This window comes from Callorhinus ursinus, unplaced genomic scaffold, assembly GCF_003265705.2.
Source record: "Callorhinus ursinus isolate GAN/ISIS: 27379988/994484 unplaced genomic scaffold, GSC_fseal_2.0 scaffold56, whole genome shotgun sequence".
NCBI classification, from domain to species: domain Eukaryota; kingdom Metazoa; phylum Chordata; class Mammalia; order Carnivora; family Otariidae; genus Callorhinus; species Callorhinus ursinus.
Window position 1 is genome coordinate 1165980 of NW_027397118.1, and position 71317 is coordinate 1237296.

A 71317-nucleotide genomic window follows, 5' to 3' on the forward strand; every position below is an offset into this window, starting at 1 on the left:
AGGCCGTATGCTTTCCACTGTCACCAACTTCTGTTTGACTTAACCCTTTTGCCCATGTCTCCAAGAAACCTGAAGGAAATCCCTGAAGACTGGGTAAGGGGATCTTATGAGTGGCACTCCTTGATGTCATACCTGAGATTGTCCCTTCCTGCCAAAAAAAGCCCCGCCTTTGCAGGTTGAACCAGACATTGTGGAGTCTCTCCCTCTCGAAGTGAGTTCAAGGGTATTATTCCAGGGCTGCCTGCCCTTCCGATAGGTCATCCCAAGTTCCCCTGGGAGGGAGGTCCTTGGGACCAACAAATGCATTTCTTGGTCGTCCCCCAGAGTTTATCTGGAAAAATGGGAACCTGGCACCTCTACTGAAGGCTGGCCTTCCTCCCACTCCTGAGGGGCTGACCATCAAGTCTTCAGGGCCAAAGAACTAAATTGGATGTCTCAGTTTCCCCCTCAGCACTGCAACCAGGACCCCTGATTAAACTCTGTGCATGGATTTATGGCCCTGGGCTGTGCATTCACCCTACAAGCAGAGCTGTCTTACTAGTTATTGCACTTGGAGGCTTTTGGGGTACTGTGGGTCTGTGAGCCCCATCGATAGTGGAAGCAGAAAACGTTGAGTGTGCAAAGCCGGAAGATATTTCCAGAAGTGGAATTTGGCCAACACCAAGTCGGTGCCTTCCCTTAGAGTTTGGAACTCTCTTATGTTTGCTAATCGAGTTAAACCCTTTTGTATTCCAGATAGGGAAACTGAGGCCCAGGGAAGGGCAGAGACCTTCCCAAAGCCCCACAGAACTCACACCTCCTGGCTCCCTTCCTGGGTGCTTCCCCGACACCCAAGTGGGCTGTGTCGAGCGGTGGATGGGCCAGGTGGGCAAGAGCCTGCGCAGACAGCCAGGGAAAGGAGCCCACCAATTAGTCTGGGAAAGTGACAAGCACATGAAAAATGACCCAGAAAAGAAACCTAGACATTTTACAAGGAAAATTACACTCCTCGCAGCCTCAAAATGTTCCCCATAAAGTATCCCGGCAAAATATCTTTGAGAACACACGACATGTCGGGATTCCTTCACAGGCTACATTTAAGTGTTTTCACCTGGGGAAAAGGTTTGTTTTTTCCACTTGAAAAATAAGAAAGATCAGCCTAATGGCGCAAAGGAAATGCCTCCTTAGAAGTAGGGCAGGTGTGTTCGCAGAGAAGCGTTCACTCCATCGTTCATTCTCTCAGTCATTCATTCAATAAGGATTTCCTGAGTCTTATTTTGTGCTAAGCACTAAAGAGACAACAGTGAACAAGAAGGACATAGTCCCCAGGCTAAGGATGGTGATGAACACAGTGATGAGGGTGGTGATGATGATGGCCACAGTACTCAACTTGGGTTAAAAGCGCTCCACCCCTGCCATACTCCTTCACTGATGATCTCGCTGTATCTTTGCAATAAGCCCACGAGGCAGGACCATGTATTAGCCCCTCTTACAGATAAGCACGCGGAGGCACAGAGGGTATTAAGGAATGCTTCAGTGATACTCATTTAGAACTGCTGGAACTGGGTCTTGGCTCAGCCACTCTGATCCGATGAAGACAGACGATAAACAACTTGCCTCTGAAAATAAATACATTATTACAGGCTGTGATGACTTCTCCAAAAGACCAGGACAACTATTTTGAGAGAATGTAAAGTGAGGACCTCTTTGGGTAGGATTTTTTGGGAAAGCTTGAAGGGCAAGTGGGAGTTAGTTGAGCAGAGAGGATGGGGAGAGGGTAATTTGTGTGTGTGTGTGTGGTTTGTTTTTTGTTTTTAAAGAATGCTGAAATTCTTTCTTTCTAGGGGAATTCCACACAACACTCCATATAATAATATAGGACAGGAGCAGAGCCTGCATGGGGGAGCTTCGATGCCCCTCTAGTCTTCTACTCTCCCACCCCTCCCGTCCTGCATACGCATTGAATCCCTTCTCGTGGACAGTTGGGCTCTGCTGGGCAGAGTCTTATCTGAAATGCCCGCCCCTGTGGTGCTGGCTATGCCCGGTGTGGCCAATACCCCTTCTCTGGACGATCTGCTCTTACCCCAGCCAACTTTCTAAAATCAGATGTCTGTACTCCCCCAGGATGACTGGCTTTTGTCCCAAGGATGGCCTGGTCATAGACTGCTTATTGGACTCCGGCGCCTGGAAACAGCCATGAGGAAGGAGGGCCAGAACTCCACCTGTGAACACTGAGTGAGGGAGACTCAGGGCGAGAGTCTCCATCAGGAGGGGACACAGCATGAGACTAAGAAGGCACTGGGCCGGAGAGCCTGAGAGGAAGGAGAACGCGGGTGAAGCTTCCCTCCAGACCCGCCCCTGGCTGTTCCCACCATAGGGCCACTCTCAGGTTATTCAGTAAAGCTGTCTGCCTGGGGCGGCCACTGGCCACTTCCCTTTCACTCACCACCGTATGGCTGAGAAAGGTCCTTGGGGTCAGAAAGGGGCTTGTTTAGGAAATTGTACCGGTTAACACTGAACATGTGCTGGGCACCCTTCTACAAGTCCATTCTGGAACAGTCTGTGAGGCAGATGCCATCAGTCTCCCCCATTTCACAGGTGAGGAAACTGAGGCACAGAGTGTCATGTGACTTGCCATAGATGGCAAGCAAAATGAGTGATGACTCAGGATTCAACCCTGAGTAGTCAGTCTCCAGGGAGCCGAAATGAACCACCACTCTGTTATCCTACCAGGTAACTGAAATCAGCCAGAAAAAGCAATGAACAAGAGAAACAAAGAGTCCGTTCATAAAAGACTCAAAAATAGTAAACGACCCACCAAGAAATGGGCAGGAGCTTCACGAAGACTTTTCCGAGACTTTTCCAAGACACAAAAGGCTTGATTGATGCTCACGTGATGCTCCTGGATGGAAAGATTTAGTACTTGTCCATCTTGCCTATCGTGATTTAGAAATTTAAAACAACTTAAGTCCCAAAGGTATTTTTTGAGGAACCTGATCATATGATCCTAAGGCACACCTGGAAAATGCCATAGGAGAAAAGAACCAGGATGTTTTTGAGAAAAGGAGCATTGTTAAGCGGGAATTTGCTCCTTACCACGTTTAGGGGCATATAACAAAGCCATGGTAATTAAAACAGTGTGACACGGGCTTTTGAATGATAGAAAGAGAAGATATATACAATTAAATATTTGCTACGTGATAAAGGAGGTGTTTCATATAAGTGAAGAAAAATATATCATACCAAAATTAACTCCAAATGGATTTAATATTTCCACGTAGAAAATGAAACTGATCTCCTCTCAAAAATGCATAACCTGAATTTAATCAAAGGGGAACATCAAACAAATCCTAATGAGTGCCCTTCTACAACATGATTGGCCTGCAATCTTCTATCTGTCACCAGCCAAACAGGCAGGGGGAGAAGGGTGAGCTCTCAGAACCGGGGAAAGGGACCCAGAGGTGTGGGCAGAGCCACCAAAGCGTCCGAGGCAGAGGGAGGGATGGGTGTTTTGGGAGATGGTGATGCCCCATGAGAGAAGTGGACCCTGAAAGGAAAGTTCTGGAAATATGGCTTGTGCCACCGACAAGAGGCCCCGCCCTTTGTCTCCCTTGGTTTTCTGAACTCCTCTTAAGTGATTGCTGATACATTCACTAATTGCACATTGTGTAAGCTCAGAAAAACCTATTTGTGAAGAACTTCTAATCATGTCAGAAAATACTTTAAATTGAATGTCAAGAAGAAGCACTGTCTAGTGTTTACTATGTGCCAAGTACTCTTCTAAGTTCCTTTAGAGGTTTTCCTCACACCTACCTTATGTGGGAGGTACTATTGTTGTTCCTGCTTAAATCGGAGGAAACTGAGGCAGGATACAAGAGGTAAAGTGACCCCACTAAAGTCACATGCTTATATAAGCAGGGTCTGGGATTTCACGATAGGGAGTTAAACCCCAAAAACTGTACTCTTTGTTGCCAGGCTCTCCTGCCTCTGTATAAAACCAATAACATGACCAGTACCAAGATGGAGAGGATGCTCAGAAGGTAAGATTAGAGGCATTTGTTTTCCAGGTGTATTTGTTCTTTGCTGGGCTTTTAGAATATTCAACGGTAAGTCAGCATTATTTTTGCTATTGGAAAAAAATAATAATTAGATGAAAAAGTTTCCCCACCTTTCTAGTTCATTCTATGGGAACCAGTTCTTGGCTACTCCCAGACCATGCTGACCTCAGTCCTCTCTGCAACCTCACACCACAGGTCCTCCCCGGTATTGCTGAGGACTTCATCATTGGCTAAGGGGTTGGTGGGCGAGATCCATCTCAAGGACATTGCAAGCTCCTCAAGAGAGTGCACACTTGAACAAGGTCAGAGGAATTAAGCGACTTGCCAAAGGGCATGCGGCAGAACTGGGTTTCAAGCCCGGGTCTTCTGACTCCCAGGCAAGGGCTCCCATCTCTACGCTTAGCTGCCTTTCCTTACTTGAAGTCGTTCACATTCACAGACCGTTCCCAATATCCGTGGCTTTTATGTTTTCCTCTTTGGAATCAGTGCTTGCCTGCCAGGAGACCCAGAAAACACCGCATGCCGCTCTTGGGAGCTCAGTAGTCAGGTGAGTATCCATATGCATGCAATCCACCTGGTGCAGACGGGAGATCTCCGTGCTGGGACTCAGGACCCACTGATGTTTCTGACATGGGCTTGCTGGGTGACCGTGAGCTAGCCACCCCACGCTAAGCCTCCACATCCTCATTACACAATGGAGAAGTGAAAAATCCTCCAAGTGTTTTTCTGGCTCTAAAACTCTCTCAGTGATGGTACTTCCTTCCTTCCCTAAGGCTTAGTTCACAGAGATGGGAGTATCTGGAAAATTCAAGAATCGCACAGTGGCTAAGAGTATAGGCTTTGGAGGCCAACAATTCAAGGGCTCAAATCCGAGCCCCTACTTGTGGGACTCGGGGAAACTTTCTTAAGCTCTCTTCATCTCAGTTTCCTTATATCTCAAAAGGGTATAATAAAAACACCTCACTTGCATTGCTGTGAATATAAAACAATTATTAATTAAAGTAATGCCTGGCGCCAAGAAGTGCTTAATAAATATTAGCTCTGTGCCAGGAGCCACTGTTATTATAAAAGCCTCTGTTGCTGAAGAATTTCTAAACTCGTGGGGAGACAAGAAGTGTTCTAAAGTACAGTCTGGGGACAATAAGATTGTATGGCATTCAGCATGAATTTGAGAGTGTGGCACACAGGGTGTTAGAGCTGTAGGAAGCAGAGAAGGGTGCCCTGGAAGGGTTGGAAGGGTTTCTCTAAGGAGGATGTTGACGGGGACGATTTGGCTGGGAAAGAGTGAGTTCCGATGGCAGGGTGTTTTGTGGAGAGCCCTATCCCAGGTGAGAGAAGGAACAGACCAGGTATTGCTGCACTTGGTCATTCTGATCCTTCTTAATCTTTCCTCTGATGTGTCAGACTCTGCATTCAATACCAAGGACACAGAAGAATCAGGCAAATCGGTATTGTAGCTAAGACCATGGGCACTGAGTCAGACACACTTGGGTGAGGGTCAAGCTGTGTGATCCTGGTGAAGCTATGTAACCTCTCTGAGGTTTACTTTTCCATTCTGTAAAATGGGGTGAACAATGGCACCTGTCATGGGGCCATTGTGAGGAATAAATCAAGTGTTGCTAAAAGAAGTCAGTCCCTGGTGAGTGCTGTCTTTAGTATGTTAGGTCTTTAGCGTTGGAAAGTTGTGGGGAACATGGTCTAGATGAGAACTACAGCTCTGTCAGGGAATTGTGCATAACCCAAAGGAAAAATGATCTATGCTGCATCCAGACTTCCCAAACCGTAGGATGGTCCTACACGTGCATAAAAAGGATCCCAGAACAGCGTTACTCAAAGAATGGTCCACACTCCCACACCAGCTCACAAACTCTTTGCCAGAGATCTGTGATGAGACAACTATACAGGCGAAAGTAAGTTTTGGAATTTTTATAGCAATTTTACATTGCTCTAATGTCCAGATGCATGCTTGGTAGACTTGTCTCGTTGAGCAGGGTGTAGATCAGTTCCATTATTATTGCATTTGCATGGTAAACTGCGTGTGGCTCAAGCTGCAAGTTATGTGTTAACCCATGATGGATCGAAAATATTTAAAAATGGTCCTTTGCAACAGATAGTTTGCAAAATACTGTTTTATAGGCAGGCAGAGAACTTTAATTTTGAGTGGGCAGATGCCCTACATGGTTCAAACAGAGAGAATTTAATAGAGGGGATTGATTACACAGACAAGGGAAGATCTGAGACGCCACACAAGGCATGATGCTACAACTCAGACTTTGGCTACATCAGGAAGCCGCTACCACTCCTGGGGCTGAAGAGAAAACAAGGTGATATGTTGCAACATAAAACAAGATTCAGGATGTCCAGAGGGAGCTAGACCCATCGCTGGGCTTCCTGCCAGGAATCAGAGCCACAGAAGAGGCACTGCCATAGATACCACAGGAGAAACGGGAGAGAGAAAGAGATCTACCCTGACTTTCCACCTCCTTCCATCCCCCATTACTCTGCCAGAGCCTTCCGTTGGTTGAACCCCAAAACCAGTTGGCAAGGGAGCTTGGGAATACAGAGAAGGGGAATGACAGTGAATGGATCTTAAACAAATAAGCCAATGACTGTCATGGGACAAGAAACTAGCCAGACAGACATGACCTCCAACTGACTTCTGACCAAGCCAGTGGTGGTTGTGGATTAGGGCGCCTCGCTGGCCCTCTGTCTCTGGGCATTGAGAAGACCCAGTAAGATGATGCTCACTCAAGACTCTTGGTGTTTGGAAGTGTGGGGGAGAAGACAGAATTTCCACATCACTAACCCCAAGGGCAGGATTAAGAAGCACGATTAAAGTCTGTCTCTCTAGGTTATTTTCCCTCCAACCTCCCTCTTGTAACTTCCAAGTGTGTGTGGGGAACCCAAGGAGTCTGTGATGTCCTCCATTTTTTAAATGGAGCTGTTAAAGCCAAAAGATGTGTGCATTATGGAGATTTAGAAGAAAATGGAGAAAGAAAAAGTTTAAACAAAACAAAAAACAAGAGGTTGGGAGACTAGAACACTTGTAAAAAGAACCTGCCAGGCTGGGATGCGGGGAGAAAATTGATATTAATGAAACATCATGAGCGAATTAAGACAGCCAAAGTATTCTCAGATGTCTGTAGGGACTGCTCCTCTCACTGGCTTTTGGAAAAAGTTAACATGTAAAACTTCCTCATAAACACAACTATTTTAAGAATTTCAACTTGGAGACATTCCTGGCTAACATCGCTCATGCAGTTGGGAATACCTTTGATTAATTCCGGCTGGTAATTAGGTTGGAGACTGTTTGTGCCAAGAGCTGCATGAAGGGCGAGGAGGGAAGTCAGGGCACCAGGGGAGAGCCCTCACCTCCTGCCTTCCTGCCCTGAAGTGAGCTGGATGGTTGGTGAGACCAGTAAACTCTGAGACTAGCTCAAGTCATCTGTAAGACTGTCACTGAAACCGCCCTGCGTGTGACTACAGACGACACCAACTGGAGTGTCTCTCCACGTCTCCTTTCTCCGACAACAGCCGCTCCCACCCCTGCAGCCATGTTTCAGTCACGAGATCCCAGCCTTGGATGTAGCTGATTGGCCAGGCGTGGTCACCTGACTAACAGTGAGCCAATCAGATTCTCTCTGCCCAGCGTTCGGAGCTAGCATTTGCAGACGCTAGTCTGTTTCTTTGTGTTACTTAAACCGTGGAAGCGTAGACTTAGGGTGTGTTGGTTGGCTGCGTTTTACAGAGAAGCCAGTTTACAGAGAAAGATGAAGAAGATCCAGAGAAAAGAAATGATTCAAGGCAATGAAACTTGAGAGAGACCCTGGTTATGGGGCCCCGGTTTCCTGTCCTCCATGAGGCCGAGTTTCATGGTCTCTCCTTGGGTGTTCAGAGATGCCTCCCCCGTAGTCGACTTTTTTGTTGCTCGTGCAAGTTTAGGTTTCTGCTTTTTGCCACCGAGACACCAACAGTTTGAGAAAATGATGTTCATTGTGTCATGGCCGAAAATGGCCCCAGTGTCTGCAGGTGAGGCTAATCAATAATACTTTCTTATTACTCACTTCAATTTAGGAAACATCTGTGCAATGCCTCGTAATTCTTTCTTCTATTGGGGGCTGGCAATAGAGAAGTGGGTGAGGACTCTTGTGATTTGATGTCCCCCCCCCGAAGCTGCCCTGACCCAAAACAGCCCCTGCCCACCTGCCTTGGGTCCCACCATAAGAGTCCTTTCACTCTGTAGATCAACATAGGATGCTACATGGTGAAGGATAAAGCCCGTTGTATAGATGACATGACTAAGGCTCAGAGCTTAGTTGACTACTCCTTGAAGCATCTAGCAAAGTTCTGGGCACCGGGTTTGTACTTGGTAAGACCAACTTGTGCCCATGACCCAGCTGTGGTCCCCAGAGGAATAGTCAACTGGGGAAATGACTATCAATGCTTCCCAATACTGACTGCAACTTAGCATGACCGAGGAAGTTTTTTGGAAAAAAAGAATAAGAAAAAGAAATCTGATGCTTGGGCAATATTCCAGACCAACTAAAGCATAGGCTCTGGGTTTGGGACTTGGACATCATTAGTTTTCAAAAGTTCCCAAGATGATTCTAAGATGCAGTCAGGGTTGAGAGCTACTGAGCTGAGTGAATTATGGAGAAAAGGAAAGATTAATTGAACTGGATCTTCATTGTAGAACACTGAGTTTGAACCCCCTGGAATGCCTTGCCTAGGAAGGGTGGGAGAAAGGAGGAAGAAGAAGGTGTACTGGGACAGAAGGGAGTTTAGATACTTCCTGTCATCACTGAGGTCAAACCAACTTGGACTACCTGAAGTTCATCAGTCATTATACTTCATTAATTTGGACTCAAGGTGAGAATTTATACATGTTCTCAAACCATGAGGAAATGGCTTTGTTCAACAGAGGAAAGATGTAAGTAAGACAGGCAGCCCTTTGGCTTGCTTAAGGGAACCAGCCCTAAATACATACACCCACATCCCCACACACCCACACCCACACACCGCCCCCCCCCAACACAGACATGGTGGGTTTGCTAATAATACATTGGATTTTAGTTAGTCATTAAAGTAGGTCCTTGGGGACCTCTATTTGCCAAACACTGTTCCTGGCATATGGTAGAGACTCAATAAATATTTGTTGAATTAATGAATAAATGAACATATTGTCACTGTAGAAGTCACCACGTGCTCTTGGGATTATAGAAGGTTTTGAAAGAAATGTAATATTTGGAGGTCCAAACAAAAATTAGCTGACCTGTCGCTATCTGGAAACTGGGGCTTCATAGGCCAGAAATTCCAGATTTGGGCCAGGCTGTTTCTACTGGTTTGGCTTTCGAGTTTCCCAAGCTCTAAACTATCCCCTCTGTATACTCCAAGGCTGGCTCCAGCCTGGCTCAATTTTGGCCAAGAATAAAAGCGAGTGTGGTGAGGCACATACACCTCACATATGTCCTGCACAGGGGAGGCTACTGTCGTCTCTACTTGGCTCCTCCTCTGGGCGTCACCCCTGCGAGGGGACACACTGAGAGTCCAGGGCTTCTCAGACTTGCCAACCAAAACACAAACAAGGGCAGAGAAGTGTGAGCTCATAATCTCCACAATTGAGGGGCACTCCCCAAGGCCACCAAGGGCAGCAGGGCGGCTAGGAACTAAACTAAACTGTCTCCCCCAAATCCTTTTGTGGAAGCCCAAACCCCCGATGTGACTGTGTTTGGAGATAGGGCCTCTAAGGATGTAAAGTTAAATGAGGGATCGGGATGGTGCCCGATCTTTTAGGATTTGTGTTCTTATAAGAAGAGGTGTAGAGAGTTTCCTCACACTCAAGAGGAAAGGCCATATAAGGACAAAGCTAGAAGGGGGTGCCAGGGCCGTTTTGAAGTTTCTTGAACTATTTAAAAAAAATTTATTCTGATGTAATTTACTTGATAATACAGTCTTTGTTTTACTATTAAAAATAGTTGTTATTTAACATTTTTCCTGGGGCGCCTGGGTGGCTCAGTGGGTTAAGCGTCTGCCTTCGGCTCAGGTCATGGTCCCAGGGTCCTGGGATCGAGTCTCGAATCAGGCTCCCTGCTCCGCGGGGAGTTCTGCTTCTCCCTCTCCCGCTCCCCCTCCCCATAATTGTGATATCTCTCTCTCTCGCAAATAAATAAAATCTTTAAAAAAATTTTAAAAACTAATAAAATAACATTTTTTCCTGAAGTTCCACCCAGTCTTAACCTTATCTTTAATGATCTTTTCAGGTACATGTGCCCCATTTGAAAAGTACATGATGAGCAGAGTTGAGAAGAAGCTTAAGGAATTGTGACCGGAACAGGGAGGGAGGGATCAAACCAAGGTCTTCAGTCTTGAGAAACACCTCATCTCCTTTCAGTAGATCTAAAAATCTTGTACATCCTGGGGACTCTGGTACCTGTCCCCTGAGAGGGCACACGTGGCTCTGCCCTCTGGGCGTCCCATCAGCCAGGTGTCCCCAAACTCTTACTGGTCTTGTGGAAAATAGGATTTATTTTTCAGCTTTTGGTTTTAAGTACCATAACTTGAATTGTGGTGTTTTCAAACCATGTACACCCTTGACACCGTCTCTGCCCTGGAAATGCTGCTAGCCCCACCCAGCCTGCTTCCTTACTTCCTCCTCGAGTTTTGCTGTTGTACGTATATAGCTCCACAAAGCAGAATTCAGCCAGTGGGGATGAGTTACAGGGAGGGAGATTTCAGCATAGAGAGGAAGACATTCTAAAAGTTAGAGCCATCCGAGCCACGGAATGAAATGATGTGGAAGATAGTGAGTCCCCCATGGCTGGGGGTGTGTCAGGAGAGGTGGAGTGACTACTCATGACCAGATGGAGAAGGAGACAGTGCTCTACATGGGTGCCATGTGGAAAGGCCACAGGAAGTTCCCTTTGTCATTTAGGCCTCTCTGGAGGTCTCAGTGCCCTACCAGGAAAAATGAGACTGACCGGCTGTCACCCCCACCACGTACCTCCTGAAAAGGGCTGGTCCATCCCTCCCCGCAGCCTTGCTTTCCTGCCCTAGGCCAGGGGTTGACCACAGGCCAATCTCAAGGCATTTGGTTTGACCAGGAAGTTGCTGCTATTTTTATCTTGCCATCTCTCCGCTACCAAACAAAACCAGGCATTTCACGTGAGAAATGCAGATTTTCAGTTTCTCTGTCAAACTTGGATCTGGGAGCCGGGCCTCGCCTCCCAGCAGGGCACCGTCTGCCTCCCATGCTGACATCCACTCCGGTCACCCGCTCTCCCCTGGTCTTGGACTGGCTTGACACCAGGATCTGAGAGCAAGTAGTTTACTTGGGAGGTGAGCCCAGGACACAGGTGCCATGGGTGGGGATGCAGGACGGGGGGGGGATGAAAACCGATGACGTTCCTATTGTGGGCAGCTAGCGTTGAATTTGCCTGGGGGTCACTATGAGATTCAGCACAGAAAGTGCCTCAGTTTCCCTCCTGAGCGGAGAGGAAGTGGGGTATTTGTCCAGTCCTGGGTGCAGGCTGTTTGAGCAGCGAGAGATCTGGGGGCCAGAGGAAGTGTCGAGGCAGAGAGAGGCCTATCCTAGCAGTGGGAAGGACGGAGTGCAGCCAAAGGGTAAGGCCTGCGTCTGGCTTTGCCACCTCTGCTCTAAGCCATTTTGTCCAGCCCTGACGCAAAAGGAAATGGCCTGCCATGCCCATCTCAGTCGGACTCAATGACTTCTTGGTGCTGGGTTGGCAGGATCACACACGTGTCGGCTTGGGGAGGCCATGAATCCTGGCAAGTTGCTCACTGTTCTGTAAAAGGAAAGCCACCCACCTTGTCCGTCCTTCTCTCCCAAATTCCGCATGGGGCCGACCTTCTCGATGGGGCCAAGGAGAGTACCGGCTCCCTGGATCCACACTTTCTCTTCCTCCCCAACCAGCCAGTCTCAATTTTTCCTTCCGGAACATTTAGCTTCTTCAAGTCCTCTGCTCTTTTGTCCATTCTGAGATGAACCAGCTAACTGGTTTCGGTTGTGAGGTGCAGGGGGATTAATTAGAGGGGAGGGATTGACAGTGTTCTTCTAAGTCAAATCTCCAGGTCTGGGTCATTAAGAATGATGGCTTTTTAAGTACTTCCATCTTTGCTGGCATCCCTTTGCCGACCAGAGGAAGAAGAACAGACACCAGGCAATGGGCCTCCATCTGCCTCCGTGCCCTGCTTCCTGGAACCAAAGGGCTGGCGACAAGATACAGACTGGGAGGGGCAAGTTCTCTGCCAGGCCCTCCCCTCCTGAAGGGAGTTAATCTTCACCATGAACCTGTTGTGTTCCGAGAATCTGTTGTAAACTCTGTGTTGATGGCTTTTGTTTTCAGATTAGAGAGCCTGTTGACAATCTGTCTTCCAAAAGATCTCTGGTTTGGGGCTTTTAAACGTTGAGAACCATGCCCCCAGCCCCTTGGGGATTCATCTTGCCAGAGATGCCAGCCAAGGGTTTGCTTTCCCCCAAGTCTTTGCACACCAGGGCCTGGGCTCAGAACGGACAGCAGCCTCTTCTGGGTCAAGTAAACTTTTTCTGACCCTTTCTCAGCTTGTTCCCCTTTCTCAGATGCTGTAAACTGAGGGTGGGTGAGGCTTGCCCATGAGCTGTGGCCAAGGGTTCCTGCCTTCTGGGGTGTAGTCACACTGAGCTGCGAGGCATGGTGGGAACGGGGCAGGGGCACAAAGACAAGAAACCCAATGCGTGGGCCTTGAGCCATATGGCTTAGAGCATAAGGCTCCTGTGTACCAGCAGGAGCGTCCTTGGGCAAACCACCCAGCTTCACTCTGTCCCTGTTTCCTCATCTGTGAAATGGAAATAATGTTAGAACCTACTTCATGGAGCTCTTATAAAGGTAGGATATATAGGAAAAACTCCTTGCCTGGCACAGTAGTAAGAGCTTGATAAACGAGAGCTGTTTCTGTCTTTTGTCACCATCACCATGGCCATCACCATCACCTGGTTGTTGTCATCAGGGCTTCCAGAAATACTAACTCGGAGCAGTGGACCTTCATAAGGACTGGGTCCCATCCATTGAGAAGAAGCAAAGGTAACTTCTTAAATCATGAAGATTTGGAAATGGGCCTTGAAGAATGGGAAGAAGTTGGACAAGCGGCAAAGTTGTTGGGGGGCGATGGTAGGTCAGGGAAGAGGAAAGGTGGAGGGGGCCAAGGGAGGTGTGGAAGGAGAGATGCCCACATGTGTTCAGAGGTTAGCAAGTCCGAATTGGCTGGAGTGGGTGTAAGAGATGCAGAGATGGGGAAATGAGACAGAAAGGTGGGCCGAGCCTGGCTGAAACGGCAGGGTCAAAGGTTGGGGGCGGGGCACGTGTGGTTGTAAACCAGGATGCTTCTCTGATCAGAGCGGGGAATGGGGAACACTCAGGAAAAGCAAGTCTGCTTTCCAAGAGAGGCCAAACTTCTCAGATAAGGGAATTCTCCCTTGGTCTTAACAAAATGGCCAACATGACCACATGCCTGGATGTTCCATTTGTCAAATTACATCCTTTGCTTCGACAGCAAAGCTGAGGCCCGGTATGAGGTGCCCAGAGTGGGAGAAGTGGAACATTTTATTGGACACTATTGAATTTGTCTAGACCCCTGGAATTCCCCTGGAAGGGGCCATGGATACAGGGTTAATTTACCCTCTGACCCGAAGCCACAAAGTTGATAATCAGCTGCCACAGTCTACGGGAGAGATGAACTTCATTGCGGAGCTGTTCAATAAATCTGCTATTAGCAGGGAAAGTGCTTACATGCACTTAAAAAAAATTAAACAACAAAATAAGAGCCGTTGATTGACAAGGCATCAATAAAGCCGGGCCTGTGCACTGCTGACCTCCCCCACCCCCAGCTGCCAATCTGTGTTTATTAGAAATCTGCTCTATAAATAGCTTGTGGCAGAGAAAACAGTGAGCTGCTAACTATTTAATACTTGGTTCTTGGTTTGCTTTAGTCGATGGCTTGCTACAGCTGAACTGTGGGACATCAGTAGTGAGGGGTTGTTGTCAGGAGGTGGTTAATAATTTTTGACCCTCCACCTCCGAAGCAGAATTGCTGGTTCCCCACTCCAGATCTGTTCTTCCTTTCTGCTGCCCACCTGAACCCCAATTTGTGTTCAGGGCTGCAGTGCACTTTGCTAGGGAAAAAAATGACTCTCCTAGCCTTCTCTGAAGCTAGGGCTGGCCACACAGTTCTGGCCAATGAGACATAGCTGAGGGCTTCTGGGAAAATTTTTGCTGACCCAATCCATGCACGACCTCTTTCTCTTTCTTCCTTCCATTTTCCTCTTGCCTGGAATGTGGCTAGAAGTCTGGAGGACCAGCAGCCACATTGTGACTATGAGGTTACAAGATTGAAGATGAAGGTCCTGGTGATAAGGATGGTGGAGCAAAAAGATGGATACAGTTACAGTCCCTGATGTTGCCGATGAGTCAGTTACAGTTCTAGGATGCCTGTTCATAGCCATTTTGTTGGGTGATAAAAGCAAACTCTTACCTGTTTAAGCTACTGTAGAAGGATTATTTGTTAATTGCAGCTGAATGTGTCCCTGGATGCTAGCCATAGTTTTAATAACCTTACATATATTCATTCATTTACCCCTTGCTACAATCCTCTTAAGTAGGAAACATTATGATTCCCATTTTGCAGGTAAGAAAACTGAGGCCTGAGAAGAGCTGGGGAGGGGAAGAATCAGGACTCTACTACTGGAATGCTGCAATCCGGCCTCCTCACTGGGGCTCTCTCTGTCCCTCTGCTCAGAGAGGAGGCATCACCCCACTACAGGGTCAGCTGAGGATCTGTTCCAGGGTTCCCCGTGTTTCTCATCTCACCCTCTGGATGCAAGAGCGTACCAGGAATGCCTGACAGAAACAAATCACAACAAAACTAAACATCCGAGTCTCATAGCATGCATCGTGCAAAAACGGGGAGGAAAGATTGATTACAGAATGTTGGATCTCAGCTCCAATCGATATTTCATCAGCTTAAGAAATGAAGGCCCTCCAGGAGCCCTCCCTCTCATGAGGCAGAGAATGCGGTAGGAAGGAAGTTCGAGCCTCATACTTTATCTCTCCCTCCCCTCGCAGACATTTCTCCCCCCTCTGGAGACATAGCACAGGCTCAGACACACATCTCTTTGCTCTTTCCGCTCAGGATCTGACTAGAGAATCGTGCCATCTCAAGGCTACAAGGGACTTTAGGGGTCATCTAGCCCACTCCCAATTCAGAAATGCTAATAACAGGGGCACCTGGGTAGCTCAGTGGGTTCAGGGTCTGACTCGTGATTTTGGTTCAGGTCATGAGCTCCGGGTCATGAGTTTAAGCCCTGTGTCTGGCTCCATGCTCAGCAGGGAGTCTGCTTGAGATTCTCTCCCTCTCCCTCTGCCCCTCCCCCCACTTGTGTGCGTGTGCTCTCTCTCTCTCTAATAAATAAATCTTTAAAAAAAAGAAATGGTAATAATTGCAATGAGATTAGTTCGCATATAATAAGCACTTACTATGTAATGGGTACTCTGCTGATCGCCTTATGTATGTATTTCTCTTGACCATCTTAGGAGGTTGGTACTACAGATATCTCCAGCTTCAGAGGAGAAAATGAGGTACAGAGAGTTTAAGTAACTTGCAAGTATATAGAAATTAAGTGTATTCCTCAGCATTGCACCAGGTCTGTAACAAATAAGCCCCCAAATGTTAGTGTTTAGCATAGTAGAAATTCACCTGTAGACCCCTCAACACTCCAGTGCTGGTGTCTCTGGTCACTGAGTGGTTTCCTCTACATGGTGCTTTGGGGACCCAGGCTCCTTCCATCTTGTAGCTCTGCTATCCCCTGGGCCCTCATCTCTGTCGACCACACCCATCCAGTGGAAGGAGAGAGAGAGAGCGAGCGCGCACAGAGAAGGCACACTCCCTTCCTTGGAATCTTGGTCCACCAGGGATGTGCAACGCCACCTTTCATATCCCACTGATGAGAACTAGGGATGTAGCCAAAACCAGATGGAGACAAAGGTAGACACTTCTCGGGGACACTTCTGCAGTGTGGAATGAAAGGGATGGATTTGGATACAACTCGTCACCTATCATGGTAAGTCCTCCCTGAAGATAGGAGGAAGGGGGAAGGAGAAAAAGTGGGCCCTGCAATGTCATCCGTCTCCTTTAACCAAGAATGCAAAAGCTTTTGTAGGACCCCCCCCACCCCCTCCAGCAGACTACTACTTAGGTCTCATTGGCCAGAACTGGCTCATTGGTCCATCCCCAGCTGCAAAGGAAGCTGGGAGAACAATAGGATTGCCGTGATTAGCTTACATGCATCATGTCCCATCACCTGGGACTGAGTACATTGCCTTCTGGAGCTAAAGCAGTGTTCAATTAGCAAGGAACAAGGAGAGGAGGTGGCTATTGAGTTACCAGGTACTTGAGTCAATCACAGACTCATTTATTCAAAATCTATTCCACAAATGTTGACTGAGCACCTGCTCTATGCCAGGCACTATGCTAGTTTTGAGGAGGGTCATTTTTTCTATTGTCCAAGGCCATCCTGCCTCCCACCCAACAGTGCATGAAACTGCCCTCAGCAAAGTTATCAGGAAGCTCCACGGGGACAAATCCCAAAGACACCTTCCATGGATCTTCCAGGACCTCGTGGGCCCATAGACGCTTTTGCCAAATTAAGATCATCGCCCTTCTTGGGGGTGGCTGGGAAGTAATCCCCGGGCCGTAGGGTCACACGTGGAAATAGCCTGCCCACCTGTGGAGGTGTTTCCCCAGTGACTCCATCAGCAGGAGGGACGACGGAGAGCCAGGAGCCTTACCCGCCAGGCACCCCTCTGCCCGGCTCCCTGGAGGGGAGCTGGGCCCTAGGGCCCTTTTCCATCATTTCTGATGACTGAACCAAGTTCATGTTCAGAATGTATATAAAGTTATTTGGGCCAAATTTCCATGTTAACTGTTCAGATCAGAAATGCTCGATGTCAGTTAAATTTGGTTAGATTACAAGACAGCAGAGTCAAGATCAAGAACATGTGGCCTGATTTGATTTAACCCAGAGAAGAAATGCCTTTTCCCTTCTGCTCAGCTATAACATTATACATATAAAGATACATACGTGCTTGCTCTCTCTGCCAGAAATGTCAACTGCTTTTGATCTCTCCCTTTAGATATTAAAGTTTCCCCTGCTCACCCCTCTGCTTGGCGGGCCCCTTAAGGGCTTTCAAACCAATAAACAAGCCTGGAGCTGTTGAGAGGGTGGAAGCTGTTTGCCTTTTGAGCTGGAGCCCCGTGGCCCAAAGGTCGTGTTTAATCAGCCTCAAGGTTTTGGTTAACACTGACTTGGAGTTTAAAATAGCATTTCAATAACTTCAGCCTCCTCCTGCTCCCCCATCAGCCCAGGGAGGAGGGAGACAGAGGCCCCTGGCTTTCGGGGTTTGTGTGTTTGTTGTGAAGGTTTTGAAGCAAATGAGCTGTGCTTGGCCGGTGGCCACGGTGGAGAGCTGCCCTCCTCGGCCACCTCGGGGAGGGGCCTGGCCAGGACCCGGTGCTGAGTGCCCCCCCCCCCCCCCCCCCGGCCATCGGACTGATTGTGTAGCAGAACGCAGGCTGGAGATTGCATTTCCTTCTCGTCTCCTGCTCTGACTGTAAAGATGGATAATGCTCTTAAAAGAGGCCATGGGGGCCCCCCTTGCGTCGATTCTCAGTTCGGCCCTCGATCGTGAGCGAAGAGTGAAAGTAGAGGCGTTGCAGTCTTACCTACAAGCTGTTTACAAACTCACCCGAGACTGAAGAGGGTCTAAAGCCCCCATGGTTCTTCCTTCCCTGGGAAAGGAAATCCACAAAGCCTCCTACGATGGGAGTTGGGCTGCTTCTGCACTCTCTGGTTTTCCTCCCTACCTCTTAACCTTCCCTCTCTAGGATCCTGGTCCTCCCATAGTGGTATCATCTATCGCTCCTCCCTGGGAACCTGGGAGTGGACAGGCTCCATCGAAGACAAATAGCTTTGGCTCCTCCTAATGGAGTCTGCCTATTAAAGCATTCGTTCGATGCTTCATTAGACTTAGAAATCGCCTCCCGACCTCATGGGCCGATCGCCAGCATGGCATCCAATAGCTCAGCCAGCCTGTAGTGATCAGGATGGGCTAGGTCATGCCGCAGTGGCAAGGTAACCTCGTCTGAACCCAACAGGAGCTCGTTTGTCACCCATGAAAAGTCCTCTGCAGATGAAGGGGCTCTCGGGGGTGGGGGGAGGCTCCTGGTCCCCACGCACTGACTTTGTGATCCCAACAGCTTGCACTGTCTCAACACGCATGGCTCCATGATCACGGAGGAAACAACTAGAAGGTTGAGAATCAGCTTTCAAACGCTAACACTCATCACTTCGGCTCATTGCCCAGCACTAATCACATGGCCCTACTCACATGGCAAGGGGTCTGGGAAATAGGAGGCAACATGTGGATGTTAGGGGAGCAGGAAGTCCTCCATCACCACCCAGCCCACCTCCTGTGTCTCAGAACCCTGGCGATCCCTGAGAGGACTCATGGACTCTTCTCCTTCTATGGGGAACTCCCTTCTGAGCCTGTTGTTAGGGCCGGACCGGGAGATGACAGAATCCTGAAGCAGAGGATGGAAGAATCATCTCTATCATCATCATTATAATCATCATCTTCATCATCATCATATTTATTCAGTGTTTTCTATATGCCAGGCATGTGCTTAAATTTTTCATGCATTGTCTCATTTCCTCCTGTCAGTGGCCCTCTGAGGAAGTTGTTATGAATTCCTTGTTTATTGCCACATTAGCTGAGGCTCGGAGAAATTAAATGATTTGCCTGAGTCTCTCTGTCCATAGCTGGCAGAGCTCAGGCCATCAGACCCCCAAGTCCACTCTGCTACATGCAGGTCCCTGGTCCCCCAAGCCCTGGGCTGTGCAGGAGTCTACTCAAAGGGGTCATTGTGCCTCAAAGTGGGGATCCTTTGCAGCTTCTCTTGCTGAAGCTGATGGTGGCCAGCCCCAGCGAACTCCAGACCGCTGCTCACCTGGAGACCTTGTTCCTCAGGAGATTTGGGGCCTCATCAGTCATGTCCCTTCCGTGGGCCCAGCATCTCCGGAGTTAGGTGCTTATTGACTGGATGCTCCAATCTGCCCCAATATCTGGAGGATTTGGCCGAGGCTGTCACTGGGGCCCGTGGACCTCAGGCGAACTGTCCTGGTGTGCAAGCAGTAGCTGTGGGCCAACCCACAAGGCCCATCTCCCAACAGGGGACAGGGGGTTCCCCGACCTGGGGAGATGAGCCATCTCCCAAGGGCTCTCCCCTGTGACAGCCTCCCCTGCAACTTGATGGAAGGTTGTTTTTGTTCTCCATGAGGCTAGACAAACGGGGACTTATTAGAATCTGACACACTGCTAAGTAATCCAGGGTGTGGGGTTTTGCATGGCCAAATCCTGACCCAGGCCCCAGGAACTGGGTATGCATCTCGGGGCAGGGGGGAAGCTAATCAGGTGGGGCAAGGGTCTTTTAGTCGGGTAGCTACTGGTGGTGCCAGGCACTGTGTCCAGCCCAGAAAGAGGGATGAAACAAGCCCTCTTGCACTTGAGGAACTTCCAACCTCCTGTAGGTAGACAGACAAATCATCCCAAGAGAGGGGGAAACTGCTATAGTCGAAGGAGGTACAAAATATGATGGGACCCAGGTGGCAGTCACCTTCCGTTCTTCAGGAAGGCTTCCATGGGGAGGTGATAAGGATTCTGAAGGGTTTGGACTGAGGTGGTCAGGGTAAGGGGAGAACATTCCAGGCAGAAGGCCCAGCATGTGCAAAGGCCCGGGAGTTTAGAACTGGGTGATATATCCTGAGAATGTTAATTTGCCCAACATGGCTATAACATTGGGTACAGGGCATGGGAGGGGACAGGAATGGTAGGATATTTCTGCCTTCGGGTGGATTCTGGGGTAAATTCACAGCCCAGGTGGCATTTGACTCGGGCCCTCCTGGAGGTTGAACAAATGTGGAGATTTGGAAATGAAGGCTTACCCTGGGCCTGTGAAGGGGGACAGAGCCTGTGTGAGGGAGAAAGAGGGGCTCCAGGTAGCGTGTATTATTTCCCATTGCTGTGTAACCAAGTACCACAAACGTAGCAGATTGAAGGCCATGCATGTATTAGCTGACAGGTCTTTGAGTCAGGAGTCTGAGCTCTCTGCTCAGAGTCTCACCAGCTGGAATGGATGTATCTGGGGCTGCCATTCTTGCCTGGGGTCTGTGGTTCTCTTTCAAGCTCTCCAGTTGTTGGCAGAACTTATTTCCTTGTGCCTGTTGGACCCAGGTCACTGGATCCCTGATAGCTATGGGTAGGGGGCTGCTTTGGGCTCCGATAGGTGCCCCTCTCCATGGGCAGTTCCCAGCAAGGATGCTTGCTTTCTCCCAGGCCAGTGTTCGGGAAGTCTCTGACTTCCCCTTCAGCAGCCAGTGGGAGAAAACTCTGCTTTTTAAAGGGCTCCTGTGGTTAGGTCAGCCTCATCCCGATAATCTCTATTTTAAGTGCGACTGATTTGGGACTTTAATCCCATCGGCAAAATCCTGACATAGTGACTCACAGGTCCTAAGGACAGGAGGCACGGCATACCATGTAAGGCCACATGGGAAAGACACCAGGGTGGCCAGGAGGCAGTTGTCGAAACATCATAATATACAGAAAATTAAAAAATATACATATATGCAATACACAGGCTTAAATACACAGTAGCCACTACTTAAAAGTGGGTAGTGAAAGCTTAGGACAGTCCAGCCACATGATCGGGGCACCCCCGTTTTCCACAGAGTGGGGAGGTGAGGCCCAGGCACATTAAGTTTTGTGTAGGCTCAGAGTCGATAAGGAACAGAGGGAAACTTGACCTGTGATTTTGTACTTGTTCCCGCAGGCCCCTATACCTCTCTCCTCTCCTGTGTACCCTTCCAGAAAAGAGACTCAAGCCTTCTTGTCCAGAAAAAAGACCCCAAACTCCCTCCCAGTGTATACCTGAGGACTGGATGTACAACTCTGTCTGACAAGGAAGGAATGGGGCAATTCTTTTTTTTTTTTTTTAAGATTTTATTTATTTATTTTAGAGAGAGAGAGAGAGAGAGCACGAGCGGGGAGGAGGGGCAGAGGGAGAGAGGGAAGCCCAAGCAGGTTCCACACCTAGCATGGAACACGATGCGGGGCTCGACCTCACAGCTCTGAGATCATGACCTGAGCTGAAACCAAGAGTCGAGGCTTAACCGACTAAGCCACCCAGGTGCCCCGGAATGGGGCAATTCTTAACCCAAAAGACAGGCCAGTGCTTAACTCCAAGGAGTGACCTGCCAAGCCTGCAGTTGGTTGAAGGCCAAGAGGGAAGGGGAGAACTTTCAGAGGAGAGGAGGGAGCCTGGCCAGCACTCCTGAACCATTGCTCACCTCCTTGGGGCTCCCCTAAACCCCCACCTAAACTGAGGCCCTGACATGTTCCCTTTGTTTCTGAACCTGCTTTCTTTCCCTACTCCCGGTCAGCTCCATTTTCCAGGAATATTTCAGTGAGTCCATAGGACATGAGGGACAAGTCTCTGGTGGTTAGTGTTCTGACTGTGCTATTGTTTGAGGCCACACCTTGGGCTCCTCAAAGGGCCTAGGTCAGAGGGATTCACCAGAAAGCACCCTGTGGACACAGCCTGGAAAAGGAAGCCCCCACCCCCGGCCCTCACCCGCTGAGCAAGCCCCATCGGTAGAGGCAGGCGTGAGCTTCCAAACCCGGGCGGAAGGGAGCTTGCAATATTCCCTCTGAGCACGTGGAAACAGATGCTTCTGAAAGCCTGTGGATTACTTGCCTGGCACGTGCAACCTGCTAATTAAGTTTTACTATTTACCTCTGGAAAGAGAAGGGGTTTCCTGGGCTCTGGAGAGGGCCTGAACCCTCCCTTCTCTTCTTTCTGTCCCCGACTCCCTTCAGGCCTGGAAACCTTCTGGCATTGGGAGGGCAGGTGGGTAAATCATTGGGGTCTGGAGAAGGGGAAACATTACATAAGCCCAGCCTGTGGGTGCCCCTAGGGGTAGGGGGCAAGAGAAGGAAGTCATTCAGCCCTGGCTAATTCTTCTAGCTACTTGACCTTGGTCTCTCAGAAGGTCATTTCCCCTCACTCCTAAATTGGGGGAATTAATCACATTTCCCTCTGAGGGTCTCTGGGAGGATTAGCGGAGAGGGTGTTTGTGTGGGAGGATCTGCTAAATACCCACCCAATGTCCATTTTCCCCTTCCTTGTTACCCACAGGCTCAACGTTCTTTTTTCTTTTAAATAATTTTTTATTGTTATGTTAAGCACCATACATTGCATCGTTAGTTTTTGATGCAGTGTTCCATGATTCATTGTTTGTGCATAACACCCAGTGCTCCACGCAGAATGTGCCCTCTTTAATACCCATCACCAGGCTAACCCATCCCCCCACCCCCTCCCCTCTAGAACCCTCAGTTTGTTTTTTCAGAGTCCATCGTCTCTCATGGTTCGACTCCCCCTCCGACTTACTCCCCTTCATTCTTCCCCTCCTACTATCTTCTTCTTCTTTTTTTTCTTAACATATATTGGATTATTTGTTTCAGAAGTACAGATCCGTGATTCATCAGTCTTGCACAATTCACAGCGCTCACCATAGCACATACCCTCCCCAATGTCTATCACCCAGCCACCCCATCCCTCCCACCCCCACCACTCCAGCAACCCTCAGTTTGTTTCCTGAGGTTAAGAATTCCTCATATCAGTGAGGTCATATGATACATGTCTTTCTCTGATTGACTTATTTCACTCAGCATAACACCCTCCAGTTCCATCCACGTTGTTGCAAATGGCAAGATCTCATTCCTTTTGATGGCTGCATAATATTCCATTGTGTATATATACCACATCTTCTTTATCCATTCATCTGTCGATGGGCATCTTGGCTCTTTCCACAGTTTGGCTATTGTGGACATTGCTGCTATAAACATTGGGGTGCACGTACCCCTTTGGATCCCTACATTTGTATCTTTGGGGTAAATACCCAGTAGTGCAATTGCTGGATAGTAGGGTAGCTCTATTTTCAACTGTTTGAGGAACCTCCATACTGTTTTCCAGAGGGGTTGCACCAGCTTGCATTCCCACCAACAGTGTAGGAGGGTTCCCCTTTCTCCACATCCCCACCAACATCTGTTGTTCCCTGACTTGTTAATTTTAGCCATTCTGACTGGTGTGAGGTGGTATCTCATGGAGGTTTTGATTTGGATTTCCCTGATGCCGAGCGATGTTGAGCACTTTTTCATGTGTCTGTTGGCCATTTGGATGTCTTCTTTGGAAAAATGTCTGTTTGTGTCTTCCGCCCATTTCTTGATTGGATTATTTGTTCTTTGGGTGTTGAGTTTGAGAAGTTCTTTATAGATTTTGGATACTAGCCCTTTATCTGATATGTCGTTTGCAAATATTTTCTCCCATTCTGTCGGTTGTCTTTTGGTTTTGTTGACTGTTTCTTTTGCTGTGCAAAAGCTTTTTATCTTGATGAAATCCCAATAGTTCATTTTTGCTCTGGCTTCCCTTGCCTTTGGCGATGTTTCTAGGAAGAAGTTGCTGCGGCTGAGGTCAAAGAGGTTGCTGCTTGTGTTCTCCTTTAGGATTTGGATGGACTCCTGTCTCACGTTTAGGTCTTTCAACCATTTGGAGTCTATTTTTGTGTGTGGTGTAAGGAAATGGTCCAGTTTCATTCTTCTGCATGTGGCTGTCCAATTTTCCCAGCACCATTTGTTGAAGAGACTGTCTTTTTTCCATTGGACATTCTTTCCTGCTTTGTCAAAGATGAGTTGACCCTAGAGTTGAGGGTCCATTTCTGGGCTCTCGATTCTGTTCCGTTGATCTATGTGTCTGTTTTTGTGCCAGTACCATACTGTCTTGATGATGACAGCTTTGTAATAGAGCTGGAAGTCCGGAATTGTGATGCCGCCAGCTTTGCTTTTCTTTCTCAATATTCCTCTGGCTATTCGGGGTCTCTTCTGGTTCTATACAAATTTTAGGATTATTTGTTCCATTTCTTTGAAAAAGGTGGATGGTATTTTGATGGGAATTGCATTGAATGTGTAGATTGCTCTAGGTAGCACTGACATCTTCACAATGTTTGTTCTTCCAATCCATGAGCATGGAACGTTTTTCCATTTCTTTGTGTCTTCTTCAATTTCTTCATGAGTATTTTATAGTTTTCTGAGTACAAATCCTTTGCCTCTTTGGTTAAATTTATTCCTAGGTATCTTATGGTTTTGGGTGCAATTGTAAATGGGATCAACTCTTTGATTTGTCTCTCTTCTGTCTTGTTGTTGGTATATAGGAATGCCACTGATTTCTGTGCATTGATTTTATAGCCTGCTACTTGACTGAATTCCTGTATGAGTTCTAGCAGTTTTGGGGTGGAGTCTTTTGGGTTTTCCACATACAGTATCGTATCATCTGCAAAGAGTGAGAGTTTGACTTCCTCTTTGCCAATTTGGATGCCTTTGATTTCTTTTTGTTGTCTGATTGCTGTGGCTAGGACTTCTAATGCTGTGTTGAATAGCAGTGGTGAGAGTGGACATCCCTGCCGCGTTCCTGACCTTAGGGGGAAAGCTCTCAGCTTTTCCCCATTGAGAATGATATTCGCTGTAGGTTTTTCATAGATGGCTTTTATGATATTGAGATATGTACCCTCTATCCGTATACTCTGAAGAGTTTTGATCAAGAAAGGATGCTGTACTTTGTCAAATGCTTTTCCTGCATCTATTGAGAGGACCATATGATTCTTGTTCTTTCTCTTGTTAATGTATTGTATCACGTTGATTGATTTGCAGATGTTGAACCAGGCTTGCAGCCCAGGGATAAATCCCACTTGGTCATGGTGAATAATCCTTTTAATGTACTGTTGGATCCTATTGGCTAGTATTTTGGTGAGAATTTTTGCATCCATGTTCATCAAGGATATTGGTCTGTAATTCTCCTTTTTGATAGGGTCTTTGTCTGGTTTGGGGATCAAGGTAATGGTGGCCTCATAAAATGAGTTTGGAAGTTTTCCTTCCATTTCTATTTTTTGGAACAGTTTCAGGAGAATAGGTATTAATTCTTCTTTAAATGTCTGTTAGAATTCCCCTGCGAAGCCATCTGGCCCTGGGCTTTTGTTTGTGGGGAGATTTTTGATGACTGCTTCAATTTCCTTCGTGGTTATAGGTCTGTTCAGGTTTTCTATTTCTTCCTGGTTCAATTTTGGTAGTTGATACATCTCTAGGAATGTACCCATTTCTTCCAGGTTATCTAAGTTGCTGGCATAGAGTTGTTCATAATATGTTCTTATAATTGTTTGTATTTCTTTGGTGTTGGTTGTGATCTCTCCTCTTTCATTCATGATTTTGTTGATTTGGGTCATTTCTCTTTTCTTTTTGATCAGTCTGGCCAGGGGTTTATCAATCTTGTTCATTCTTTCAAAGAACCAGCTCCTAGTTTCGTTGATCTGTTCTACTGTTCTTTTGGTTTCTAGTTCATTGATTTCTGCTCTGATCTTTATTATTTCTCTTCTCCTGCTGGGTTTAGGCTTTCTTTGCTGTTCTTTCTCCAGCTCCTTTAGGTGTAGGGTTAGATTGTGTATTTGAGACCTTTCTTGTTTCTTGAGAAAGGCTTGTATTGCTATATACTTTCCTCTCAGGACTGCCTTGGCTGTATCCCAAAGATTTTGAACAGTTGTGTTTTCATTTTCATTGGTTTCCATGAATTTTTTAAATTCTTCTTTAATTTCCTGGTTGACCCATTCATTCTTTAGTAGGATGCTCTTTAGCCTCCATGTATTTGAGTTCTTTCCGACTTTCCTCTTGTGATTGAGTTCTAGTTTCAAAGCATTGTGGTCTGAAAATATGCAGGGAATAATCCCAATCTTTTGGTACTGGTTGAGACCTGATTTGTGACCTAGGATGTGATCTATTCTGGAGAATGTTCCATGCGCACTAGAGAAGAATGTGTATTCCGTTGCTTTGGGATGGAATGTTCTGAATATGTCTGTAAAGTCCATTTGGTCCAGTGTTTCATTTAAAGTCTTTATTTCCTTGTTGATCTTTTGCTTAGATGATCTGTCCATTTCAGTGAGGGGGGTGTTAAAGTCCCCCACTATTATTGTATTGTTGTCAATGTGTTTCTTTGCTTTTGTTATTAATTGCCTTATATAACTGGCTGCTCCCACGTTAGGGGCATAGATATTTACAATTGTTAGATCTTCTTGTTGGATAGACCCTTTAAGTAGGATATAGTGTCCTTCTTCATCTCTTGTTACAGTCTTTGTTTTAAAATCTAATTTGTCTGATATAAGGATTGCCACCCCAGCTTTCTTTTGGTGTCCATTAGCATGGTAAATGGTTTTCCACCCCCTCACTTTCAATCTGGGGGTGTCTTTGGGTCTAAAATGAGTCTCTTGCAGACAGCATATTGATGGGTCTTGTCTTTTAATCCAATCTGATCACAGGCTCAACATTCTTTATGTGGCCAACAAAGTGCCCAGATAAAAGATCATTTCTCCTGGCCTCCCTTGCAGCTAGGACTGACCCAGGAAATATAAGTGGAAGTTCCTGGCCATGGTGGTGGAGTTCCCAGGAGCATTACAGGGGTCTGCCTCAACAGAGCCTATTGCTCTTTCCTCCCTGCTTCATTTTCCCTCTTGCCTGTAAGGCAAATATGGTGGCTGGAGCTCCAGCCACCATCTTGGAGTATGAAGTGATCTCGAGAATGGATCCATATACTGAATATGGTGGAATCAAGAGGTAGAGATATCTCACTGGCTCCGGACTGTCTATTTTTGGATTTATGCTAAGGGCTAGAGACTTGACCTGTATATTTGCTGACGTCAGCTATTCTCAGATTTCTAGCATGCGTTAGAATTACCTGGAGGGCTGGTTAAAACAAAGATAGCTGGGCTGCAGTGCCAAGAGTCTCTGATTTGGTAGGCCTGGGGTGAGGCCTCAGAATTTTGTTCCAAACGTGGTCCCAGGTGATGCTGATGGTGTGGGTATGGGTACTACTCCTTGAGAAGAACCACCGGTTCAAGCCATCATCCACCCGGTTTTTATTTTATGAAGCAAAGCCCAATCTTAACTTACATAGCAAGGTAAGGGCTTCACACTCAAGAAATATGATTACTATTTTTGTACAGGAGTGGACTGTAAGTGAGGGGGCTACCTATTGCCCTCCTGGCACCCGGGAGATCAAGGGGCTGGAAGGGAGGGCAAAGCCATGATGGCCAGCCCGCCCATCCCCACTGAAGGCAGCCTTGACCTCAAGAACCCCAAAGGAGACTGGGTGGTCCCAGTGCCTTTCTGTGGGGAGAGGTGGAGGCTCCACTTCGCATAGGCCCATCATATAGCATCTCCTGTGCCAGAAACTTAACGTGGAGTCAAGGTTTGAATGGTAAACACCATACTCCAAACAGCTGTGTGAGGCTGGAGATCCCCCCTGCCCCCCGCCCTGGCATTGGGCTATGTTCAACTGTATTCTCAGGGACAAGAAAGCAAGAGGGCTGTGGGGTAGCTTTGGGAGGGGTTGGAGGGAGTCTGCCACCCCTGTGTCCATGGCCCCTCCACGAGGGCCAAGCCCTGTAGAGTTTGAGCAGAGGTCGCCCCTTGTCCAGGAAGGTGGGCTGTGTCTATGGATCAGAAGCCATGCTTCTCCCAAGGTCAGTGGCCCAGTACTGCCTGCTCTTCTAATAAAATATGAAGTTCAGAAACTCCAGGCAATCCTCTCTCTCCATTGAGTGATGACCTTGTAACTGGCTCACAAGCTAGCTTGATTTATCAACTCCAACCTGGGCAGCCAGAGAAGGATGAATTAGCTTCAGAGGCCTGCAGCTGAGAGCTGGGTCCCTGGGAGCGGTGATGCCATGGGCGTGGGGGCCATTTGTCACCCCGGCTTTGCTTAATTGTGGGAAGATAAAGTGAGGAGGTGTCGGATGGCACTGTGTAAATCATGGTCTTTGGTAGAACAACCTGGGGCTTCAGCTGCCAGGAGGACGCACCTATTTGGAGGGGAGTTTGGACACAGACCTGCTCCTCGGCCACCCACTGCTTCCAGAGAGGGGCAGCTTGGTCGTGGGCCTCAAAGAGGGCCCTTTGGGGAGGGACTGGGAAGCTAAGTGGGGCTACAGGCCCAGGGGACGTGGTGCACTCTGCAGTCAGAACGTCCTGGGTTCTAATCCTGGATCTGCCACTTCCCAGCTGAGGGACTACGGCCAAGTCACATAACCTCTCCCCACTGAGCATCATGGTTAAGAGCACTGCCTCAGCATTTGAATCTGGGCTCTACCTTTTACTAGCTCTGTGGCCTTGGGCAAGTTACTCAATCGTTCTGTGCCTCATTTTCCTTGTCTATAAAATGGGGATAACAGAAATACTTAGCTGTACCAGCTTTCTAGGGCTATCCTGGCAAATCAGCATAATCGGCGTGGTTTCAAACAAAAGAAAAGTATTCTCTCCCAGCTCTGGAGGCCAGAAGTTTGAAACCAAGCTGTTGGCAGGGCTGTGCTGCCTCTGAAGGCTTTCGAGGAGGATCCTTCTTGCTTGCCTCTTTCTTCTTCGGGTGGCTCCCGAGTTCGCTGGCTCGTGGCTGGACCGCTCCAGTCTCTGTATTTGTGTTCTTATGGCCTTCCCCTCCTCTCTGTCCCCGACGCGGACCCTTGTCATTGGGTTTAGGGCCCACTCAGATAAGCCAGGATGATCTCATCTTAAATTCTTTGACTTAATTGCATTTGTCAAGACCCTTTTTCCAAAGAGGGTCACATTCCCGGATTCCGGAGGTTGGGACTTGGGCATATCCTTTTAGGGCCGCCATTCAATCTACTACAAGGGCAGCTGTGAGAACTAGTGAATTAATATTTGTAGAGTTCTTAGACGAGGGGCTGGTACATCGTAAGTGCCACACATAAATATTCGATACATGAATGTATGTGTGTACCTATATATTATATAATTACTATATAATAGGTTTATTATATACTATGTAACAAATTTAGATACAAATATATCTAAATATATCTAATATAAATTTATATTTTATATATCTAATATATTTAGATATAAGCATATCTAAATACAATATGTCTGATATAAATATTTTATATAAATAAAATTATTCATACATCTAATATATGCAATATCATACATTAATATATATGACATTTATATATATATTTATTTTTTAAGATTTATTTGTTTGAGAGAGAGAGAGAGAGAGAGAGAGAGAGAGCACAAGCATGGGGAGCGGCAGGCAAAGGGAGAGGGAGAAGCAGGCTTCCCGCTGAGCAGGGAGCCTGATGCGGGACTCGATTCCAGGACCCTGGGATCATGACCTGAGCCGTAGGCAGCCACTTAACCAACTGAGCCACCCAGGTGCCCCAACATTAATTTATATATTAATATATATGCATTAACACATATAATATATTTAATCTACATGTATATATGTGTAGGAAAGAATGGTACATGTTTTGTAGCCAAGCAAGCTATTGTAAGGAACAGAGATGACGCTGTCACTGTGGTCAAGGTGTAGTAGATATTCAGTAAGTGGCAGCTTTTGTCACTATGATATTGTACAGGCTCAGGGATGGGATAGGTCAATCCTTCAACTATTACCCAGATATTTACTGAGCATCTATTTTGTGCCAGGTGCTCATTAGGCACTGGGGATACAAAGGCATGAAAAAGTTCCCTTGCCTCCTAAAACCTACATGGTAGTGGGGAGAACAGACAAAGAAGCAAAGAAATATATAAGATTATGGCAGCCAGTGATAAGGAGAAAGGAAGGGCGAATAAGAAGAGCCAGTGTGACCCCAAATCAAATTGTGTCCTGGGAGAGGGTGGACCCATTGGGGAGGCAGGCGTGTAAACCGATGATCCCAGCCTACCATTTTAGGCTTGACAAGTGGGGAAGGAGGGTGGGGATGGCAGGGGAATCAGAAAACTTTCAGGTGGAGGGGAAGAGGTGCATCCTGAGGCGTGAGGAGGGGTCCACCAGCCAGAAGAAAGTGGGGAAAGGCATTCAGCAGGTGGAACAGCAGGAACAAAAGCAGTCTGGCACAGGAGGGCTTGATGCTCAGGGCTGATGCACCAAGCAGCTCGGTCAGGCCAGGGTGTGGGCAGCTGTGAGGTGTGGGCCAGCCACGCTGCCAAGGGCACTGGGGACCGACCTGTGGAGGCTCTGGTCCCGTCTTGCTGCCAGCAGTGTGCCCAGTTGTTGTGGTGTGACTAGGAACACTCACGAACCTTTGCACTCTGCTTGCAACTGGAGTTCTGGGGAGATGCGGACAAGCAGAGGAGGGGCAAGGAGCATCAGGAGAGAGGCAGAGTATTGAACCATCAGGGATGAAATAAAGAACATGCCTCACATTTATTTCCTACTAACCGTGGGCCAGAACCATGCTTAGAATTGTATCTGGGTGGTCCAATTTATCCTCACATCTGTAAGGAAACAAGGCTCAGAGGGGTACATTCCTTTGCCTGAGGTCACACAGCCAGTAAGTTATTTCCTTGGGAAAACACTTCTCCTCACTGTGTCCTGCAAGGCCCTAGATGAAGCTGTCACCTCCTTGAGAAGTGGTCTGAGCCACGGCCGCTCAGGCTACCTAGGATTTTGACTACAGGTATGGGTAATGGACAGTTTGGGAGCAAACGGGCAGCATCTTATGCCAAGAGCCACTCACCACTCAGTGTTTCTGTCCCTGGCTTTTTCCCAAGTCTTGGCAGCTTGTCTACCCATGTATATTGTAGTGGGGGGTGTGGAGTGTGGAGTGGAGGTGGAGATCAGGGGAGTTAATGCCCCCTTCAATCGATGAGGGGCACATGGAAATTGGTAGAAAATGCCACACCCCCATGGCCTTCAGAGGGCCGGCTCTTAGATGTGTCTTGCTCAGTATCTCAGAGGGTCCCCAGGGGATTGGGCCCAGTGATCCACAGAGGTAACTCACTCGCTGAAATACCTTTATTTGCTTTTCTCCGTTCCTTCTCTCTTGCTCCCTCACTGCTTCTTGAAATCAGCTCCTTGATAACCTATCTGCACCCAAATCCTTGTCTCAAGCTCTGCTTTTGGGGAAACTGGAACTAAGACATGCACCTTCCTGTCCCTGTTATTGTCTGATTCACTCAAATCACTTGCCATAACCTAGAATCATTTAGTTTGTCTTGGTAGATAGCCTCCAAGAGGGCTCCCAGGGTTCTTCACCTCCTACAATGCACACTCCTATGTGTATGTGTAGGCTATGTAGCCTGCCTCCCCTACATTGTGTCAGGGTTGCTTGGCATGATCCATAGAATCCAGTGGAAGCAATGGTCTGTGACATCTGAGGCTAGGTCGGAAGACATCACACTTCCACTCTGAGTACTTGAAGCACTCATTCGGGAAGCTAGCCACCATGTTGGAAGGACACACAAGCAGCCCTATAGAGAGGTCCATGCGGGAGGAGCCAAGGCCAACCTGACCCCCGTTGGCATTTCCTTTCCCCTACACCATGTTGCCTTACTGGATGCTCCAAAGTTGGGACAGCCCCGGAGCTGCCAGCATCTCTGCACCCCACTCAGTCTCCAGTCCAGCCAGCCAGGAGTCCCCTGGAGGTGGCTGGATAGTCCCACTCCCCCCTCTCCAGAAGCGACATGGTGCTCACAAGGTCAAGTCCCTGGCATCAGAGGTCTGCTCCTAGCCTTGTTCCCTCTTGTTGAGCTGTGGCCATCCCTCTTCTCTCTCTGGCCTTGGTCCCAAAGAGATACTCAGGAGCCCCTGTTGTGAGTGGGGGAGGGTTGGCATGCAGGGCTCCGAGCGCCCCCTACTCTGTCTCCCGGCTTCACCCATGGCAAACTCTACTTTCCTGTTCTATAGATTGGGGTTTCCAGTAAGATATCACTTGACACAACCTATAGAATCGTGGGAAAAGGAACAATATCAATTGCTGGTAAAGATGCTGAGCAACGGGAACAGTCCATCATTGCTGGTGGGAAGGCAAAGTGCTACAAACACCTTGGAAAATTTTGCAGTTTCTTAGAAACTTAAATATATAGGGGCGCCTGGGTGGCTCAGTCCATTGAGTGTCCGACTCTTGGTTTTGGCTCAGGTCGTGATCTCATGGGTGGTGGGACTGAGCCCCGCATCCGGCTCCGTGCTCAGCAGGGAGTCTGCATGAGATTTTCTCCCTCTACCCCTCCCCCTTCCCACTCATGCACTCTCTCTCTCTCTTTAAAATAAATAAATAAATCTTTTAAAAAAAGGAAAGTTAAATATATACTTACCACATGACCCAGCAATTCCCACCATAGGTATTTACCAAGGAGGGGGAAAAAAAAATTTACATAAAAATCTGTACGCACATGTTCATAGAAGCTTTATTTGGAAGAGCCAGAAAGTAGAAACAGCCTAGGTGCCCCTCATGTGGAGAATAGACAAACCGTGCTTCCTCTGTAGAATGAAATACTACTTAGCAATGAAAAGGAACGGACAACTGATGTACCCCGTGCCACAGATAAATTCTAGTGCATGGTTACCTATGTTGTTAAATAAAGTGGCTAGATCATGCAGGATCGCATTTATACAATATTCTGGAAATGGCAAAACTCTATGGCAAGGAAACAGCCCAGTGGTCTCCAGGGGTGAGGGCCTCGAGGGACTTTGGCGGGGCCAAGGGGACTCTTCTACACCTCGACTCTGGTCGTAGTGACACAACGGTGTTTGTTACACTAGCAGGATTGCACACTCTAAGGGTGGGTTTTACGGAACGTATATTACACCTTAATTTAGAACTTAAAAAAAATCATCCCAAGAGAAGGTTCTGTTGTTCTAAAACAAAAGCTGGAAAATCCCCAAACTGGGGGCAATTGGAAGGTCCTCCCTGCCCCTCCCCCGCCAGTGTGGGCTCCCAGGCAGAGTCCACTGCCACCCTTCCCTGCTCTGTAATGCGGCCACGGGCTTGGCACGTGGATCTGACACCCTGTGTCTGCACATCTGCTGAGAGACACCGGGCCTCCCCCACACCCCTGCATGGCCTCTGCTGAACAAACACTGACCCCTGCTGTCTCCTGCTGTTCCTCTTTCCCCCTAGCTTGCATTTCGGGGCCAGAAAACTCAGGTCCATGCCTAGGTCTGGGGGAGACTGGGGGGTGTGGAGTAGGGGTGCCGACAAAGAAACAAGAGCAGGCAGCTAGCCCTTCGGTGGGGGGAGTTTGTGCTGGAGCTGCTAGCCCTCCCGGAGCCCTGGGGCTGGGGCAGGGCAGAGCCCAGACGGGGCTCCAGGGACACCCTGCTGCCTACCAGCCTTGTCCAGGTCGCCCCACCCAAGCCTGAGTGTGAGGAGGAGAAGAAGGAAGGCATCAAGGGGTTCCACAGGTGGGGGCAACACTGGGGGACAGAGGCCACAGGCCAAGCCAGCCTGGCTGTGCTGAAGACAGCTGGCTAAGTGCTGCCCTCCTCTGGGTCTCAGTCCTCCTAGCTGTTAAGTGGGAATGCCAATCCGGGCTCTTCTACTTTGCTCATTCATTTATTTGTGCACCAAGCACAGGCACTGTAGTGGGCTCTGGGCATGAAGGGATGCACATGGCTGCCAGGGTCCCTGGTGCCACAGAGCTCGGAGACCCACAGCGACTGGGAGGTTCACAGCAAATTGGGTACCACCGAGCTGTGGACATGCTCAGGCCCAGTCTACCGGAAAGGCTTGGAATTGGTCTTGGAATTTCCTCCCTCCTGGAGATGAGCCAGTGAACACCGTGAGGTTAGGCTGGCTGGGAGCTGGGAGAATGGGGTAGGGAACAAGAGAGATTCTGGACTTCTCTGGCAGCTTCTCCCTGACCCTCCATCCTGGAGGCCCCTGAACCTACCCTTGGATGCTCATTCAGATCAGCTGACACCAGCCCTGGCCCCGGCTACCTCTGGGCTGATCGTGTCCAGGGAAAGAGGAGGTCCATGGAGCCAGGGACAGTGTGACCGAGACTGTGTGCTTGTGTATGTGTGCTTGCACACGCGGATGTTTGCATGTGTGTACCTGTGCGTGTGGGCGGGCATACGTGTAAGCGCTTGCAGATGCGTGCTGTGGGCTTGCCTGTACGTACTCCCGTGTCTGCATGTCTGTAAGGATGAGTGGACACAGTCGTGTGGATCTCCGTGTGCCCACACTGTGGCAGATGTATGTGGGTGTGTGTGTGTCTATGTGTATGCAGGTGTGTGCGTGACATTGCAACCCGCATGTGCCTCTGTGTTGTGTGCGTGCATGGCCTTATGTCCGTGTTTCTGGACCTGCCTGTACACGCTAGGTGTCTGTGGATCTGTGAGGGGATGTGTGCCGTGTGTGTTGGTAAGTACACGGGTGTGCACGTGTGTGCGCATGGTGGGGGCCGAGCTACCTGGGTCCACATCCCCTCTCAACGCCCCAGCGCCCTTGTCTGAGGAGGGGCTGCTTCCTCAGCTGCCACAGGCCGAGATCCCAGGCGAGCACATGGGTGCCTGCTTCAGGGGGCAAAGCCAGAGCCTCCCCAGGTGACACAGCCGCCCGGGGCAGGGAAGGGCCAGGCCGGGCCCTGTCGGCCAGGCACTGATGAGCTCCCTTCATGTGGTAGCTTGGGCCTATTTCTGTCTTGTTTGGTTCATCCTGGCCGGGTGTTCCCGTCCAATGATGCCCTGTTTCTCCACCCGCCTATTTCAGCTAAGGAATGTGCTGTTTGTGTCTCAAGCAGAAAACCGAAAACCCCCATTATGGTTAGCTGTCCTGCGGCTTCGAGCAGCCACTCATTTACTTAGCTTTCTCCTACTCTATATTTGTCGACGGATGACATGTTGAATTTGGAAGGCATGGGTTGGGGGGACCAGAGCCTCTTTGGGGAGGCTAGGGCATCATCCCAGGCCTCCCCTCTGTCCAACACACATTTGGCTTCTTTGCTAGGGGGAGCTGCCCTTTCTGTCCACCCCCCACCCCCCAGACCTGGCCTGGCTCCCCCAGACCCTTCGGCCTCAGTGTTGTTGTCCGAGCTGGCCCTCCCCTGACCCTGTTGGCCTCAGCTGCAAGCCCCCTGCCCCCCACAGCAGTTTCTGGAACCCCACTCCACACACCCAGAGCAGTGTGGGGGCAGTTAGGGTGCAGGATCTAGAGCAAAACTATCTGGTCTAAACCTTGGCTCAGCCATCAACTGGCTAGGTTACTCGAGTGAGTTATTTATCTTCTTTGTTTTGCCACCCCTTCATCCACGAAGCGGGAGTCATTCTCCATTTCTTTGGTTTTAAGACACATTGTCACACTCTGACATTGGCCTTACAATTAATAGTGTGGCATTGTTCCCTTGGTTACTTTTTTCTCTGACTTAATGAAACATGAACTAATGGTGTGGTTGCTAATCGACGGTGTTTAGGATTCTCTGGAATCAGCTCGTAGTACTCTAACTGATGGCACATTCAAATTAAGATAATTTGAGGAGGTTTTAATAAAGGGACACAAAGGTGTGAGTGGGATGTAAGGAAACCACAGGCCATAGTGAGATACCTGGGACTAGTAATTCACATTTATGAATCCAGACCTCAAAAAGGAGATTGGGGGGGGGGTTACCAGAAGCTTCAGGAGAGAGTTGGTTCTGAGGGATCTTGCTGGCAGTGACTTTCAGTGGTAGTTGGTCGGGGCAGGGGGTGCACAGCCATCCCAAGGCAGGCTACTGGCTCCACCATTTATTAACTGTGATTTGGAGCAAGTTATTTAATTTGTCTGTGCCTCACTTTGCTCATCTGCAAAATGGGCATAATGATGGTTCCTACCTCAGAGGATTGTTGTCAGACTTAAGTAAAAATACATCAAGTGTTTAGAACACATCTGTAAAGACTGCCTATTATGATCATCATCATTTCAGTAATAATACCTGGAGCATCTCTTTCTGCCTTGGGCCACATCCTATCTCCAAAACTGACACTCCACTGTCCTGTCTCTTCGGTGAACTACTGGTCTCTCTGTTGTTTGTTGCTTGCCACCAGAAAACCCTAACTCTCTGGTGACAGCAGTGAAACAGGATCAGGTCAGGGTCACCTCCCAGCAGGTACTAGTGATAAACAGTCACCGCTTCCTGATGAATGTCAGCCCCGCGCCCCATCCCACCCTACTCAGCCCCCGCAGGACTAAGAGCTCAGATGGCAAGCTACCACGGAGAGTCTCTAATTGACGGGGAGGTGGAGGTCAAGAGCCTTGTCCCTTCCAATTTCCCCTTCCTCCACATGCCAGCACTAGAACTGAGAGTTCTAGAATCTTCTAGAACAGTAGTTCCCTGAGAGTTGCGTCCACAGCCCACTTTGGCCAGACCAAAGCCCCCAGACCATCTATCTCATCCTATCCCACTGCGGGAGGGAAAGAGAGGGCGGCGATTAACGCGAGGAGCCCCGTGGGAGCACTTGAGGGAGTCCGCACACCCATCTGCTACAGAAATAAGGGCACAGGGGTGATTCATAACCAAACTGCAACACCTACATGTTTCAGAGTCTAGTAGTTATTGGAAAATGATAGGCCCCACACTCTGCTGGTGCAAATATGCATCCCTACATGCTGTGGGGTTAACCAACAGCCCACCACAAGCTGCGCTGATGACGAGGGAACCAAACCAACAGCGATTCATAATTAAAACATAACAGCAGGGACTACAAACCAGGAGCAGCCCGAGGCAGCCCCGATGGTGCCCGGACCTCTCGCGGAGGACGTCGCGGCCTGTGGCAACATGTGGTAGCATTTTGCGATGCTGCCAAGTGTTGCATGGCCGCCTGACTTCTTAGCCAAATGCTGAATCAAGTCTTCGAGAAACTTCTAACGTGCTAATTTTCCTGTATAATGACCAAATTTTAGCAACCCTCGGTGACTCACTGGATCTATTAGTGAGTGGCCATTTGTTTATAGAATTGTGTTTCATTTGCTGAAGAAAGACTGCTTTGAGGAAAAAAAAGTCACTGTTTCTGGGATCTTGCATTTTAGGGAAAACAGCCGTCATGTGAAAGTCAAAGGACCTGGGTTCGAGACCTAGTGATGTACAGTCTGAGCCTCAACGTCTCTGGAAATCATTGTGGACTGTCCTATGGGCTTTAACAGGCTGGTTTCGCTGCGCTGAGCAGAGAGGTGACATACTTGGCCCACGAGGAGCTTGGCATCGCCCTGCAGTGGGGATCTCACGGTGGGTGGGGGGGAACCGCAGGACCGAGGGATTCAACGGCTCAGTACATTTTTGAGAACCCCATGCTCTGTGTCTCTCTGCTCTGTCTTCCTTGGCATGGCTTCCTCCTCGGCGTGTTATTCCGAGAAGCAAATGTACAAGGATGTTATCAGGGAACTGCCTTAGAGAGAAGCTGGAGACACAGCTGGGCAAGGCTGAGGCAAGTTTGAGTGGAAACGCCCTGGAGTGCCTGCAAGTCAAGGGAAGGGTCAACCAGGCTGTGGGGGAATCCTAGGGCCACGGTCGCCAAGTTCCCCTAGATGCAGCCCGCCTTGGTGACCCTGCTACATCCATTCATTGGCCGGAAAGGCAGAGAAAGGAGGCGTGGTCTCAGTGCAAAGGTAGAGAAGGGAGGCGTGGTCTCAGTGCAAAGGTAAAGAAGGGAGGCGTGGTCTCTGCGAAGGTGGAGACAGGGGAGACGTGGTCTCAGTGCAAAGGCAGAGAAGGGAGGCGTGGTCTCAGTGTAAGGGCAGAGACGAGGGAGGCGTGGTCTCAGTGCAAAGGCAGAGAAGGGAGGCGTGGTCTCAGTGTAAAGGCAGAGACGAGGGAGGCGTGGTCTCAGTGCAAAGGCAGAGAAGGGAGGCGTGGTCTCAGGGCAAAGGTAGAAACAAGGGAGGCGTGGTCTCAGTGTAAAGGCAGAGGAGGGAGGCGTGGTCTCAGGGCAAAGGCAGAGACAAGGGAGGCGCGGTCTCAGTGCAAAGGCGGACGCGGATTTCTGAATGCAGCAGCTGCAGCCCTTGAACAGTGAAGGTCCCTGTGGTCACAGGTCTGCAGGGGAGACCTGCCACCGAGCTTTTCAGCATGCTGAAAAACACTCTCCAGGGCATACCTGATGGCCTTGGGGGATGGTGTGCCCATCCGAGCCCCTCACGGCACAGAATCCTCAGGCGGGTCTTCTGGCCTCCATAGATCCATTTCAGCATGCCCGCTCCCCTCCAATTTCCATTCCTCCTTCTGCCACCTGCCAGGGCACCTCGAGCACTGCCGCTTTGCTGGGAGTCAGACTGGGTGTTCTCTAATCACCAAGCTGCTGAGCCCCTCCACTCCATCAGCCTCAGAGGCAACGTGGGCCTTCACCCTACTTATGGGCTCCCAATAGAAGCACTCATTGCCTTGTGAGGGAGAGGCTGCTATGGTATCGCCCAGCACAGAGGAAGCACCAAGGGGAAGGGCACGCTGCCCCTACAAGCCCCGAGGGCCCAAGGAATCCAGCCATCCAGGTCCCCATTCCACCTTTCAGGATCCTGGGTTTCCCCAACCAGGGCCCTGGCCTTTGCATAATAGAGCAGCCCTGGTGTTGCAATCAGACATATCTGGAGTGTTCCAGGGCAGGTGATAAGGGCCTCTTTGTGAGCTGCCCCCAAGGCCCTCTGATGCTCACACTTGCTATTAACCGCCCGCAAGTAGCCCTCAGTCTCTCATTATCCGTCTACAGGCTGCGGGGGTCAACACAACTTAGCATGAACCAGCTGGCTCCGCTGTCTTTGTGGGCATTGCTCACCTCGCATTTTTCCAATGCCTGCACCATTGTACTTGCCACAGCATCCCCCCCACCAGGACATTTCTCCAGGTCATCCCTGGGGAAATCCTGAGCCACTGAGCTGCCTCTTTGCATCAGGGATTATCGGGTTCCACCCACAGACCGGGACAGCATCCGCTTCTCTGACCAGGGGTTGGGCGAGCCAGTCCCAAATCCACCTCTCACCACATCTTTCCTCCGGCTGCTCCTGGGACTGCAGGAGTCAGTCTCTGAACAGCAAGTGCCCAAGGGAATGAGAGAGCAAAGGAACGCTGGCGAAACATCCAGCACTGCCATGCAAAGTGCACATGGCTTGACAAGGTCATCACGGAGAGCTTAGAGGATCGTGCCTGAGCTGTTGTCCCGGCCACACACAGTCATTGGCTGGGAGCAGCTGGTGGGAAGCATGACTTTGGCACAAAGGTGGTGAAGGGTTTTAGGGCAGACAGGACATACGCTCATCTCTAGAGCAGCGAGAATCCTGCAGAATGCCATGTGCTGACCAGCTCTGAGAAGCCAAGTCTTGTCCTGGACCAGAGAATGGGAAGGAGGGGTCCTGAACGGTATCTGTGCTATCATCGTGCTGGGAAAGGTGCTTAGGAAGAACATAACCTCTTCTTACAGACAGGGTTACAGGGGTCTAGGGTGAAGATAGGAGAGCCATGCCCAGGGTCTCACTGTGAACTAAGGCAGAGACAGGACTGGGACCCAGGCAGACTCTTCCAGAGCAGCTTACACACATCCTGTCCCAGGAAATCTGCCATGCCCAGGGCTGAGCCAAGCCAGGGAACTGAGCCCTGCTCCGACTGGGCTGGCCTGGTGCAAGCCCTTTCCTTTTCAGAATTCTCGGCAGGACTGGCCATTTGGGTTTCCAGCGCTCCACCCGGGCTCCAGCTACTTCTCCCTGGACTGTGGATCAGCACCTAGGAGTGAATTCACAGCCAACCCTGGTGAGATATTTTTAGAGCAATTAAACATAGCAATAACTCCTCACCTTCTCTTAAGGCTCATTTCCTATTTCTCTATTAAAAGGAATAAAACCCATCCTGGAAGGCTGCCCGACACCCTTTTTGGGGAAGGAGGTGGAACCGGACGCCGGGCAGTGCTGGCCAAGGTCAGATGGAGTTTGCCTGTGAATACTTCACGCCTCTTGTCTGATGGATCAGCTCTGCACTCCCCCCACCCCACTCCCTGCCTCAGCTGGCTCTCTAGAAGCCACTGAGTTCCTACTGCTGTGACCTGGGCATTATGTCCATGTCATACAGACCTCCTAAATCACCTCTACCTTCCTATAGCCCTGCCAATAAGTCTACCCCTGGGCATTTTCTCTCCTTGGCTAAGCAGGGGTTTAATTCCACATTTCCACATTGATTCTCGTGGGTTATCTTTCTGTCTAAAGCCACCTGCTTTAAAACAGAAATACCCGTAGAAAGAAGACCCAAGGTCAGAGCGACTAGGTTGGGACAGAGTGTTGAACCTGGGTGTAGACTCTTGTATCTGCCATTTATAAACTGAGTCATCAAGCAAATCACTTCCCCTTTACGATCAGTTGTCTTTATAGGAGAGAGCTCCTGGAGCTCTTACAAAGATCCGATTAAACATGGTTTGGAAAAACTGCTTTAGAAGCTGTGAAGTTGTATGAGTCGGATTAGGTTAGGTTGTACCCTAGTAACAAACCCTGAAATTTCAGTGGCTTAACACGGAATTATTTCTCTCTCATGCTGAGTTCCATCTTTTGGCTTCACGATCTCAAATCATGGCTTCCCAAGCCAGAGGTGTGAGGTCTGGAGAGTCCACACCAACCTTTAGATGCTTTGAACCTGAAATGACACTGGTCACTTCCACACACAGCGCATTGGTCAGAATGAGGACGTGGCTCTGCAAAGAGGCTGGGGAGGGGAGGTTATTTGGTGAGCTGTCGGCATCTCTGCCGCAAAAAGACTCCTACAATTAAGAGGGATTGTTATTATTATTTGCCAGAGCAACTTCCTGTGTCTCTAGCCCGTTTTTATTGGGAGCAGGAGCAGGGGTGGTGGGGCTGTGAAGTTGCCTATGGAACAGGATGAAGGTCGTGCATGCTCAGGGCAACAGGGAAGGAGCCAAAGAAAAAGTTGGGTGTGCAGACAGCGGGTGAGGGACAGCGGCCCACCTGGATTGCGTTCTCTGCAAGATTGAAGCTGGTCCTGGACCGAGGGGCATAGCTGCCTCCTGCCCAGCACCAGGTCACCACCATCCATTGGCTCCTGCCCAGGGTCTCAGTGACATTCCCTGGGTCCCTGCCGAGGCCAGCCAGGATCCCTTAGTTCTCAAATTATCTGTGGCTAGAGATCAGCTGTGTTTCTAATCCCTGACCTGGGGTGGACTTCTATAGGAGATGATAAAAGAGAATGACTAGAGAAGTTGCCCAATCCAGAAATTAATCTAGAAAACAACAACAAGAGCCCTGCCTGAAATACTCTAGAAAAGAACCCTGTAAATACAAAATCACTTGGAAGATATTCTAGAAGAAAAAAAAAAAGCTAGGACCCTTGGGTGCCTCAGTTGGTGAAGCATCTGACTCTTGATTTTGGCTCAGGTCATGATCTCGGGGTCATGAGATCGAACCCCCATGTCCTGCTCTGTGCTCAGCAGGGAGCCTGCTTAAAACTTTCTCTCCCTCTGCTCCATCCCAAGCTAAAAAAAAAAAATAAAATCATCAAAAAAAAAAAAAGAAAGAGAAAGAAAGAAATCTAAATAAAATCAGACAGAAAATAATCTAGAGACTACAGAGATGAATTTGTGGTACACATCTGCAAACCACAACACAGAAGAACAACTAAGAAAATGAAACGGAGAGCATCACAACTTGCCGGAATCCTGCCGGAGGAGACAATTCCATGGATCGAGCACCCCGATACCGTGGCGGGGTCCCGTTGTTTTGGAAGTTAAGCGCTCCTCTGGATTTCTGTACTCACCTCGTGGTGGACCAGGTACAGAAGTCTGAGGCTCGGCTCTGGGCCCTGCACACACTGCCCTGCTTAGCTGGCTTGTGTTTCCCTCACAAGAAATATGTGGGAGATACAGGACCCGAGAGAAGCTGGGCTGATGAATAATGGAGCCCTCTGGCCGTGGCCAGGGAACGTGCCCAAGAAAATCTCTCCAAGCCATTAGTGGAGGTGCATGCCCCCGCATCGGAGCCCTACCCCTGGAGGGGTGTGCTTTGAGTGTGCTTCTGTCTGGAGATTCCATGGGTCTCCCTCTGCCACCCCACACCCACACTCCAGAGCCACTCACATGCGTTTATGGCTTTTGCCTACTCGAGTCTATATTAATTAAACAGCCGACTCAAGATAGGAGAGCCAAGTGTCTTATTTCATAAAGTAGATAATGTTCGAGATTTTAATTTACAAGGAGAGCAGAGATTGGGGTCTGTCCGCAGCAGAAAGAGTCGTGAAAAGCTTCTTAGTTTCTGAATCTGATATCTCAACTCTCTAAGTTGCCATAAATTCTGATAAAATGTCTTCCCAGCGGCAAAAGATAATTTTTATAAGCTTTTGGGAGGGACTAATAAAGCAGTAATCTACCATCTTCCATTATTTAAAGACCTGGCTCAAGGGATGTGATTTGTAGGGGTTTTTATATATAAATATAGAGACGTATATTAATTATATGTCTCAATCCATCACCCTCTCTGCAAAGGATTCACGGCAGGGCTTTGGCTTCCCCAGAACTGGCCTCCTGCCTCTGCCGGAGCTGGAAAGATCTGTCTCTGAGTCCTACCCCCGCGGATCTCCGTGCCTCCAGGAGAAGTGATCAGAGGTGATAGTGCAAACACTCTTCATCTATCCCCTGGCCCTGTGTGATAACCTTAGGGTTCCAATTTCAGTCTGACATACACGATTCTGTGGTGACAAGACCTGATAGGAATGAGGCTTAGTCATCATCTGACAACAGACACATGTTGGGGATTTTCCCATCTGCCCCTCGCCCCAAGTATTCGAGCTCTGGGGTTATCACCCAGACACCAGCCTGAACATCCAATAACAATGAGCTTAAACTCAGAGCCAGAGAAGGCAGCTCACGCCAGGAGCCCGGGACCCGTGCCGGATGAGGCAGAGCAGATTTCCGAGGCTGCGGGATTTGTGTGGCTTATTATATAAGAGCACTTCACGCCCCCATGAAGCGTTTGAGATACTACTGGGCAAGCAGATTGTCCAAGTGCCTGCTCATCAGCCTTCCGGCCTCGCTCGAGCCAAGAGGCCTTTGGACGATGGCCAAGGGCTGGGTGACGCTGCTCCTTAAAAGGGACAGAGGTTGTCTGCTCTGTATTTGCCACATATCCCGCGTCCCCTCACACTCCGAGCACACAAGGGGACCCAACATGGGAAGATGCCAGTGAGAAGTGGTAGCGTTTCATCCACCATGTCATCATCCTTTGAATGTGCTCTGTGACCCCCAGTGTAGGGAGAGGAAGCGAGTTAAGATTAGTGAGATCCAAAGTCAGAGTCACGATTCAAATCCAGGGCTGGCTGACCCCAGCCAGAGGCTTGTGCAGTTTCCACTACAAATACTGACTTACAGACAGAAGGGATAAAGAAGAGAAAGGAGGGGCGACTGGACGGCTCAGTCGGTTAAGCTTCTACCTTTGGCTCAGGTCATGAGGTCTCGGGGTCCTGGGATCGAGCCCCAGGTCGGGCTCCCTGCTCTGCAGGGCGTTTGCTTCTCCCTCTGCCCCTCCCCCTACTTGTGTGCTCTCTCTCTTTCTCTCTCTCAAATAAATAAATAAAATCTTAAAAAAAAAATAAAAATAAAAGAAGAGAAAGGAGGCAGGAAGAGAAGGAGATTGGCACCCTTGGAATCAGCCACCTGGGTGAGCTGCAACTTGCTATGCGGGAGGGGGAGAGACTTTGTAGGGGAAACACGCAGCCCACGGAAGTGGAGGGTGGCCGCAGAAGGCCCTCTGAAGACTCAGCGAAAACTGAGCAAGATGCCAGAGCAAGAGGTCTCCTCAGCTCCATAGGAAAGAATCACCCTCCAAAGACGGCTTCGGGCTTCCTCCCAGCCAAGACTGGACCAAGAAGGTGTCGTGACCCTGGTTCAGGCTGTCTGGCTGGACCGGGAGCCTGGTCCTGTAGCTGTAGCCACTGCTTAAGGAGTTGCTTTAAAGCTTCAGGACTCACAGGCACCTGGGTGGCTCAGTCTGTTAAGCGTCTGACTCTTGATTTTAGCTCGGGTCATGATCTCAGGTTGTGAGATAGAGCCCCGAGTCGGGCTCCATGCTGAGCATGGAGCCTGCTTTGGATTCTGTCCCTCCCTCTCCACTCATGCACTTTCTCTCTCTCTCTCTCTCTCCCTCCCTCTCTCTCTCTCTAAAAATCAAATAAAAATCAAATAAAATAAAGCTTCGGGTCTCAGGTATAGGCATTACGATCCACTGAGTAAGAGGAGCAAGGGGAGGGAAGAGTCTCCCAGTCATGAACCAGCAGTGACTGGCTTCCCATGATTTCCAGGCTTCCTCCAGAGAAGTGCACATGCTGGGGCCACATGCAACTGAGCTCACTGGCAGAGGCTTCCTCCCCATCCAGAGTTCCTGAAAGTCACCAGCAGCCTTCCCACCCCCTGCAACCGCCACCACCTTCCCAACCCCTCCTCCCTACCGCCGTTCAAGAATTGCACAATTTCCCCATTTCCTGAAATGAAATCCTCCTACTGGACATACCCTGAGCAGTTCCTGGCTGCCTGGCTGAACCCTGAGTGAGACAAGCTGCCTGAGAGTAGGGCCTCCACCCAAAAGAATGGAGGCTTGGTTGTTTTTGGAAACTCAATCCCAGGACCCCGAGATCATGACCCTCTTTGCACACCTGAACATAGAGACGGAAAGTCATACCTGTTACATATTTTTGAGAAAGCTGGGGTCCTCGGGGGCTGTCAGCACTCCCCACCTAATCACCAGCATCTTTCCTGGCCACTGCCAATCCCACCAGAAAGCCCCAAGAAGTGGATACGATCCCCATTTGGTGGATTGGAGACATTGGTCCCCAGGACATGAGCAACTGGAACCAAGTGCTCAGCCCCTGCATCAGTCTGCTCAGGAGGCTGTAGCAGAATACAACAGAAATCTCATTTCCCACGGTTCTGCAGACTGCAAGTCCCAGATCAGGGTCCCGCATGGTTGTTTCTGGCGAGGGCTCTCTACCTGGCTTACGGATGGTGTCTTCTCTCTGCGTCCTCCCATGGCCCTGGTCTCTGGGTGCCCTGCGCACAGTGAGAGTAAGTGATGCTAATCCTACAGGTCAGGGCCCCACCCATAGGACCTCATCTCACCTTAATTACTCCCATAGAGGCTCCATCTCCAAACACAACCCCATGTGGGGAGGGCTTCAGTATATGCATTTGGGGAAGACACAAACCCTCAGGCCGTGACAGACCTCTAGCCTGGTGCTCATTCTAGCCTACTTGCAAACTGCATGCCGTAGCGAGAGGCATCCGAGGAGGGAAAAAGGAGAAGAAAATGGACAGGGACCCAGGTCTGTGCCTAATTTTAGCCAAAGTCAAAAAGACACTACTTTCCAAGCCTCCAAGCAGACACCCCTCTGACATCCTGAATCTGCCGAGGCTTTTTCTTGGCCTGCGTAGTGTCTTTTAGAAACCTGAATGTGTCGCCAATTTTTAAAGATTGGAAGACTTCCCGTAAAAATCTGGGTTTCTGGCTTCTCTTGAAAAACCAGAAGGTCTCTTGTCTCAGGGGGGCAACATATCCGCCTGGCAACCATCGTCCGAGTTTGGAAGTGGCCCATTCTGACGGGGCAACTGACTGTTCACCCCAGCCCCTGCCATTGGCCCTGACCTCCCCGGCTCCCTCCGGGCACACGTTGGCCGCATGGGCCTGAAGAAGATGGGGTGCCCCGGAGAAGCCCAGCCTCCATGAGCTTCTTTGTGGAGACAACAGCACAGCGGGCCCTTTTTAATTCCAGAGTGCCCATCCAACATCCAGCTGCTCTTTTCCCCCACGACAATATTGCATAATTCACATGAAAGCGGATTAATCTACGGGCAGGAAATTCAGACACCCGATATGACTTCTAAGGGCCTCTTTATTTGTATGAAAAAAAAGGATCATCCCCAAATATTCACTTCTCCTCCCCTCTGGGGTTTGAAGATGGTCCCCCAGGACCCTGTCCCACTGACCATCTGGAGGATAACCAGAGGATCCTGTGGGCCGAGGGCAGGCTGCTTCCTGGGTACCCCATGCTGGCTGGAGGCACCCCAAGGTCTCCATATGAAGGGCCCGATCTTGGCGTTTATTTATTATTAAAAACTCAATCTCTAGCTCTGAATCCTTTGCTGTTTTTTTGGCTCTTTCCTGAAGCCTCTCCCACAACCAAGCTCCTCTGATCATTTGTGTCAGAAAGTTTCCTCTGCTGGCCCGGGAGGAAGCAGGCCCGTTACTCCACAGTGCTGCTCAGTCGGGAAAAAAAAAAAAAAAGCCAACAGAGGAACTGGTCATGGATTCTGTGTCCACCCACGCGGCTCCCTGCCCCTCAGCTGTGTGACCTTGGGCAAAGCACTTTACCTCTCTGGGCTTTGGACTGTTCTGCCAAGTGGGCTGGGCTGGTGGGGGTGGGTTGGGTTGCCACATCTCTAGAGAAAATGTATTGTAATAATGGATGAGGAAAAGTCTTTGACAAATAGATAACGATACATAACACTTCATTATCAACAGTGAATTAGTCAAGGCTTCCAAAGGAAACAGAATACCAGACAAAGAGGGTAACAGAAGGGGAGTTTAATAAAGGCCCATTGACAAAAGCAGGTAGGTTTGGGGATGCCAGTGATGGGACAGCACCCCAGGTTGTATCTGTGGAGCTATAAGCAAAGGAGTAACTCACGGAAGGCAGAAGCATGGCCGCGTAATGAGGGCTGCCTGAACAGACGAGAGCAGAAACAGACCCACAGAGCGCAGAGAACAAGCCAGAAGGCTGGGGGCAGGGGGATGGGCAAAATGGGTGAAGGGGAGTCGGGGGGTACAGGCTTCGAGTTATGGAATGAACAAGTCACAGGGATGAAAGGCGCAGCCTCGGGATTAGAGTCAGTAACATTGTAATCGCATTCCATGGTGACAGCTGGTGGCTACACTTGGGTGTGCCCAGCGGAATGTATAGAGAAGTCGGATCACTGTGTTGCACACCTGAAACTAATGTAACATTGTGTGTCAAGTATAGTTCAATGAAAAAAATAGAGAAAAAATACAACTAAAATTAAAAATGGAAAAAAAAGAGGGTCTCCTTCAGTAGGGCGTACAGCCAGCCCATGGTGACCCGATGAGGCAGGAGAGAAGCTGGAGGAATAAATATCCCAACATGCTCTCCTGTCACCCTCCTCGGTCCTTCTGGGGTCTTCCATTGGCCAAACCCAACCAGAAGCAAGAGGGCAAGGACACTCTTGCTGCCGTCCGCAGATACCCATCTCTCAAGCCCCAGAGCAGGGTGTAGGAGAGTGGATCTAGGGTCCGGAGGGGGATGGAAGACATTTGGAATCACCTGGAACACACAGGTACCAGTCGCTGTGTTTGCCAAGTGTACCGGATGCCCTGGCAATCCCACGAATCGCCTCACCAGCCCTAGGAGGTAGGGACTCCATCATCCCCAGTTTACAGATGAGCAAACTGGGGCTTTGGCAGGCAAGCTGACATGTCCATGGTCCCCCAGCCAGCCACTGGTGGAGGCAGGAATTGAACCTGGGAACCCAGATGCCTTGAACACGCTGCTTTATGGGCTCTAGGGTAGAGAGAGAAGGCTTTTCCTGGCTTCACTGTTCTGGATCCCGGCATCATATTGATGCCTCCTGCATTGTTCCATATTCAAGTGTCGGGCCCCCTCCACTTCCGTCAACACAAGGCTCCAAGCCTCAGAGGTAATGAGGTCTGGGGAGAGAGGAGACAGCCTGCTCCAGATGACCCTGGGGCTTCCCTGGGGCTTGGAGCCTCTTGTTGACGGAAGTGGAGGGAGCAAGGGGTGTGGATGAGAAGTTCTTTTTGAGGTTCCTGTAGAACATGCAACTGGACATGTCCAGCTGGTCCCTGGGCTCCGTGGACTTGGAGCAAGTTATTTAACTTCTATTTTCCAGGACCCAAAGAAATAGGGCTGCCTTCCCTTTTTTCTCTTTTTTTCTTTTGGACATCCTCGGATTAATATAGAGGACAGCGGGGTCCTAGAGAGAGTGAAGCATAAATATAAAAAGATCTCAAGTCCCTTATCACCAAGTGTAAATATTCTCATGGACCAGGCACTCCTGCCTTAGACTAATAATGTGAATGAAAGAGAAAGTTCTATGGCGTCAAGCCACTGACCTTTTAGGGTTTTTTGGTTGCAACAGAGAAGAGTTAACTCCCCAGTACTTGGAGCTTTAGTGTGGATCAAGTCCTGCAGGATGGTAAGCTCAGACTGCTCCAGAGGGACCCCTGGCTCCTAAGAGTGGCTCTGCCAGGCAAGACAGAAGCCCATCTCCCCCCCCCTCCGCCAGGAGCCGGCTTTCAGCAGGGTGAGGAGAGCCCAGGCTGAGAAGGGGCCTACCATATCCGTGCACGGCTGGCGCACCCAGGTGATGGGCTTCTCTGAGGGCATCTGGGCAGTTGGGTCCCCCGTTCTCCAGAGACCCAGAGTCTGGTGCTCCATGCGTAACTACTCTGGCTCAGACAGTGGGCTTCCAGAGGCAATGAGAGCCTGTAGAACTCATCTGGCAGGAAATTTATGTCTGATCCCCACACTTTCTTGCTGTGTATTGATTGAAGCAGCTCTGATTCCTCTCAAAGTCTCCAATGGCTGGGAGTGGTTTTGTTTTGTTTTGTTTTCTGTTTTTTTGTTTTGTTTCGTTTGGTTTGGTTTTTAATTGTTTTCCCAAATGGAGCCATTTTTCGTTGAGTCATGGCGACCCATCGCACTTCCTCCCACTCCAGTGCTGGCCCCACCACTGCTCTCCCAGGACGAAGCCCCAGAAGAACCAGTGGGGCGGCAGCCAGGGCTTCCCAAACCATGGCCTAATTCAGCGCTATTTGATATTCCTGCAAACCCAGAACCCACACGATGTGCTGGGACAGTGTTTGTTTGGAGAACACATTTCCGCCCCCTTGTGCTGCAAGCCCAGGACCCAAGGACATGCGTGTCTTTTCTGCAGATCTGGAGTTTGCGAGTGCTGGAGGGCAGACAGCTCGAAACCAGGCAGACACACTCCAGTTTCCCTATCCGTGATATGCGCGTGCTGCTACAAGGCCCGGCCGCCTCAAAGGGTGGTTACGAAACAGCGTCGAAAATGTCTCTGTCAATTGGGAATGCCAGCTTCAAGGAACAGAAAAGTCTACTACTGTGATCCAAATTAACAGGGGTTTCTTTTTCTCCCATGACAAGCCATTGGGAGACCAGAGCGTGGCAGTGTGGGGCATCGGTTCAGTGGCTCAATGATGTGATCAAGGTCTGAGGTTTGTTTCATCTTTCGGTTCCAACATCCTTGGGATGTTGACTTTGGACCTCCTGCGTTTGTTTCCTGATCCCAAAAAGGCTGGTGGCTCTCTTGACCTCACATGTGCATCAAAGGCAGAGGGAAGGGGGTCAAGGCAAAGATTTTCTTCTATTGAGGCTTTGCCTTTGTATTTGATACGGTAAGCCACATCCTGAAGATTGCCCTGTCACCGCGCATTGGCTGGGAGGATTAGCAAAAGGGGAGCGGGCGTGAGTGATGCTGTTGAGTAGGCGATGGGTAGCATCTGCCACAGAACCACAGACTAAGAGGCAAGATGAGCTGGGCGGCAGCCCTGGCTCTGCATTGAAAGGGCACTGTGTGTCTTTGCCTTTTCTGTGCCTCAGTTTACCTTCTGTCCCAGGAGAGAGTTGAACTCTGAGACCTCAAGAACCCTTTCTCTCTCTATAGATGGCTCTGTGGCTGTAACGTGGACATGGTGACCAAACTGTGGCACCTCCAGCAGAGGAGGCCCCTCGTGTCTCAGTGGGGAAGGCCAGGCACACCCCTCTGCGGGTGCCTCTTACTACACTGCATTGACAGATTCATCTGCCCCAGGATTCTGCCCCGAGATCAGATTAATCTGCAGCAATCTGAGAGTTAAGCCCGGGAGTGGACTGAGGGGGCGTCGCACACTTGGGCCCCGGGGGTGCTGGATTCTAGTCCCAGGGAGGCCTCTGACTTGCGGGGTGACCTGGAAATCAAATGCGGGCTGTGCCTCAGTGTCCCGTTTATTCAGGAACAGAGCTGGAAAAGATGGTCTGTGCAGGTCCGCATGGTTCTAAACTGCATCTGTGGGGCCAAAGAGGAAGATGGAAGGGAAAGCTGAGGTCTGCATTCCTGGGTCTGTAAGAAGCCCGGTAGGTGGGGAGGGGTAACCAGGACTGCTGTGGGAGAAGCAGGAGACCCTCCTGAACGAGGGGGTCTGCACATCCTCTGAGCTAACATCACTGTTCCAGCCAAGACATGACACTGACGACTCTCTGAGCCTCAGGCAAGGGGTGGATCCTCTGGCTCAGTTCATGTTTCCATGTTGTCCTCAAAGCCTGGTCTGGAGATGACTCTGCTCTCCCAAACTTAGGGTTGAAGGATCCATTCTAAGAGTACTTGGCAATGACCCATCTCTTTATATTCCTATTATCCCTTCTGCCTCCCTCCTTCCAGAAACATTTATTGAGCAACTACTATGCTAACAATTTAACAGTGAACAAGGCGGACATGGTCTCTACCTTCGTGCAATAGACACTGAAGGGGACGCGGGCATTGAATGAGTGTTTACCATCTGATGGGTGTCAAAGCTAAGAGAGCGTAGACAAGAACCAAGCAACAGAGCCAAAGAGACGGAACAAGGAGAGCTTCCTGGAGGAGGTGGCTTTCACGTGGAAACCTGAAGGATAAGGAGGGGTTAGCCAGAGCAGTTAGCGTAGATGCATCCACTCTGGTCACTGTAAGTGGGGGTCAAGTGGCCCACTACTGCCCCTCTCCAGAGAATCTTCGAGAATCTTCGACCAGGTGAGCCACTTCACCTGGAGATACCTAAGAGATTCCATGTTCCCTTCATCACCCCAGTGAGGAAGCAGACTTCAGTCAATGACTGATGTAGGGCCACAAACCCGGTCCCCTTGCCTTAAGGTGGGACAACTCTGGGTCCACCCACTCCCCAGAGCTCCTCACAGCATTAGGCTGAGGATGGACTCTTGTGGGACCCACGGCTTTGCTCAGCTTCTCCCCCCCGTCCTTTCTTCTTTCGCCCACTTCTTTACACCTTTCTCCTGGAATGGCTCCTCAAAAAGCTGCTGGGTTAAGAATCCCCAATGTCAACCTGTTCCTGAGGAACTTACCCTAAGACATCAGGTGATCCGCTGCTCCAAGAGAAAGGGTAGCTTCTATAAAGCCCCTTGGAGATAAGGAAGCATAGGGGAAGTTTACAAACCACGATTCAGGGGTGGTTGGTCATGGAATCTGAGGGCAGCATGGTGAGCCCTGAAGCTGCCAACCCACTCCCCAAAACCCCGAGTCTCTGCCCCAGCTATTGTCCTGACACAGGCCTGGTGATGGACCGGTTGGAACATGCCTGCTCCCTCTGCCCTATCTTGGTTTCCAGAGGTACAAGCCAGCCCAGGCTTGAGAGAGGAAGATAAAGAAAAAAACATCCAGAGGAAGCCGGAGGTATGCCTGGCTGACAATGATGCACCGTGTGTTTTGCAGGCCCTGTGGATCGATAGAAATGCATAATTGAGAGGCTCAGCACTTGCTGGTTGCTCATCCATGAGCCTGAGAGATGAAGCCCCTTGCCAGCCCCGGAGTCCTTCTGAGGCTTGCTGCCCAGCTCCGAGGCATCTCTCTCGGCCTCCAGCCCTCTCCTCACTCAGGGACAATGGCCTCCATCTCGTGGAGGGGACGTATACCTCAGATAAGGGCAGTGTGAAGTGGCAGTGAAGAACACACCGGCTCTGGAGACAGACTGTATTGGTTAGCTATTGCCACAGTAATGCTGTGTAACAAAACAAAACAAAAAAAAGGGGGGGGACAAACTCTCAGTGGCTTGTAAGGATAAGAATTAGTTTAGCTAATGCCTCTGTTGGGGGGTGGGGCTGAAACAGCTTCTCTGACCTTCAGCTGGGCTTGCTGATGTATTTGTGGTTCCTCTATGAATCAGCCAATCTAGGCTGTGGAGCTGGGGTGGCTCTGCTTTACCTGGAGATCTGTGTGACGTCTGTTCCTAGCCAGAGAATGTTCTTGCAAGTAAAGAAAATGGAAGCATAAAGTCTCTTTTTTTTTTAAGATTTTTTAATTTTTATTTATTAATTTGACACACACACAGAAAGAGAGAGAGAGAGAGAGTGAGAGCAGGAACACAAGCAGGGGGAGTGGGAGAGGGAGAAGCAGGCTTCCCGCCGAGCAGGGAGCCCCATGTGGGGCTCGATCTCAGGACCCTGGGATCATGACCAGAGCCGAAGGCAGACGCTTAACGACGGAGCCACCCAGGCACCCGGAAGCATGAAGTCTCTTAAGGGTGAGACTCGAAACTGGCACACTGTCAGCTTCTGTCTCATGACCTTGGGCAAAGGAAGTCACATGAGAGCACCCAAAGGCAAGGATGGGTGTACCTCTCAGTGAAAGGGTACTGTAAAGCCCACGTGACCAAGGGGGAGCCCTCCGGGCCCATAGTAGAATCTGTTCCAGACTGCTTCTTCGGAATTCTGGCTCTGCCATTTGCTGGTCGTGTGACTTTGAGCCAGTCACTTAGGCTCTCTGAGCCTCACTTTTTTTTCTCATTTACAAAAGAGAAATACTAATAGTATCTTCCTTTTGAGTGGTTGTAAGGATTCCAATTAAAGCGGGGGAGGTAGGTGAGTCATTGTTCTATATTATCTTAGCACCAAGCCACGAAGAAAGTATCCTTGGGGCAAGAGTTAACTCTGGGGTAGCAGAGAGAAGAGGAGAAGGAATCTAACCCTTAAAATCATTGAACTGCCTGATCGAGTGACCAGAAGCTACCAAATACTAGAGTTCTGTAAGTGTATAAATTCCCTTACTGTTTAGGCGAGCGTGGGCTACTTTTTCATTCCCTGGAGCCAAGAGCTTCCCTTCTGCGGTAGATGGCTTGAGCCATTTGGGCTGCCATAACGGAATACCACTGGGTGGGTTGTTTATAAGCAATAGAAATTTATTCTCGAAGTTCTGGAGGCTGGAAGTCCAGGATCAAGGAGCCAGCCTGATCAGGTTCCGGTGAGGAGCCTCTTTTGGGTTACAGATGCTGACTTCTCACTGCGTCCTCACATGACAGAGAGAGGTTTTCCAGGATCTCTCTTATAAGGGCACTAATCCTATTCCTGAGAGTTTGGCCCTCATGACCTCATCACCTCCTTAAAGCCCAGCTTCTGATACCATCACCTTGGGAGTCAGGTCTCAACATGTGAATTTGGGGGGAACACATTCAGATCATAGCACTGGACTAGCCTTTTCATGTTTTTACAGTCTTTCTTTTTCCTTAACCCTGATTCTTTTAGGAAAGAATATCTCTTGAAATATTCAACAATATTTTAATTTCACAATTTTATTTCTCTTCCACTGAATTCAAGTGAAACATATCCCATAGCCTTTCTTTAATGTATATAGTTTCTTTAATGTACAGTAGGAGCCCATTTCAATAACTTGTGTCCATTTCAATCCATTTGTCCATCTTTCTATCGATCTACTTAACGTTCCATGAGCGGATATGTGAATGGAACGGCGGGAGTAATAGGCACTCGTGTGAACAATGGTTATTTCTTAGCAATAGAATTTAGAATGATTTTCCTTTTTATTTCCATTTTTCCCGTTTTAAAAGAGCAGGCACCTTTTTATTTTGCCAAAAAATAAAGCGATTACCTATTTTCTTCACAAAACCCAACCCGCTGATAAAATAAAGACAACGGCTGACATTAATTGAGTGCCCACCACATTCTGGGTGAGTGTCTCTCCAAGTAGACTACAGGTTTTGTGTGGCTCCAGCCTCGTTCCTCTTCCTCCTCCTTCCCTTTGAGCTAAGTTTATCTCCTCAAAGTTCGTTCGTCTTCTTTATCTTATGGCCTCAAGACACACCTGTGATACAGCAAGTCAGAACTGTAACTGGTAGCCCTGTTCAACAGAAGGGCAAGCTGAATCCAAAGAACCCAACTGGCTTGGCCGGAAGTCCCTTGGTCAGAACCCAGGTCTCCAGATTCCCAGCCCGGAGCCTCCTGGGTTAGGGTCACGGGAAGCTTTGGGTGCAAAGCCCAAGAACTCCATCTTCTCCATCCAGGACTTTGCACATCAGCTCTCTGTCTTCTGCTAGAATCCCACTTGAGTTCAGCCTGATCTCCAAGACGCCCATACTGAGGCTCAGAGAGCCTTTTATGAATAACAATCGGCATTGGGGACATTTTTTTAAAAGTTACTAGTACTAATTTTACAGAAATAAAATCCAATTGAATTCCTCCTGGCTTTCCCCATTAACTTAGTGTTACGGACTTTTAACGGATGTTTTAATTAGATGCTCCTTATATTGGGAATATGGCTCAGTTTTCAAATGAGGGCCTAAGCTGCCCATAGTCCCACTTGGACTTTTAATTAAGGTGAGAAAATATGAACCAATCACACTGGGCTTTTGCCTGGGCTCTTTGTAGGATGGTGAGGTCACAATACACCAGGCACTCAAGGGCTTAGAGGGGAACCTGGGGGCTAGGAATTGGGGTTGGGATGTTGGGAACAGGCAAGTCAGGACGCCTGCCATTTGAAGGGGATCCTGTACTAGTCTGTTTTTCTGTGTGAAGATGTGGATCTGGAAGCTGCTTCCAAATACTTACCTGCACTTCTCTTTGACTTTCTTGGGTTTGTGGAATATTCAGTTAGCAGGTATATTAATTTGCTTTTGCTGTGTAACAAAACCTCCCCCCAATTTAGTGACTTTTAAAAACAACTTTCTATGATTTCGCAATTCTGCGTGACAGCTATTTGGCTGAGCTTAGCTGGGAATTCCTTCTAGTCTGGGCCAGATTTGGCTCATCTTGGCTGAACTTGTCTATGCGTGTGTTGTCAACCAGAGGACCAGCGGCTGGCTGGCTGACGATGGGCCCCGCTGGGATATTTGGGATGAACAGGGCTTCCCTCCATGCAGCCGCTCATCCTCCAGCAGCCTAGCCCCGGGTACAGGCTTTCAAGAGCTGCAAGAAGGCAAGCCCCCGTGCCTAAACGCTTTTCAAGTCTCTGCTTACATCAGAGACTTCTGCCACTGTCCCACTGGCCAAAGCAAGTCATGTGAAGGGTTCTACCAAAGGATGAAGATATAAGAGGCATGAAAAAATTGGGGACATTCCTGTAAGTAACCCCCCCCTCCCCTACAGCAGGTTAGGTGAAAAGCAGGTAAAGCCTGCTTCATTAAATCAGAGGTCCCAGATATAGATGCCTGCGCCGCATAGCACAGAAATGAATGAAGCCAGCCTGGCCGTAGGCACTGAGGACCACAGGTGACCCACACCATGACTAAAGAGCCCCTTTACAGCTTGGCCCCAGCCAGTCGTTAACATGAAGGGACACCAGCCTAGGGGGGCCAGGGATTTTATTTTTTCTGTTGTAACCAGATCTCTGCATGTTAGTGTACTGTCTTTCAAGTTCTAAAGGTTGGAACAAAAATAAATTTTTCTTTTTCTTTATTTATTTCATTTTTTTACAAAATAAATTTTAAAAATGTTGTACGGCCCATAGAGAAATGGGAGAAAAGTGTGAGCAGGCACTTCACACAAAATGAAATCCAAATGGCCAATAAAGACAGGAAGGGGTGCTTGATCTCACTAGTCATCAGAGAGATACAGATCAATCCCAAGAGGAGGTACAGTTCACACCACAGTCTCAGACATTGATAGTGGGAGTGAAAGCTGGGGCAAAAATTATCTAGAAAAGTCAAGGACATGTATAGATCCTATACAGAAATGCCACTCGGCAACACATACCAAGAAATGTGAGCCCATATTCACCAGGCGACACAGTCAAGAATGAAGATGGTGGCACTGTACCCAAAAGCCTAACACTGGAAGTGACTCCAGTGCCCATCAACAATAGAACTGCTACGTGCATTGTTGTGTGCCAATCCAAGGGCGTTCTACTCGGCAATGAACATGACCGAAATCCTGATACGTGGGTGAGTGGGTGTGACATTGGTGAATCTCACAGGCATGACGCCAAGCAAAAGAAACGAGACGCAAAAGAATGCATACTGTATAATTCTCCTTATAGGAAGTTCTCCTTTAAAGAAGGAGTAAAGTTGAACTCTCTACTTAAATCTGGGCGCACAAGTGACAAATAATTTTTTAAAAAGATGAAAACGGCATGAGAAAGCCAGGATGGTGGCTATCTGTGAGGACAGAGAAGACACGGTGATTGGCTGGGAGCACGCCAGGGGCTCCAGGCTGCTGTCAATATTCTCTTTCTTGACCTGGGAGATGGTGACCTGAGTTGGGAATCTGAGCAGGACTCTGCTAGACAATTCTTTTGCTGTAAGTGGTATTGCCTGGGGTCACTTGGTGGTATTTAGTGGGTGACTGGGCTAGTTTGGAGGTTCCAAGATGCCTGAACTCACATTCGTGGGACGTCTGGGCTCATCTGGACTCCTGTCCCTCTCCACGTGGTCTCTCCATCGGAGCAGGTGGATTCTTACATGGGGCTCAGGGTGCCAAGAGTAAGTGTTCCCCGAGACAGGAAGTAGAAGCTGCTGTCTCTAAAGGCCCCAGCCTGGGAACAAGCACACTGTCCTTTTACCATATTGTATCCATCAAAGCAGTAACAGAGCACCCGTGTTGAAGAAAAAGAACCAGGCACCCCACCGCACCATAGGAGGATGTCAAAGGATCGGTGGCCATCTTTAATCTGCCAAAATACTATTACTACTACTATTACTCTATTAGTATTTATTATTCTTCCAGGGTTAGAAATATGAGGAGAGAGTACTGGTACCCAGACCCTCCCATTGCTCTTGCTGAAGGAGCAAGCCCCTGAAAATCAGCTGCTTCCTTCATCTGAGCGGCGGTCCTGGCTCCTACCCAGCCCTCTGTGATTGGTCTGATGAACGGTGATGAGCAAGTTTCTGGCCAACGTGTCTCCCCAAGGAGGGCTGGGTATTCCTAGCCTCCTAGTGCCCACAATTCCAGAACCATCTCCCCCTCACCCGCCATAGCCCCACACGTATGGGGCTCCTACCCTGCCCCACCCTCTGCTCCTGAGTCTGAGGGCCCGTGAGTTGGCTGAAAGCTTGTTTGACTCAGCGTCACATCCGCTCCCTGTTCCCACCCCCAAGAAATGTACCTTTTCCTGTCTTATTTGTCAAGTTGCTCTATACGGAGGTGGCAGATTGATACGGACGTGACATGTCCGCACTTTGGAGCTGGGCAATCAGGGGTCAAATTTCAGGTCTGTCTCCTGTTGACTATGTGGCCTTGAGCAGGTTAGTAATGCCTCAGTCTCCTGGTCCGTCCAATGGGGATAATATGAAAACACCCCTAGTGGGGTTGTTAGGAGGATGAAGTCCTATAAAGCACCAAGAACAGTACTTGCTGATAGCCAGTGAGGATGATGTGAGTGTCTGCCCTTATTTTTATGATTGCAAAGTGAAAATGCACCGAGTAAGAAGTGTGCAGAAGAGCATACAGTGGAAAGTCAGTCTTCGAACAATTGTATCTTCTGCCTTTCTCCCCAGAGACGACCTCTGCTAGCAGTTTCTTGGATACGCTGCCAGAAATATTCATCCAAGCATGTATGTGTGTGTGTGTGTGTGTGACACACACACACACACACACACACACATTGTAGAATACCAAATACTTCTATAGACACTTGCCTATACCTTGCTTTCTTCCCTTAACTCATTATCAAGGAGATTTTTACCGGCACATCTGGACTCAAGGAATAGAGCTCTAACAGTAGAAGTTCAAGATATTCAAACCCTTAGGGAAGAGATTCATGGAAGAAAAAAAATCCATTAGGAGGTACCCCTCAAATTCTACCACGTAGATAGTTCCTGACCCTGCCTGTGGATTTTGAAGGTTTTGTCTCCAGTCCACTCTGTAACCTTGGAAGGTCCCTTTCCTCTGGCCTCAGTTTTCCCGTCTGTTAAATGGGTGTTGGACAAAGCTCTCTCTAAGCCCTTCTGAAACAGGACATTCTAGGGCTTCTAAGGATACCAGAAGATTCCAGCCTCGGCCAGGACCCGGGGACTTCAGGGTCTCAGCCTTCGGCAGCCTAGGAGTTGCCAGGCCCCATTTCACATAGCTTCTTCCCTAAAGTGGCTGGGGGAAGTGTGTCACCGAGGCATGGAAAGTCGGGTAACAAGGCCAAAGCAGGAATGAGGCAAATGTCCTGGGACCGCCTGAACCGAACCCAGGGCATTTGGAGACGCCAGGCGGGCGGCCTCGGTTTGTGTTGGACGCCTCACAGCCCGCCCGTGGTAACCAAGCCGGCTTTTGTTTGTTTGTCTAAATAGGAAGACAGAGGCTCATAGCTGCCTGGGAAGGCTCCACAAACAGCCCCGCGGCCAGAGTAGGTGGCCGGGGGCTCAGCTGGGCCGCCAGAGGCCTGTGGGACTGAGGAGGGGGCCCCCGGGGGCCAGGCTATCGGAGCCTGTGAGGGGGTTGGCACGGGCAGGCGGGCCTGGGGGCGGGGGGGTGGGGACTGGAAGGGAGAAGCTGGACCGGCCCGGAGCAGAGCCTACAGTAGGCCTCCTCCCTCTGCCCGGGCCCTGCAGCCTCTGACCTCATCCCAGGGGACGCAGGCCTGGGGCCCAACCCCGGTGAGCTGCCTCTACCTTGCCCATCAACACAAGCCAGTGTCAAATGGGGTATTGATCGCTCCCTTCTGCTGTGGAGGGGAGCAGTGGCTAGTTAATGAGGGCCTCCTCCCTGGTCAGCAGAGGAAGTAGAGGGGACCAGCTTTCTCGGACATCAGGACAGCTGGGCAGCCATCCTTGGGCCTCCTTGACCCCAAGGTCCCCAAGGCCTTGCTTCCTTTCCATCCCAGAGCAGCCAGACTCCTGAACCCCCAGATTCAGAATTAGAGGAGTCTTTGTGAGTTTTTGTGTGTGTGTGTGTGTGATAGAGAGATGTAGATGCAGATTAGGTATACGCATAAAACCAAAGCATTTAAAAGAGCCATTTTTATAGAACAAAAGTGGACTCACACTATCAATTTCATGTGATTCAACCCAACAGGTATGAGTATAAGGATATAGATGTAACGATGACATAGATCTAGATCTATATATACAGACAGATGGACAGACATATAAATATGTACGCATATTTTAAAACAATACACTAGTAATTGAGTTTATCATTTTTTCGGAACTGACTCAGAGAAATCTCACTGACTTTTGCTCTGCGTCCCCCACGCCCCAAGCACGGAGACCTGGATATAGTCTAGGCACCCTCACAATGTAAGGGCCCACTTCAATAGTGATCGGTCCTCAGGTCTTTGTGATCAGGACTTCACCTTATTTATCTGCTGCAGCAAGAAGAGAGGCTTGGTGTCAGGAAAATCCAGAGCCGAATCCTCACCTTGCAACTTACACCTGGGGTGACCTTAGCTAAGAACTCATCTTCTAGAATGTCTGTTTTCTTGTCTGTGCATAGAGGGATACAGACAGGACCTACCCGGCTGGGCTGTTGTGAAAATGAATTGGGATAACCTATGCCAGGAGCTGGCCGCTGGTGCGCCCGATGGCCTTAACAGGTGGTGATCTTCCCATCCCCTAACCCTTCCCTACGGGGCCTTTCTTGGTTGTCCAGAAGGAGAAATTCCTTTGGCCCCTAGGCATGGCAGAGAAACATGGATATTTTCCTTATATAAACCTTTTTTTTTTTAATTACAAAAGCAATCCAAGTTCATGTTATAAAATTCAGAGCAGTAAAATAAAAAGAAAATAAGATCCCCCAATCCCATACCCTGAGACTACCAGTGTCAATATTTTATCATAATGGGTAATTCTTCATTTACAATTTGCTGGTAAAGAAAATCTGAGTCGGGGCACCTGGGTGGCTCAGTCGGTTAAGTGTCTGCTTTTGGCTCAGGTCATGATCCCAGGGTCCTGAGATCGAGTCCCACATCAGACTCCTTGCTTAGTGGGGAGTCTGCTTCTCCCTCTCCCCCGCCAACCTCCCCACCCTCCACGCCAGCTTGTGCGTGTGCTCTCTCTCACGAGAGCACTCGCTCTCTCTCTCTATCTCAAATACATAAATAAGTAAATAAAATCTTAAAAGAAAAGAAAAAAGAAAATCTGAGTCAAACTAGCTTAAGACGAAAGGGAATTGGTGAGCTCACATGACTGAAATGTTCAGGGGACGCTTGTCAGATGTTGGGCACAGCGGGCCCAGGTGTTAAATGATGTCATCAGGTGTATCGGTCAGCTTGGCCAACCATAACCAATACCACAGACGGGGGGTGGGATTAAACAACAGATATTTCTTTCCTCACAGTTCTGGAGGCTGGAAGTCCGAGGTCGAGGGGCTGGCAGAGCTGGTTTCTCCCTGAGGACTCTCTTCTGGACTCTAGATGGCCCTTTCCTCTGCACGCACAAACTCCTGGCATCTCTACTCTTACTATATGGACACCAGTCCTATTGGATTGTAGCCCCAACGCTATGACCTGGTTTAACTTTAATTACCTCTTAAAGGTAGTTTAAAGGACTTTAAAAGGCCTTATCTCCAAATATAGTCACATTGAGGGTTGAGGCTTCCACGTACGAATTTTTGCAGGGGCCCCATTTAGCCCATAAAATCAGGGATCTATTGCTCTGCGCCTTTAAATCTGTTTTCCTTTGCCTGCTTCATCCTTTGTCGGGAACAATGGCCACCAGCAGCTCTAGGCAAATCTACAGTTTCATTTAGAAGAGAACAAGAGTGTCTCTGTCCCGTTGCTCTAGGATTCCATTTGATTGGCCCACACCGGGTCACGTGCCCGCTCCTAAACCAATCGCTGTGTTGTGGGTGATCAGGACTATGTTGCTTGGGGCTCAAATCAGCTCCATGGGAGCACGTGGTCTGAAGTGGGGGGCAATCCCCAAAGGGAATCGGGGTTTTCTTTCCAACAGCAGGCTGCACGGGTGCTGAGAAGGCAAAACAGCTCATGTCTACTGCTTTCTTGGAATATAATCACATACAAATATATATTCCCTCCACACCAGCAAAAATATGGTCCAAAGTGTCGGGGAGCTTGGAGAAGCATAGGTGCCGACCACCTATCTAAATGCCAGTTCTATGGCCCTCCCTGAGGCTACCCCCTGTGATGGATCCCACGGGTGGTTCTGCCTTCTAGCCCTTCTTCTGCAACCTCCTCCCACCCCACCACATAGGCCACCGCTGAAAGTTAAGTTTCTCAGCAGATAATGTTTCCTCCAGATGAATCAAGGTGTCTTCAGACTCTGGCATGGCAGAAGCCTCCAAAGAGAGACAGGGGGCCTCAGGTTTGAAAAAGGAAAATGGCATCAGATTCCATCTGCCACCAAATGGAAGATGATCACTGCAACCACAGGAAGACCGGGGATCCAGTTCTGCCTCCTTTCTGACCTCTGCACTCTGATCCCCAGTGGGTCCACCAAAAAAAGAAGAGTTCTCATCTCAGCAACAGACTCTATGGGGTTCCAGCCTCTGGTCTCCTAAAGCCGGCATCCTGATGTCCCTGTGGAAATCACCCATCTCCTCAGAGGGGTTGTTTGGGTGGAATGACACATGTGGGTGCATTGTGCGCTGTGTGGAAGCCACTAGACAAGGTCAGTCCTCTCTTCACTCTACAGCTGGGGGTCAGGTGTGGGATCTTCATGTGGCCCACCAGGTGCTCTCACAGGGACCTGATTCATGGAACCCATGATGCAAGGATGGAGATACGAATGACTGTCCTCACCCCGGCTGTGGCCTGCCTCGTGACCAGGTCATTCCTGCTGCGACCCCGTGGCGGCGGTGGCTGTCCCCTGGCTTTCCAGAGCCGGCCTGCCGTACCCCAATCAGGTGATTCCTTGATGTTCTGCCAATAAATGTCCCCATGCTCTTTCTGTTGCTTACAGCCGAGGGTGCCTCAACCAATCAGCAGCGTGAGGGCGCTTCCAAGCTAAAGTTGTCTGAGAGAAGGGCTGTGACAGGCCCCCCTCCTTCGCACCCCTCCCCACCTTCTCCTCTTCCTCCTGGCTCTACTGCTAGACTCTATCTCCCAGCCTCCCTTGCGGGGAGGCCAGACCATGGGACTAAGTTGTGGACACTGGAGTGTGGGCATGATGGGATGTGTGTCGCTTCCAGGCCTGGCCCACAGTCCCTCCATGCGGTGCTCCACGGAGACTCAGGTCCCAGAGGTGGCCCGGGCCACCAGACGGAAGAAGCCTACTGTGAATGTTTTCACTGAGCACCGGACTATCCTCACCCCCGTTCCCTGCCACCGTTGCAGACTTCACATGAGTGAGAAATGGAGTTTTACCTTCTTAAGCCAGAGAGACTTTGAGGGTTATACTTGTTACAGCAGCTGGGGTTGTGGGTCCTAGGCGTGCGTACGGCAGTTCTCTTGGGAAAGGGTCCTATGCCTCCAAATTGGCCTTTTAAGAAGACACTCATCAAAGCCGAGAAGTGACCACCAGCTGCGACTCCCTTGTCAGCCAGAGGCGCAGGCTCCCCCAGACCAGGGGCCAGGCCATGTCTCCTGTAACGTAGAAAAGGCTTGCTTAGGAAGGAGCCACACAGCTTGGAGGTGGGCCCCGCTGGGACCACTCCTTTCTTGCTCCTTCAAGTATAACCTCCAATTACATTAAGAGTGAATTTTCATCAGGGACCCAGGGATTTTGAAGTGACTTTAGGATGTTCAGGAGCCTTCCCTTCAGAGTTCACAGGGCTGGGCCCCTTTTCCCAGAGCACTCTGGGAAGATCCTTCCCCGAGTAGAGGAGCAGATGTTGATTTGCATATATGCATGTTTCTGGCCTCTGATGAGATTAGGAGGTGCATTTTTAATCAAAGCCTCCAGCGAGGCTGGGCCCTCGAGGGGGGAAAAAGAAATGTCACAGAAAGAGGGTGTGGGCCTGGGAGACAGAGGCTCTCAGAGCTGAGCCTTGTTTATAAAATGGGAGCGGGGCTGGTGGGGCTCCGAGGCTGGCAAACAAGGCCCGCCCCAGCCCCTTGCTCTAGCTGTCTCTAAACCCTGGACAAGTCCTGGCTTCTCCCTGAGCCTCAGTTGCCCCTATAAAATAGAGGGTTGGGGTGATGTCACTGGACCCACTAACTTTTCCAGGTTGCTGTAAGATGGGAAACCAAATCATCATGGACGCAAAATGCTTTGCGGGTATCTTGCCCTAATTATGCAGATGGAAGGAATTATTTCCCAACAGGGTTGTGAGCAGGAGGGACCCCCCTCCCTGACCCCTGGGCCCTGGTCCAAGTTCAAGGAGTCAAGAGTTCTATGCTAGAGGGCAGTTCCCTTTTCCCACCAAGGTGCCCAGCTTGGAGGTTGGTGTAGGGCGGACATTGCTCCAGCCCTTCTGGTGAATAGGGACACCTCGGTTTTTGCTGAAACGTGACCTCCTCCAGTGGTCCTCCCTGGCCATTCTGGCTTCGGCGGCTCTCTTTCCGGTCACTCTCTTTCCTCTGACCTACAGGCTTCTCAATCTTGGCGCTACTGTATTTTGCACGGGATAATTCTTTGTTGTGGGAACTGTCCTGTGCGTTACAGGATGTTTCATAGCATCTCTCACCTCGACTCACTAGATGCCAGTAGCACCCGCCCTCCAAGGATTACCACGATCCCAAAATGTCTCCAAATGTTATCAAACGTGCCCTGGGGGCAACGTCTTCCCAGTTGAGAACCACCAGTCCAACCTGTTTTATTTTTCTGTAGAGGACTTGGCACCACCTGAAGTCTATTTTACATGTATTTCTGAGCATTTGTTTATTATTCTCTACCCTGCTTGGGCAGGGCCCCTAGGTTTCCTTGCTCACCAGGGTGCTCCAGAGTAGCCCCTGACAACAGGTCAAGAAGCCCACTGAATGCTTGTTGAAAAAATAAGGGAATGAGAGAAAAAGGAGCAGTGTCATGAGCATGTGGATGAACTATGATCCCTTTCATGTCTGTGTGCACACGTGTGTGTAACAAGATGCAGAGAAATCCGTTCTTGTGGCCGCTGGTGCAAAAAGCTAACTTTTAGGGAGACGGCAGTCTCCCCCCAAAGAGCACTGTTCTTCACAAGTTCACTTGGAGGAGGCCAGCTCCCTCCTGGGCTTCTGAATGGGGTTGAAATTGCTCTGCACGAGACAAAGACAGAGAACCTCCTGCTGGTTCCCGCCACATTCGGAATAAAAGCTGATGTGTGTGCAGTGGGATGTAGGGGTCCGGCAGTACCTACACCCCATGCCTCGCTGACCCTCATCTTTTATCCTCGCCCGTATAAGCTCAGCCTCTGCCAAACTGGCCTTCTGGATATTCCTTGAACACTCCAAATATATCCTGCCTCAGGGTCTTTGCACTTGCTGTTGCTGCTCCCTGGAACACTCTTAATTTCTTACGTGGGCTATTGTCATGGCTTGCAATCTTTCTAACTCCGCTCCATGTCTATGCAAAAGTTAGAAATGACTTTCCTGACTACCTCGTTTACTTAATGTTCGTGTTGTCTTTCTCCCGCATGGGAGTATTGGGTCCTCGGGGGGGGGGCAGGGGGCTCCTAACTGTCCTGCTCTCTGCTGCATCTCCAGCACCTAGATCATTGCTTGGCTCCTTCAGAGTCATGGGTGGTGAGCGTGGATCCATGTGCATGACTTATTTAACCCTACAATGCCTGGTACACAAGTTGGGTCCCCCAAGGCCGACGCTGAGGCAGAGTCAAGCGAAAGTGATGTTTAGGAAGCATTTCTGGGAGCAATCCATACGGAGTGAGCAAGTGGGACAGGGAAGGGGAGGAGGCCAAGAGAGGGTGCGTTTCAAGCAGAATTTTACAGAGGGTACTTGGGGTCACGCATCTGAGTTGTCCTGCCCAGGAGCAAGAGAGGTGAAGCTTTTGTATCCCACACTCATCATGCTGCTCTAGAAGGATGCACATGCCCAGGCACTTCAGCTGTCCGTACGTGGAGGCAGAGTATGTTCCAGAAACAAAAGGACTCAGGTGGGGGCTAGTGGGAGAGCAAGCACCCCCAGAAGTGGAATTCAGTGTGCAGCAAGATGGGAAAAGGATCCCGGGGGTGGGGGGCAGTGGATGGAGTGCTGATAGCATCTATTACAATACGCATGCTCCAGATTTGGTGAGTAACCGCTCCAGCCGAGCTCAGTTGCAACCAGAACATGCTTGCGGCTACACAGGTGTCTTCATTCCACGCTACCACACCTCCGGCGCCCGCAACTCATCATCCACACGGAAAGGAGGGTACAGGGACCTACTTGCAGAGTTCGGCGTGAGCTAAATGAGGGGGCTTACGCTAGGCACCCACATCCCTTCTCCCAGAGGATCAGGCTGAGCCGCTCCAGCTCAAGGCTCCTTTGTCTGCTTGGCATTTTGAGGTTGAGCCTGCAGAGACCCTGGCACCGCGGCAGACCTCATACTCGCCTGCTTCCTCTGCTGTGCCTCAAGTACATTTCTGATCTGTGTTCTCACCCTTCCATACCTTTGCAGAGGCCGTGCCCTCCGCCTGGAATGCCTTCCTTGCCATTCTTGACCTTGAAATACGTTGTCCTTCTTCCCTGTCTCCTTCCCTTCCTCCTTCCCTCCCTTCCCACCTTCAGCTCCTATATCGCTTCTGCAGTGAGTGAAACCTCCCTGCCCCGCAGCCTAGATCACATGGGGCTGCTCACGTTGGTCTTCCGGTCTGGGCCGCAACCGTGGCTCTGGCTCTTGGGTGCCCCCGGGCCTGCTAAGATGTCTGGCTTCTAGTACATGTGTGGCATCTGCTTCCTAAGTGAACCCATCAGCCACCCACCCACCCCAAGAGGCAAGAGGAGGGAGGGACACTGCTTAACCCTGAGCCCTTCTCCGTGGCACCTTCTCCCAGCCCATGTGGACCTGGGACTGAGCATTCAGGGACTGCAAACCTCCTTCCCCGGCATCCGCATTCGGCTCTGCCCTTCCCGCTCCTCCCCACCCCGCCTCCCCAGGTTCCTCCTTGTAACTCCCCCCTTCCCGCTTCCCCTTCCTCCCAGGGCTCTGCCCTGGCCTTCCCCCAGAACCTAGGGCCTCAGGGACTTCTCTCCACTTGGTTTCCTGCCCCCAGAAACTTCTGGAGCCAGGTCAGACTCCAGTGCCCCAAGAGTTAACCACCACCTCAACCTCAGCTCAAACTGTTCATTGTCAAATGGATTTCTCAGGCCAGCCGGAGTGCCAGGAGCCCAGGCCGAGCTGGGTCGAGGGGAGGTTTATTTTTCTGCTGACTACCGTCTCCCAGCTGAGTATCTTTCCCAGGACAAATCTCCGGCCCCGTTTTCCCTGGCTCTCTCTCCCCGTATAAAAACAACTTTATCTCTAAAGAGCAAATAACACCCAGCGCTCATAACAGATGCCAAGAACTGTTTCTGTTTTGATTTTTGAAAATAAAAATTCAACTGTGTTCAATAAAATTCAGAAGCCGCTTCCCTCTGTGGAAATTAAAGGAATCCAAGACGCCCGAGAAGCCACCGACCTTCCTAATTAAAGCTGCAGCAACGGCGGGAAGCTGCCTCCTACAACCAGCCTGCTCTTGCTGAGCCGAGAACAAAGCCGGCCCCCATCAATATTTCATTCTCTCTTTTCTTCCACGATAACAATGCTGTGTGTTCTGAGTGCGCTCCCCAAAAAGACATGCAGAGCTATGTTAATTAGGGTTTAAATAATTGACGCCCCAGATCTCGCTGTGTTTCCGGAAGTGTGCAGGCTGGGTTGTGGGCTCAGCTTCTGCATCTGTTCACAGTCACAGCCTCTGTCTGTCTGTCTCTTGTCTGTCTGTCCTACGTGGCAGGTATGGGCTTAAGGAAAGACCCGTCCCAGTGCCCAGAAATTGCTTAGATCCTGGGGTTTTAGGTGATTTTTTTTTTTTTTTTTTTTTTTTTTTTGCTTTGAGCAGTAGGCTGGAATCTGATAAGATGTGTTAAGCTGGGGCCTTCTCTGAGGAAGTGAGCTTGCACTTTTTCCTGCCCCGAGGCAGGGGCCCGGCCACCCCCAAGACTCTGAGCCCATGCTGGGAACAATCTCTGGATGACTGAATGGCAGAAAAGGCACAGTTAACAGTCTTTCAATGCAACCAAGGGAAAAAGGGAAGCTAAAAAAGAGGGAAGGGGGAATGGAAGGAGGGACAATGAAGAGAAGGAGGGAGGGAAGATAGGTGGATGGATGGATGGATGGATGGTTGGATGGATGGATGGATGGATGAGTTTGTCCTGTGGGCCCATGGTGGTTTATCTCCTCCTGGGTGGAAAAATATAAGCAGGGTAGATAGTCTCTCCACAGGTCCTTATGTGCACATCGAACCTTAGGACCAAGTTCCCTAAGCAGCAATGACAGGGGTTGTGACGTGCTGGTTAAGAGCATGAATCTGGACCAGACCATCCCGGTTTGAACCCCAGCTCTGCCACTGACTGGCTGTGGAAGCTTAGACAAGTTACTTGGCCTCCCTGTGCCTCGGTTTCCTCGTCTGTAAAACACTTGGACCTATGTCGTAGGGCTGTTGTGAGCACGAGGTTGTTGTAAGTATTAGATGTGTCTATACCAGGGATGAACTGCTGTCATGCTTGTGACAAAGGTTTGAATTTCAGGCAGTGTAGCAAGGGGGGTAGGGGAGAGACCACTCAGGGACTTCCAGGGACTGCAATATGTAGAGGCAAATAGAGCCAATGTGGAGCGTTCTAGGGAGCAGAGGGGGACTAAGGCTGCTAGTCAGTGCACTCAAGACGTATTTAGCAAGCCTCCTTGGCTGTGGGGAGGGTTTAGCAATGGCCCACTGTGTGGACGACCGTTCTTGGTGGGGCTCTGGACCCATCCGCTCTTCTGTGGTTCTGTGGTTAACTCCATTACCATTTCCTGTTGCAGAAAACCCCTCCCCCTCCGGTCACCTTGTGGTTCCTCTTTGGATGAATGTAGGGCTCAAGCCAGGTCACATGACCCCAAATGGGAACTAGTTGGGGAAATGCTGTCTTTGTCCACTGGGCTCCGAAACTCTCCGGGAAGCAGCACGACAGCCTTCTTGTCACCCACAGGGAGAGCCTGTCAGAGGGCAAGGCCAGCACAGAGCACAGCGGCGCCGAGAGATGGAACGAGGGCCACAGCCCCAGAGCTCAGGCTCCTCTCCCTTACAATCGAACAGCCCTGAGGACGTACCCACCTTCCTTCCTCCTGCCCGCCCAGGCCGGGGCTCCACCCCACACACATCTCTGGGACCCAGTGTGACTAGCCTCCAAGAGCCCAGGCCAAGAAATCCTGGTTTCCCTTTCCCACTTGCAGTGTCTGTGAAACAAACCTTCAGCAGAGCAGATAGAAAAGAAATGTGGTGCCTGTGCCTGAGAGGTACACTGGCCTAGTGAGGGAGATGGACACAATCAAGGTCCTGCCTCAGGGCCTTTGCCCATGCTGAACCTCTGGCTCGGAATGTCATCTCTCCTCTGCCTACTGAAACCCTCCCCATTGCCAAGGTCCAGCAGAGATGCCACTTCCTCGAGGAGCCCTTCTCTGGTGTCCCCTTGTGGCGTTCCCTTTCCTGAGCCACTCACCTGTCATCTTGGCGCTGCTTATCCATGTCTGTCTGTGTGGGAATCTGGGGAGGGGAGGCACTTCCTCTCGCTGCTCTGGGGGTCCCCCCATGCCCCACCGTTATCACCCACTCTATGAGACACCCCCCTCAGTTTGAGGGCCTTTCATCTCCCTTGCTTTGTCCTCTCTGGGGACACAGCAGGTGGGGTTCTTCTCCCAGAGGACTTCCGATCAGACTGACTTTGACACAGCTGTGAAGCTGGAAGGCTCACCACAGGTCATGGAGCCCATCCCACTGCCCATTCAGCTCCCAGGCAAGCTCCAAGGATGATCTGGATAGAAATCTCATCCTCCCCTGGCTGCCCCACCCAGGTGTCTGTCCCACTCCCTCTTCAGCTCCGCATGTCACAAGCTGAACACCTGCGAAGTGGTTGAGAAGACACACTCTAGAGCCAGACCGGCTGTGTTCAAGTCCTGCCCCTGACACTTGCTGGCTGGGCAGCCTTGGGGCAGGTACTTCACCGCTCTGTGCCTCAGTTTGTTCGCCTGTGAAATGGGAATGAAGATAGTACTTTTCTCATTGCGTTGTAGGGGGGATTAAAAGAGTTCATGTAGGCAAAACACCTTCCAACAATTACAGCTCACAGTAATTGCTTTGTGGATTTTTCTATTATTCATTTCGCCTCCTCTTCCCCCACATCTGCCCCTTCCTCAGCCTCCCCATCTCAGCAAGTGACACCACCATCTACCTTGAAAACTGAACCTTCCCCTGGTGCCCTCCTCCCGCCTGACGGCCACCCGTGTTGTCCTCCGGCGCTATGCTCTTCCCCTGCTTAATGCTTTTCAAACACGTCCCCTGCCACGTTCCTGGCCCTCACCTTCTCCTCTACTTGCAGTGGGGCTTGCAGCGGCCCCCTAACTGGCCTCACGGCCCCCAGCATGGCCCGCTTCATTCTTTCCTCCACCCACAGGCCAGAGTGGTCTCCTGAAGGTTGCTCTCAGCATGTCATTGTCCCCAGGATCAAGTCTCAGTGCCTGAGTGGGACCTTCAGAATCCCTCCTCACCTCTCCCTTTGGCCCAACCACGTAGCACGAGGCCTTCGTAGCACGAGGCCTTTTGACATGCTGTTCCATCCACCTGGAATTCGCTTCCTCCTTCCCTTCCCCTTTCTCCCCCTCCCCCACTCTGGATTCTCCTTGACTCCTCCCTGACTCCTGTCCCTCGGCCAGGTCTCCGCTAACATGTCCACCACCTCCTGGCTCATCCCTGTGCCAACCCAGCCTCACGAGACTGCATTCAAGGTGTCGGGCAAGCTCCACGATGCTGTGGTTGTTGGTAGGACTCAGTTTCTTGCAGCTGTAGGCCTGAGGTCCTTGCTCTCTTGGGGGCTGTCGGCTGGGGGGTGGGGGGAGAGAGGGGATGCTCACAGCTTCTAGAGCTCCCCCACCATTCCTCACCATGTGGTCTCTCTACACACCCTCTCCCCTGTGGCAGCTTACTTGTTCAAAGTCAGAGGAGAAACTCTTCTTTCTTCAAGATGGGCCCAGTCTTCTTTAAGGGCTTCACCTGATGAAGTCCGGCCCACTCAGGACAATGTCTATTTTGACGAACTCAACGTGAACTCAAAATCTACTGATTTGAGACCTTCATTACATCTGAAAAGACGCCCTTCACCTTTGCTAGTTGACGTGACCTAATGACAGAGTGAAATCCCTTTGTATTCCCGAGGCCTGCCTGTGCTCACAGGACATCTATACTGGGGGGCGCGGGGCAGGAATCCTGCAGACCATCTTAGAGCCCTGCCTCTTCAACACCGTGTTTCAAACCCCTGGCACCTGACAGATACTCATAACCTGTTACTGCATACGTGAATGAACGAATGAATGAGTCACATGTCTGTGTGCCTCTTGCCTTCTTCCTTGGGAGGGAAGGGTGGGGTAGAGTCACACATTAGCCCAGAAGGTGACCCCTCATTTACCATCTAATAGATTCCTTTGAAGATACCTTTGGCTGCCACTTTTTGTGGCACAGACAAGGCTGGACACGTGGGAGCACCATCTCTGTCACTTCTGGGGTTATTTGATGGGATGAGTTGATGGATGTCACTCGAGTGTCGGCCCCGGTGATACAGAAGCTCGGATTCCCCAGTGTCCCCCAGGCCACCCCAAAGTACGAAGTCACCTTCGCTTTGCAAGGAGGCCGCTTAGTTGTCTCTTTCCAGCCCCACGTTGGCACACGTTGTGTCCGGCTAGAGCCAGGGAAGGATCCCAGGAGACACCTTGAGTTTGGGTAAGAATCAGGGAGAGACATTGTGTGCAGTGAGCTATGAAGAGTCACTCGCTGAGAGGCCCATGGCATCCTTTATTTATTTGCATTGAAATATTTATCGGGATGGGAGGCATGTATAATAGATACGTCAGCGACTGGGGCCGGCCTGTCGGGGGAAGGAATCTGGGTGGCCTCTCTCTTAGGCATCACTGTATTCACTCAGTGAGTAGCTCACCTGGAAGACATTTCCTGAGGACCTACTGCAGACGAGGCACTGTGCTACGGGATCAGAAGTTAGGCACTGCCCTTCGGGAGGAGAGGAAGATGGAGAGCGGCTGGGGAGTGATAGTGTTTGTAGAGCGCCTACTGCGGGCGAGGCATCTTACACATATTATCTTCCTTAATTCTCACAACAGCCCCACGAGGGCATAATCATGCCTCCTGGAGAGATGAAGAAAGTGAGGCCCAGAGAGGTTGAGTAACTTGCCAAAGTCACACAGTCTTTTAAAATCTGAAGTCCAAGGTCTTTCCACCGCACCTTGCTTCCTGAGACCTGAATTCAGAGATCTGTATACATTCTAACAACT

The 71317-nt window shown here is 49.8% G+C and overlaps 1 long non-coding RNA gene across 2 annotated transcripts; it reads left to right on the top strand.

Moving 5' to 3' along the window:
• The first annotated feature begins 4350 nt into the window (after window positions 1-4350).
• Window positions 4351-40389, top strand: LOC141371097 (uncharacterized). 2 transcript variants are annotated; one of them, XR_012375735.1, is made up of 4 exons: window positions 4351-4584; window positions 37042-37237; window positions 39637-39745; window positions 39828-40389. It is a non-coding gene; the product is annotated as an uncharacterized lncRNA (long non-coding RNA). The 2 variants fall into 2 exon arrangements; XR_012375734.1 differs by having other exon boundaries at window positions 37042-37182.
• The last annotated feature ends 30928 nt before the right edge of the window (window positions 40390-71317 follow it).